Below are 72,089 nucleotides of genomic sequence, written 5' to 3' on the forward strand. Positions count from 1 at the left end.
TTGTTTTTTAAGGAGCTAAACTGGTCATACTATACCAGATGGCATAAAGGTTTAGCACCTTTCTCTGGGAGAGAGTATAAAACAATTCAAGTTATTGGCCTCACACAAAGCAAATCGTAAGTATTTGTGTATGTTCCATAATAATTGGATTTGGCTTTTTTATGATGGATTGTGCTTTTGTTTTGTAGGTTGGATTGTGCTTTTTTTATAATGCGCTATGCAGAGAGTTTGATGTTCCAGAGATCTACAGGCTTTGTACAAGATGATATGAGAGCTTATATATTTAGACTTGGACATAAAATCAATTTACAATTGTAGATACTGAACAATTGTAGATACTGAACAATTGTAATATATTACAATTGTAGATACTGAACAATTGTAATATATTATTCTTGTAATGATTTACTGTTTGTGTAAATTAAATTTATGGTGAATCAATTTATTTTATTTTAATTTCTTGTTTGATAAGGAGCATGGTAGCACATTTTGAGTTTATAGAAAGGGGGAGATAGTATCAATTTTTAAGAAAGGATACCATACCAGGCCCACATTGGGCCTGATATTCAATCATATCAGGCCCAACAGTGCCTAAATTTATTTTTTTCCCATCACTTGCCAGCACACCTATGGAGCTTTAAACCATGATTGGCTAGCACCGATGGATTCCCTCGAAATCCAGAATACCACTCGAACTGAAATGGGTCGAATCAGAGGTGTCTAGGTCCATCAGTGGGTTTTGACCAAAACCCACTGATGGCCCTCCCCTACTTGGATTTACCTGAAATCACGTTTCCTGTGAAGGTCTAACTGGGGAGAAGGTATATTTGGTGTCAAAACGTATTTATACCTCATTTCTAAGAAGGTATTGCTCCGTGCCAGTTGGCATGGAACAGTGCACAGCTTTTCTTTTCAACCCTATGGAAGGGGACTTTTAAAATTAATTTTATTTTATTTTTTTTATCAGGCCCCTGTTAAAATATTTGGAGTTTATATTAGGGAGAGATAGAAACAAGCTTTATGAAACGATATGATACTAGACCCACGTTGGGCCTGATATGCACTCATATCAGGCCCACGTTGGGCCTAATATTGAAGCATATCAGGCCCAACGGAGGCTGATTATATTTTATTTTTTCCCAGCACCTATAGAGCTTTAAATAAGGATTTACCAGAAGATTTGGAGTCCTTGCAACTCTAGATTACCACTCGAACTGAAATAGGTCCAATCAGAGGTGTCTAGGTCCATCAGTGGGTTTTGACCAAAACCCACTGATGGCCCTCCCCTACTTGGATTTACCTGAAATCACGTTCCCTGTGAAGTTCTGACTGGGGAGAAGGTATATCTGGTGTCAAAACGTATTTATACCCCATTTCTAAGAAGGTATTTCTCCGTGCCAGTTGGCACGGAACAGTGCATAGCTTTTCTTTTCAACCTTATGGAAGGGGACTTTTAAAATTGATCTTATTTATTTATTTTTTTATCAGGATACTGTTAGAATATTTGGAGTTTATATTAGGGGGAGATAGAATCAAACTTTATGAAACGATACGATACCAGGCCCACGTTGGGCCTGATATGCACTCATATCAGGCCCACGTTGGGCCTGATATTCAAGCGTATCAGGCCCAACGGAGGCTGATTATATTTTATTTTTTTCCCATCACCTATAGAGCTTTAAATAAGGATTTGCCAACAGATTTGGAGTCCTTGCAACTCTAGATTACCACTCGAATTGAAATGAGTCCAATTAGAGGTGTCTAGGTCCATCAGTGGGTTTTGACCAAAACCCACTGATGGCCCTCCCCTACTTGGATTTACCTGAAATAACGTTCCCTCTGAAGTTCTTACTAGGGAGATGGTATATATGGTGTCAAAACGTATTTATACCCCTGTCTATGAAGGTATAGCTCTGTGTCATTTGCCACAGAACAGTGCACCTTTTTTATTTTTCAATGACCGAGAACTACTGTCCTATCTTATTTTGCAAGGATTACTACAATCCCTTTGTGCGAGTTTTATCTCATTTATATTTCACCACATATTTACATGACTTTGAAATTATGAACCCATTCCTGTTGAATTGAAATGTATCGCATTTTTATTTTACACAATGGAGATATGGTGTCAAGTATTATTTCTGCCTTGCAGGTGATGGTTTACACTTCTCATACCTACAATAACACTGTAACACAAAATAAATACTCCATAAACCTATATAACAGAAACATCACTTTCCACAACTATTTTTCTTACAATCCTATATATGTACTTCATACAAAACATATGGCTCAACTCCTCCAATTTACAATTCAGTCAAGAACTAGGGGCTGGCGACATTCTACAGGTCCTCCGATTATGACCCAGTTGTTTACACCTGCTGCATTTGATTTTTACCTTCCCATTATGTTTCGACTCGATCATTGCTTTCTTTCGCCTACCAGGCTGCACAAGGCTACGGGGACATAGCACTATAATGTTGTTGACTCCCCTAGGCCAAAATTCCTTGCTTCGACAGGGGTAAATACGATCCATGTATGTTGTTTTCTAATTCTGTGAATGAAAATAATGCTCACAATATGGAAGTGTATCCATGTTCCGATGAATTATGACGACAATTGCATGTGAGCAAGGTAATCCTGAAATTTGAAACTCCCCACAGTTACAATATTTTCTCTCCAAATCAACAATGTATGAAGCACCCCATGTCTCTACTTCCATTTCGGATTGAGAGTAGGGGTGGACTTTATATCGTCTAGCTTTCTCCCTCCTTGATTTCATTTCTTTGGTAGCATGAGGTGTCAACGCAACATACCATTTCGACGCTTCCTCCTTACGGTTAAAGAACCATTGAGCTACCTTTTTTCTGGTATTATCAATTAACCTGTTTATCGGAAGTTCACGCGTCTCCTTGAACAAAGCATTTAAACTCTCTACACAATTGGTGGTTAGCATTGTGTACCTTCTGCCACTAAAGTGTGCATTAGCCCATCTTTTAGGGTCAATGTTCTGAAGCCACTTATGAGCATCTGAATGTTTTTCAAGCATGGACTGCATTATGAGATCATATTGTAGTGTTGTGTTTGCTCGAGTTGCTGCCCAAAACAACCCTAAACCTGACCTACTGCCAGTATTTATTACCATATTGCAAGACATATGGTGGCAACAAAAAGCATGATGGGCAGTAGGATAGACTATCCTAACTGCTGCTATAATGCCACGATGTCTATCTGATACTATACTCATTGACTCTGGATCAACATTAAAGAATCTCTTCGTATGATCCAGAAACCACTCCCATGCAGACCCACATTCAACTTCAGCGATTCCAAAGGCTACTGGGAGGACATTGTCATTAGCATCTATTGATGTAGCCATCAACAACACACCCGGATATTTGCCTCTTAGGTATCTGGCAGCAATTCCAATTAATTTACGAAGATAAGACTTGAATACTCTTCTACAAGCTCCAAAACCCCAAAAACAGCGTTGGAACTGATTAACCCTGATCCGGCAGTAAGGTCGGGGGACCCCCTCTGGAGGGAAGTCAACGCCACGTGGAGGTCAAAAGTTAAAAGGGTCAGCATGAGGTCCGACCGATCGGAAAAGGGGTGGGTCGATCGACCCGACGGGAAGTCGGGTTTCAGACGCTCATGGTGAACAGGGTCACCGAGCCGAGCGGGAAGCCCGCTCGGCCAAGGCGTAAAGCAGCAAGGATGTGAACGAACAGTCTTAGCTGAGCACGTGAAGGAGGTGAATCTTCCCGGTCAGACCGATGTCTGCCGAGCGGATGGACGACTGACGCATGGAGAGGAGATAAAAGGACAAGGGGACTTTGGGGAACATCTTCTGACAATAGGCATGTTCGACGACTAGGCCATACGCAGAATTCTACGACAGAAGGTTCTGCTGTCCCATCAGAGACGTGCGCGGACTGTAGTAGTATGGTGTCAGGCATGCTCCTCTGGTAAGCCCATACTAAGGTATGGTAAAGGACACGTGTACACCTCGGTAGGTGTGCATAATCCTCCCTATAGCTCTATATAAGAGCCCTCAGACTTCACCGGAGGTACGCAATCACACGATTTCTCATCTTTGGAGCCACTTCACCATTTTCCTTTTGCATGACTTGAGCGTCGGAGGGTCGTCGCCGGGAACCCCCTCCCGGACTGACTTCTTTGCAGGTTCGCTGGAGATCCATACGGCCGGTCAGAGATCCACGTCACCAGTTCAGAGAGCGCCACATGCCCAGCGTCCATCAATTGAGCGTTCGGACAGGATCAAATTGGCACCGTCTGTGGGAACACACCTGCATCCGAGCGGAAGAGATGGATGAGGCTGGACGACAGCACACCGTGATGCTCTCCCAGGAGGAGCTCGATGCTCTAATCGAGGCAAGAGCAGCTAAGCTAGTGGAGCAACAAAAACAGAAGACACAAGCCGAGCGGCTGGAGCAACAAGCGACGTCAGCGTCAGGAGGCCGAGCGGAAGCACCGCCTGCCACGGTTCCATTTCATCGGGCCCTATTCCGTACACCTCCTGAAGTCGCAACAGTTAACCGTGATCAAGGATCTTCATCCGACGAGGCGCCCAGGAGAGACAACAGAAAAGGCAAGGCCCCCCGAACGGACGCCTCCCCCGAGCGGATCAACCGGCAGTTTTCAAAGGCCATCCTGCGGGACCCTCTGCCAAAACATTATGTGCCCCCGGCGATCGGGGAATATAACGGAACCACCGACCCGGATGACCATCTAGGTAAGTTCGACAACATCGCTACACTACATCAATACACAGATGGAGTGAAATGTCGAGTGTTCCTTACCACCCTCTCGGGATCGGCACAACGATGGTTCCGGAGGCTGCCGGATGGATCCATCACCAGCTTTAAAGAGTTCCGCATTGCTTTTCTCCATCATTTTGCGAGCAGTCGGCGTTACCAAAAGACCAGTGTCAGTCTGTTCGCCATCAAGCAAGAGCCCAAGGAGTCGCTGCGAGCTTACATCCAACTATTCAACCGGGTAGCCATGGATATTCCAACGGCCACCTCAGAAACAATGATGAATGCGTTCACGCAAGGCCTCGTGGACGGTGACTTCTTCCGTTCACTTATTCGAAAGCCGCCGCGAGACTATGATCATATATTACACTGGGCCAATGAGTACATTAATGTGGAGGAAGCACAGGCGGCCCGAAGGAAAGAAGCTCCAACTGAGCGGCTAGCCCCTGCCAAGCGAAAGCCACTCACTAGCCACCAGCCGCCCAGAGGACCGCGAGCTAAAGCAGCCCGCCCTCATCAACATGCAAGGTCTCATGCCATCCAAGACGTATCCACCGAGCGGCCCAAACCAAAAAAGAAGGTATGGACCCCCATGTTTTTCTCGTTCCACCGAACCGACACGCATAACACACGAGATTGTCGAAGCCTTCCCCTGATCGCCCACCCCGTTCCCCGGAGTGGCCGTCGCCGATCGCCATCATCCGATAGGCGACAGGCGACAGCGACACCAAGAAGCCAATCGGCGGATATCCAGAAAGTCTCCTGAGCGGTATCATCCTCAGGGGCACGAGGATAATCCCCGGGTATCCAAGGAGCGGCCTAGGCCGTCCGCACGGGAGGAAGAAAATAGAAGCAACACGTCCCGAGGCGAAATCAATATCATCGCTGGCGGACCGACCGGAGGTGACTCCAACAGAGCAAGGAAGGCGAGTGTCAGGCAGCTCCAGATCCATGCGGTCAGCTGCAGTCAAGAACGGGCGAGCGGGCCCGAAATCAGTTTCGGGCCCAGGGACCTTGATGGAGTCGAAGTGCCACATGACGACGCCCTCCTCATCAAAGCGGTAATAGTTAACTATACTATTCACCGCATTTTCATCCATACAGGCAGCTCGGTCAACATCTTATTTAAAAAGGCTTTCGACCAACTGCAAATTGATCGAGCTGAGCTGCTACCCATGACAACCCCCCTTTACGGGTTTACGGGCAATGAAGTTCTGCCGGTCGGACAAGTCTGACTAGCTATTTCGCTGGGAGAAGAGCCGCTCAGTCGTAGTCGACTCTCGCTCAGCATACAATGTCATCCTGGGGCGACCAGCGCTCAGTGAGTTTCGAGCGGCCGTCTCCACCTTCTACCAAAAAATTAAGTTCCCGGTCGAAGATAAAGTTGGAGAAGTGCGAGGAGACCAGCTGGCGGCTCGGCAATGTTACGTCGAAATGGTCCGAGCCAAAGTTAATTCCGCGCGGAAGACGCCACGGATTGAGGTGAATGCCATAACCGAAAAACCACCCTCTTTGGTTTATGAAAAAAAGAGGAGGTGCAAATCCACCCGACCCGATCGGAAGCCACCACATTCATTGCGGCCGATCTGGAGGCAAGCCAGAAAAGGAGGTGATTAAATGTCTCCAGAGAAACTGCGACGTCTTCGTTTGGTCGACGCATGAGCTGCCAGGAATTTCGCCAAGTATAGCACAGCATGAGCTTCACATCCGACCGGACACTCGGCCGGTGAAGCAAAGGAAGAGGGACTTTAGCGCCGAACAAAACGCCATCATCCCAGCGGAGGTCGAGAAGCTCCTGGAGGCCGGCCACATACGCGAAGTGCAGTTTCCGAGCTGGCTGGCGAACGTGGTGCTAGTCTCCAAGCCGGGCAACAAGTGGAGGGTTTGCATCGATTTCCGGGATCTCAACAAAGCATGCCCAAAGGATTTCTACCCCCTGCCCCGGATTGATCAACTGGTGGACTCCACAGCCGGGTGCGAGCTGATATGCATGCTAGACGCCTATCAGGTCTACCATCAGGTGCCGCTCTCCCGAGAAGATCAAGAGAAGGTTAGCTTCGTCACAGCCGACGACACTTACTGTTATAATGTAATGTCGTTCGGACTGAAGAATGCGGGAGCAACCTACCAGCGCTTGATGAACAAGGTATTCAAGGAGAAGATCGGACGTAATTTAGAAGTGTACGTGGATGATATTCTCATCAAGTCTGTCCGAGCGGCTGATCTTTTTACGGACATGGAAGAGACCTTCCGAACGCTGAGAAAGTATGGAGTCAAGCTGAACCCTCAGAATGTTTGTTCGGAGCAAAAGGAGGGCGTTTCTTGGGCAATATAGTGACCAAGCGGGGCATAAAGGCAAACCCCAGCAAGGTAAAAGCGCTGCAAAATATGTCGCCCCCAAGAAATCTGAGGGAAGTACAACGCCTGACCGGTCGGATAACTGCATTGTCAAGATTCATCTCTAAGACTGCCGACCGGAGTCTCCCTTTTTTCAAGATCCTACGCAAAGCCACTAAGTTTCATTGGGACGAGGAATGCGATCGGGCGTTGGAGGAGCTGAAGGCGTACCTGAACTCCTTGCCAGTGTTAGCCAAGCCAGCTGTAGGTGAGCCGCTCTGTATTTATTTATCCTCAACCGAGCGGGTCGTAGGCTCGGCATTAATAAGGACGAGCGGTGAAGAACAACCCGTGTACTTCTTGAGCCATATTCTGAAAGATGCTGAATCTCGCTACACTGGGCTCGAGAAGCTGGCTTTTGCTTTGGTCCTCGCCGCTCGACGACTTCGTCCTTATTTCCTGGCACATACAATCGTCGTCCGGACAAATAGCCCATTGGGAAGAGTGCTGCTGAACCCAGAAGCGTCCGGGAGGCTCATCAAATGGACAACGGAGTTAAGTGAGTTTGACATTCAGTATCAAGCCCGCTCGGCGATAAAGGCGCAGTCCTTAGCAGATTTTGTTACCGAAGTGCAAAATCCCGAGCCCGAAGCTATGTGGAAAATATTTGTGGATGGATCGTCTACTCAGCTCGGGAGCGGGATTGGTGTGCTATTACTTTCTCCCTAAGAAGAACGGATGCACCTAGCCGTTCGGCTGGACTATAAAGCCACCAATAATGAAGCGAAGTATGAGGCCCTCATAGCCGGCTTGCAGGCAGCCCGGCATGTAGGAGTCGGTCGGGTAACAATCCATTCAGACTCTCAGCTGGCCGCCCAGCATCTCTCAGGCACTTTTGAGATTAACAACGCTCAACTCAAGCTCTACGCTAAGGCCTTCGAAAAGCTCAAGGCCCACTTCAGGGAAGTCATTATTCAGAAGATACCGCGAGCAGAGAACCAAGCGGCAGATGAGTTAGCCAAGCTCACAAGTTCAATATCACCGGTCATCATCCAACAGCCAATTGAGCAAGTATCCTTGGTGGCGCACATCGACCGGATGGAGGGCCTCGCATTCCCGAGCGATTGGAGGACAACCATCATAGAGTTTCTGTGCTCGGGTGCTACACCGTCCGATCGGGAGGAAGCCCAGCTATTGAGGAGGAGAGTCGGCCGGTTCACACTCGTTGGAGACCAACTCTACAAGAAGACTTTCTCCCGCCCACTTTTAAAATGTGTGAGCTCGGAGGACGCGGAGTACATCCTCCAGGAAGTGCACCAAGGATCGTGCGGAGGACATCCGGGCGGACGGTCGTTGGCTAGGAAGATCCTGCTGGCCGGATACTTCTGGCCAACCCTGCAAGCAGACGCCGCCCGGACCGTCGCGACGTGCCTCTCCTGCCAGAAGTACCACGTCTCCCACCGACCAGCGGAGGAGATGAAAGCATCTACAGTGTCCTGTCCGTTCGATCAGTGGGGAATGGATATCGTAGGTCCGTTCCCTTTGGCGACCGGTCAGCGGAAGTTTCTACTAGTGGGGGTCGACTATTTTTCCAAATGGGTGGAGGCCGAGCCACTGGCCAAGATCACCGAGCAGATGGTCAAAAGGTTTGTCTGGCAGCATATAATCTGTCGGTTCGGCATTCCTCGCCGTCTCATATATGATAACGGGCGACAGTTCGTGGGGAAGCAGCTCGAAGAATGGTGCAAAAGTTATGGCATCGAACAACACTTTACTTCCGTGGCGTATCCCCAGAGCAATGGTCAAGCCGAAGTAGCCAACCGGGAGATTCTTCGCATTCTTCGCGCTCGGCTTGACCATATGGGAGGAAGCTGGGTGAATGAGCTGTTGGGCGTCCTATGGGCTATCCGCACGACCCCAAAGGAAGGAACGGGCGTCACGCCATTCCATTTAGTGTATGGCGACGAAGCAGTTATCCCAGTTGAAGTCGGTGTAGAGTCCGCCCGGATCCAGAACTATGATGATGACAACACCGAGCGGAGGGAGATGGAGTTGGACTTGATCGACGAAGAGCGAGCCAAGGTGTCCGTCCGGTTGATGGCATACCGGCAGAGGATGAAGCAAAATTATAACCGGCGCGTGATCCCAAGAGCATTCCAGGTCGGCGACCTAGTGTGGAAGAAAGTAAAATCAGTCGGGGACGTTGACAAGCTGGAGGCTCCTTGGGCGGGCCCCTTTAAAGTCATCGAAAAGCTCTGCTCGGGTGCCTATTATTTGGAGGATGAAGACGAACGGCAGCTGGAGTGACCATGGAGCGCAAATCATCTCTAGCCATACAGGGCGGGGTGAAAGGTGCGCCAATGTAATATATGCTGTATAATTTCCGTTCGACTGTATACTTGAAATGCAGGAGTAAAAAATCAGAAAATTAGCGCAAGTATAGGGCATCATCAGCCGAATCGGAAGACCGTCGAGCTCCGACATTAAAAATCGAGAGTCGGACCGGCGACTATAAACCCTCCGGTCGGAAGACCGTCGAGCTCCACGGTCCGACTATAAACCCTCCGGTCGGAAGACTATCGAGCTCCGACGTTAAAAATTGAGAGTTGGACCGGCGACTATAAACCCTCCGGTCGGAAGACCGTCGAGCTCCGACGTTAAAAATTGAGAGTCGGGCCGGCGACTATAAACCCTCCGGTCGGAAGACCGTCGAGCCCCGACGTTAAAAATCGAGAGTCGAACCGGCGACTATAAACCCTCCGGTCGGAAGACCGTCGAGCTCCGACGTTAAAAATCCAGAGTCGGACCTGCGACTATAAACCCTCCGGTCGGAAGACCATCGAGCTCCGACGTTAAAAATCGAGAGTCGAACCGGCAACTATAAACCCTCCGGTCGGAAGACCGTCGAGCTCCGACGTTAAAAATTGAGAGTCGGACCGGCGACTATAAACCCTCCGGTCGGAAGACCGTCGAGCTCCGACGTTAAAAATCGAGAGTCGGACCGGCGACTATAAACCCTCCGGTCGGAAGACCGTCGAGCTCCGACGTTAAAAATCGAGAGTCTGACCGGTGACTATAAACCCCCCGGTCGGATGACCGTCGAGCGACGACGTTAAACGCTAGAGTCGAACCGGCGACTATAAACCCTCCGGCCGGACGAAGACAATAAAGAAGTCAGCTTGTGAGTCGTTTGGCCGATCGGCCAAGTAACCAAAGGTACTTCGTGAACATTTATCGGGAATCCCATTTAAAGAAGCGGGGGGCGTTCAGACGAGCGGCCCGGTTATGTAGAATACTTCGTGAAACGATTAACGAAGAAGAAAGAAGGGGGAGACGCGAACGACAGTATTTTTGCAAGCCGATCGGAAGACACAAGCATTGAATAAAAAAGAGAAGAAGAAAAAGATTAAGTTGCTAAAAATACGGCGTAGCTTCATTACAATTTAGGCCCTTATGGCCGATCGAAAGGGTTACAAGGGGCACTACTCGAGAAAATCATAAATGGTCTTCGGGATAGAGGAGAGAAGCGCCACATAGTCTTCGGCCGGGATAGTTGTGGAGTCGGGAAGTTGAGCCTTGGACTTCAGGTAGTCCGTTGTGGCGGTGATGGCAAGCTCAAAGGCATTATACATCCGCTCGCATACTTTTTCAGAAAATTCGGTCGAGCGGATGTGATTCAGCCTCAGGGTTGCGACTCGGCCAGGTTCCACCTCTTGATATTCCTTGAAGGTGACTTGGGAAGCTTCGAGAGATTCTTGCAACGTCTTCAGTTCATCTTTGTGCTTAGTTGCCTCGGCCGAGCGACTCACCTTCTCGCCGTCCAGTTGATCCATCAGCTCCTTAACCCGTTGCTCCAGGCCCCGCGCCTCGACGTTCTTCTTCTCCAAGTCGGAGATGGCCGTCTTCTTCCGCTCGGTTGCTAGACTTATCTTCCGATCGAGCGTCTTCACTTGTCTCTCAAGTTCTCCCAGAGTATAGGCCTGATCGGCCGTCTTCTTTTGCTCAGCCGCCAGCAGATTTTGGGTCTTCTTGAGCTCTTTCTGCAACTCGGCGTATGAAGGACCCTGGGAGGGCGCGCCGCCCGAACTCCTTAACCTCTTTAGTTCCTCGTCCACCATAGCCAGACGATTGGAGACCTCGATCTCCTCCACCCATCTCTGACATAAGCAAGATTGTTAGTAGCCGATCGGAAAGAATGCGTAAAGGACTTGAGAAAATATGCCTACCCCAGTAGCTTGCTGCATGTGGCTGTTGGCCAGATTGCTGAGTGGAATCATGGAGACGCGTGCCCGAGCGTCGGCCCACATTTCTGCGAGAGGCCCCTTCATTGTGATCATGTGCTCGAGCGCGGTTGGCCGATCGGCCTCGGGCATCAACTCCTCGGTGGGGAGATGTAGTGAGACCCTGATGGTACGGTGCCGATCGGGAGTCGTCTGAGCAGAAGCCGGAGAAGGATCGAAGGCCGGTGCAGAAAACTAGGACAAAATGGCCGAACGTTCGACTCGGCGGGGAGCCGGCGGAAGGGCGTTGATCGGAATGGCCTCGAGGGGGTCCGCGGACGCATCCAGCTGGGATGGGGTCCGATCGGACGAGATCGCCTCCACCACTGGGGCTTTGCCGCGAGAATCGACGGTGGTCCGCTCGGGCGGATGGACCGCGGAAGTAGCCGAGCGAAGTGGTGTCTCCGTGCGGCGCCTCTTTTGTCGGAGAGGGCGCTCTTCCTCCTGAGCGGAGCGTTCTTCCCGGACGGAAGGCCCTCGGCCAGAAGTTGCGTCACTCGCTGGCTCCGGGAGAGAAGCCTGAGCGGTTGACTCCCCCACATTCGTCCCTCTCTCCCCTTCGTGTGAGCCGACCGGCTCAATGCCAAGCGCCTCCATCTCCTTGGCAGCTGCGGCCTCGAGCGCCGCCGCTTTGCTCTTCAAAATGCCGGCCATCACGGACTCCATGACAATGTTCGCTGCAAAGGAAAAAGAAGAAAATCAGTTAGCAATCAAGGCGAATGTACAAGTAAAATTCTTACCGAAGCCGGTCGGAAGGGGAGTCCGGATCGGACTCAGGCCGAATATGTACATCACCCCTTCAGGTAAGAATTTGTTGATTTCGAACTTCAGACCGGCTAGCATGTTGGCAGCTTGAAGATAGTCCGGTCGGGTCTTGAACCTCTTTAGCTCAGGGGAGGTTGGCGGTCTGATCTGCCACTGGGTTCGGAAGGAGGCCCGCTCGGGGAGACGAAGATAGAAGTAGTACTCTTTCCAATGTTTATTGGAAGAGGACAGTTTATTAAAGAAGACTAAACCGGCCTGAGCCTGGAACATGTAAGTACCCAGCTCGGACTATTTAGGATAATAAAAATAATAGAAGACCTCCGGTCGGAGGGGAATGTTGTGGATTTTGAACAAGACGACGACGTCGCATAGAAGGCGGAAAGTGTTAGGGGCTAAGCTTCCGAGCGTAATGCCGAAAAAATTACAAACTTCTACGATGAAGGGATGGATGGGAAAGCGCGGACCGGCTATAAACTGGTTGCGGAAAACACAGAAAGCTCCGCGCGGCGGTTTGTGAGGCCGAGCGGAGGGTGAGGGTAATATGATTTCAAAGCCAGATGGGATGTCAAAATTGTCCATCATAACATCGGCGTCGCGCCGATCGAAGCGCGACTCCATGGTGGTATACCACGAGCCGAGGGCTGGATCTTGAAGTTGAGAAGAATCGGCCATTGTCCGAACGGACGAAACCACAAAAGGCGAAGAAAGGCGGATGATAGAAAGAAGAGGATGACAAACGAAACAGTGCCTAGAGGATCAAAACTCGGGAAAGAAACGCAAAGAAAACACAGGAACCAAAGATAGAAAAGAAGAAGAACCTTACAGAGAAGAATGGAGATCGACGAGGAACACGGAATCGCCGGAAAGAGAAGAAGCAGCAACGAGATCACCGGATCAGGAACGGCAAGGAAAGCTTCTGGGCACGCAAAAGCACAAATGCGGCAAGGAGGGGGAGAAGGCGAAGGCTTTATAGGGTTGAGCCCGAGCGGCCTCCACCGTCGGATGCAGGTCACGGGAACCGGAGCACGCATCGGGCCGTCCATTTCAAACCGCCTCGGTCTCGTCACCCGCGGCGCCGCCGCCGTACGATGATGGCAGCAACGCCACGTGGCATCCGGTCACTGGAATGCATTTAATGAACGCATGTCCGGCCTTAATGTCGAAGATTGGTGCAGATTTCAAAGAGATCCGAGGAATGTTGGCGTTGACTGACGTTATAGCTACCCCCGTGGGGGCCGAGCGGAGGATAGTTGTATAGAGACGCCGCTCGGCGTGACTGGCGGTCCAGTCAGTCGGACTAATCGCCTCCTTCGACTAGACTTGAAGGGGAGGCAAGTGATCCGGTAGCAAGGTCGGGGGACCCCCTCTGGAGGGAAGTCAACGTCACGTGGAGGTCAAAAGTTAAAAGGGTCAGCATGAGGTCCGGCCGATCGGAGAAGGGGTGGGTCGATTGGCCCGACGGGAAGTCGGGTTTCCGACGCTCATGGTGAACAGGGTCGCCGAGCCGAGCGGGAAGCCCGCTCGGCCAAGGCGTAAAGCAGAAGGATGTGAACGAACAGTCTCAGCCGAGCATGTGAAGGAGGTGAATCTTCCCGGTCAGACCGATGCCTGCCGAGCGGATGGACGACCGGCGCATGGAGAGGAGACAAAAGGACAAGGGGACTTTGGGGAACATCTTCTGACAATAGGCATGTTCGACGACTAGGTCAGAAGACGTGCGCGGACTGTAGCAGTATGGTGTCAGGCATGCTCCTCTGGTAAGCTCATACTAAGGTATGGTAAAGGATACGTGTACACCTCGGTAGGTATGCATAAGCCTCCCTATAGCTCTATATAAGAGCCCTCAGACTTCACCGGAGGTACGCAATCACGCGATTTCTCATCTTTTGAGCCACTTCACCATTTTCCTTTTGCCTGACTTGAGCATCGGAGGGTCGTCGCCGGGAACCCCCTCCCGGCCCGACTTCTTTGTAGGTTCACCGGAGATCCATACGACCGGTCAGAGATCCACATCACCAGTTCGGAGAGCGCCACGTGCCCAGCGTCCATCGACTCAACGTTCGGACAGGATCAAACCCCATTCCTGTGTAGTGCCACATAGGTTTTAGGATCCCTGACTCTTAACTTACGCAGATATAGTGGAAGATCTATATATGCTTGGCCATAATCTCCAACAACTTTCTTCATCGCTTTCTCTCAAGCTATGTATGCTTTCTGTAGGATATGATTACTCCGAACCTGGCTTTTATATCTGCTATAATCATACTTGGCTTGTATTGTTTATTAGCAAGAAATTGCTCTTCAACAAAAGAAGCTACAAAGGATGAAGAGCATGCTTGATGATCAGCACTTTCCCTAATGGTGCCACATTGGTGTTCCTTTATATATTTCGTAACAATGAACTCTACATCCCCCTGGGCAACTACTCTCTACTTACACAGTTGATTGAAGTAGACAACTTTTACTTTATTTTTCTGAGTGTCAACTGGGTTATATCTCATATGTTTAACCATGGCATGCTTCACAAGTTCATTCTTGAACTCTTGTCGAGACGGAAATATCTGGCCTACAAAAAATTCATGTTGATCTGTTTCCTCTTCAATTGGCCTTTGGAGCAATCGAGAATTTAAAATATATGGATCATCGGCTATTGGGAACTCCTTCTCTAAGTCACTGTACTGCTCTTGAGATATTTCATATTGTTCAATCTGCATATCATCAGTAAAGAATTTTTGTACATCTGTATTGCATTGCATTTCCTCTCCATTTCGGTTATAATACCCTTCCTCCTCACTCCAAGTAGGCTCATAGTAATCAACAAGTGTTGCATACGGGTTCAGAACCTCATCTTCTTGAATACTAGCTTCTTCATTTAGATCAAATGTGAAATTACTGCTTGTATTTCTATTTGTGTTAGGCATACAACTATACTGCGAAAATGATGGAATATTTGTTCTGGATACTTCTCTTACATTAGCTGCATGTCCAATGCTAGAATTTGCATCAAGAGTATTCCATATTTCAGAGAGAATTTCTTCAATTATATGATCATCCCTGATAAATAAATTACAAACTATTTTAGTAAATTTGCAACTACATAATCTATTGTTGTAGTTAAATTGTAATTTTGCTCAAACTAGGAAGAGTCTGATGTAAAAGTAAAGTTTTAACCACATAACACGTTATCGATATCAGGCTCCTTTTGAAACAGATACTTCTTGTAAACTAGGACCACCACTGACTAAACTCTAAACCAAAAATAAATAATTCTTAGCCATACTTAACTATCAACGTCAGAAACTAACATGACTTAAATCGATTAAGTCTTCTATTACATCATAATTCAGGTGTTGTTGAATATTATTCCCCACACAACCAAAATAAACCATAACAACACTTTTTGCCGCCACCCTTCCCACCAATACTGTCATTTTTATTTACCATCAATATCCTAATTTACAGTAAAAAAATCAATACATACATGTCTAAATCTTTAAATGTGTGCTTCTACTAATTTCCCTCTTGCAAGAAGTTTGTCCTTCTCGGTTGACGTTCTTAACTTAATTTGTCCTTGGTCTCCTCTTGCAACTCTTACGCCATTATGTCATAAACCTAACTGGTCTATTGCAATCCCGCCAACCAGCACGAGCAGTAATGGCAAGCGCAGGGTTCATATTTCTTTCAAGTTTATAACACCACCCAGAGGGATGGAGGGAGAGAGACGGTGAGAAGACGTGCATCCGAACCACAAATTATTTTTCAATTCTAATTTCAGCTTGGATGCTTAGAAAAATGTGTTTGAAAAAGGCGGTTGTCAGGTTAGCCAGAGGGGTAATCTGGGAATTGATTTTGGTAAACTGCGCTTTTTGATAAATATAAAATCGTGGTGTACATTTTGATAAATACATTAAATCTAGTACGTCTTTTGGTAAATTACCGTTGAAAATAAGAACATTCTTCCAAAAAGCCAAACGACTTTTTGATTTTTTTTTTTTAAATGCCCTTTAATGATTTAATTAATTTGAGACGTCCATTTCATTTTTACCCAATAAAATTTATAATTTTTTAAGTATGCTTTGAAATATATTATAAATACAAAAAGTAATGAATAATTTTATTATGAATTATTAGCAATTAGCTTTTAAAAATTAAAATCTTAAACCACATTGAAGTATTAATATTAGTAAATTGCTGAACCCGTAATTTAAGTTTTATATTATCTAAATGGCATAGATAGATTTAAAAATATCCACATTATGTAACAAACATTGAAGTATTCATTTTACCCCTCCCTTAGTTCATTTTGCTGCCGAGTTGGATTATTAAATCAATAGATTTGATATGTTTTTATGAAAAAAAATTAATCCATGGACTAAAAACCTTTTAAAATATTTTATGATAAAAAAATTCATCACTCTCAATATGATATGATGTATATTCAGAAAAATTAAACAAACAATCTTATTCCATATCATTTTAAATTCTCTAAATTCATAAATCGATTTTAACCAAATCCGACTAATGAATTAAAAAACTCAAAATGATATGAAATAAGATCCTATATATATTTATCTAAGTTTTTCTGATTATATACCTGCACGTAAATTCAATACACCATATTCAAAGTAATAAATTTTAGATCATAGAACATTTTAAAATCATTTTTAAAGATATTTTAATCATTTAATAATAATAATAATTATTATTATTATTATTATTATTATTATTATTATTAATTACTAGTATAACAATCGATTGGCGAGCGAAACAAATGAGCGGCGAGGAAAAATGAATATAGGTACACAATTTGGGTATTTTCAAAGTATGTTTTAATCTTTAATACTATAATCTGGCAAAGCTTAGGACGAGAATCAACAAGTCAGTAGTACACCAGAAGAATCATATACTAAGCTTAGGATGGAATTCAGGAGTTGTGAATTGCTTAGTGAAGTTATCGATGCAAGCCATTCTGATCCTCTCTGGAGTTGCTGGATTATCGAGTGGAAACCAGTCGTGATAGCCTTCTTCAGCTCGGGCAGCGATGATCGCATCTTTGATAGCAAACAGCACTGCAGAGGCAAGGAAAAATGGTGGCTCCCCAACAGCCTTTGAAGAGTGAATTGCTTTGGTATTCTGAACGCCCTGCAAACAGTACGCACAAAAATGAATCACAGAAAGCCTACATGTGCATACAAGTCTAGATCCATACGGTAATAACAAGCGAAACCATTTTGAAAAGAAATATCGGCACGGCCTTCACAATCGGTTCCCCTTTTGTGTTTCCTGTCGGTACTATGTCATGCTCTTATTCCATTGGTATCCTTCCTTGCACAATGGATGCTTCAACAAAAATGAAAGATAGACAAGGCTCATGATTTCGAGATAACATATATAGGACTCTAAACAGCATCTAAAATCTCAGTTCCGGTGCCATCTTGGCACATTAGAAGATCAGCACAGCATACCCTACGGTAACAGCACAAGATTTAGTCCAGTACGCAAATTGTGCCAACAAATATTTGTTAGTATTTTTTGTTTACTTGCAAATATTGCTTTTGACCATTTCAGTGTTAGGAAGCAATGTTATGATGCTTAAAATCATTTATTTTTCACGTCTTACATAATTGATAATCTGTCGATCATTCAGGGCTTAGATCATTATTAATCTTCAGATTGTCTAGCATCTGGAAATAATCCCAATTCAGGCGAATTTTAAATGATCTACATCTCATAATTATTCAAACATCTTTGATTGCTTCTGCACTAGATGTAATGCCCGATCTACAAAATCTTTAGTCTCTGCCTTATCAATCAACATGCCAATGTGTCTTCCAATCATTATCAGTTCTTATGTTGTATGTGTTAAATTTGAAGAAAGTAAATGTTATATTGCATTCACTATAATGCCTATTCATGAGTATATATACATATATATATATATATATATATATATATATATATATATATATATATATATAGGACATGATGAAATTCTAGAAAAGTACCAATGTAGGATATATGCCTATTTATGTATGTTGGTGATGAATATATAGCGGTTGATTATCACGGGTCTCCCCTCTCTGCAATTCTGTCATTTGTCTTTTCGTATGAGGTATCTACTTTGATTTGGGATGACAATGATGAGGGTATCATGGTGCTCAGGCCTTGTACCATCAAACAATCAAAGGGGAAATGATTAGGGATTACACTACAGTTTTCCTGACAAAGGCAAAGCTCTAAATCCAACAGGGTAACTAAAGCCAAGTAATAGAATCAGATAAAATACAAGTAGAAACTCATTTTAGGTGTTGCTGATTCATGTATTAAAAATGATCTACATTCATCATCATGATGTCAAAATCTAAGACCAGCTGGAAACAACATAGCCAATTCTTCAACCCAACTTAACATGACTCGAATCCAAGTGATGCATTTGGGAATTCGAACTGAGTTCACATAAGAATCTAAATAAGTAAATGCACTTAAATATATTATAAAATAAAGTCAGACATACATAGAATACCAAATTTCTTGTCCTAACTATAGGAACCTGACTGTTCATATGCTTCTGTTCTCCACTCATTTCTGACATGAATAAGTTTTTGTTGTTATCTATAATAATACCATCTAATTGTTTTAGTGTAAGGCACCTGAATAATGAGAAGACCATCTTCACAGGTCAACCCAAATGGTGCACGACAATGCATTCAAAGTACAAACAGCTAAGTGTGTAATACATTAAGGAGCACTGAATTTCAATAAATAATATGATGATAAAACATATAATACTTTTGGGTACCTTCAAAAGTGAAACCTTCAGTTTTAGAGGAATATCATTTGCAGTAGGAATTTTATAAGTTCCAGGCCCAGAAGTGTACAAGTGGCCTGGCCTAATCCACTTGTGATCTGAATCTCCCCATTTTAACTCCTCAAGTGCTATCCAACCCAAACCTTGAACGAAAGCACCCTCAATCTGTACGCCATTGAAGTGGAAGCAAAGAGTTAATATGGTAGAGTAACACTAAAAGTTTGAAGTAAAGAAAACCTGAATTTTATTTAGAAAATCTCTAAAGGTAATATAGAATGTAATCTAGTATAGCAATGCTGTGTTTACAAAGTGGCCTAAAACAGTGAGAAAATAGTTTGTGAAAATTTAAAATTTGGTGAAAAATATCATAACCATATCTACAAGCAAATATCTAAAAAAAAAAAAAAGGACAGCCCGGTGCACAAAGCTCCCGCCATGCGGGGTCCCGGAGAAGGATCCATTGCACGCAGTCTTATCCTACTTTTTACAAGAGACTGTTTCCAGGATTCGAACCCGTGACCTTTTGGTCACATGGCACCAACTTTACCTTGCGCCAAGGCTCCCCTTCATCTACAAGCAAATATCTAAAGAAGAATATTATATTCTAGAGACATTGAAATCAGATAAAAGCAAATTATGTACTACAGAAATGTTTGAGAATATTCGCAAAGTTGGGTTTACAAAATTGCCTAAAACAGTAAGAAAAATTAGTTTGTGAAAATTAAAAATTTGGTGAAAAAATATCATAATCATATTGACAAGCAAATATCTAAAGAAAAATATTATATTCTAGAAACATGGATATCAGATAAAAGCATATTATGTACTACAAAAATGATTGAGATTATTAGTAAATCGATTCGCAATGTAAACAAGACTCCTTAGCATTGTCAATCAAGAAAAATACCCTTTTCATAGATGGGAGAAATTATGGGAGTGGAGTAGCCCAAACCTCCACCAATGAATACCTATTATGGGAGGGTGTTATAATCTAATTATTTCAGTTTTAATTTAGGGCACAATTATATATTTTTTGTCTGAAATTGGTATTTTCAGGTTAAAGCTAAGATCGGGCCATTACTAGGGCCTGAGGTTTTGTTGTTGGCTCAGTTCTACAAACCGGTGAGTTTGAACCAGTTCAGGGAAGGATTGGTTCAGGAGTCAAGTTACAAGAATGAGTAGAATTTCAAGTTGTCACAACTAGTTCTTCTGTCTGTTCAATCACAGACGCTTCCTGTGTTCTTTCCTACTGAGTGATTCAGCATTTTTCCTTTTTCTCTTATTACAATATGTAGGGACCGGACCACCTCTAGTACACGCCATCTATTGTGGGCATTATATAGTACTTAGTGGGATCACTTGGACATTTCTCATTCATCCAAATGTGAATTTTTCTATTAGCTTAAATAGTTCTATCACAACCTTCATTGCACTCTCTATGTCCGCCATCCGTCTCTCTCCAAAGTATTCTTCTCCCCCTCAGTCTTTTATCTCTCCCTCTCATTCCCTCTCTCTTTGCGCTGCATATTGTTGCTCCAATGCCAATATCGTAGACATTGGTCAGCGAATAAAATAACAAATTCTGACAGTGCCAAACAGAATTGGCTTGGTTCCTCAACTCTTGGTCCAAGCAAAAATTCAGCTAGCAGATTACCCACAAAGGTCTATAGATTAAAAATTTTCATGACAGTGTAAACAAGATGGACAGAGAGTTGGTTTACTGAGGAAGGTTTTTGTTATCAGCACCATTTTGGGATATGATTAGGGAGAAACCTAATCATCATATCCTAAATCTTTCCTGACCAATCAACTTCACTGCATTAGATCCAGAAAACATCAAAGTTGTGTACTAATGGTGTAAGCATAAAATCTTCTTATAATTACCTTAAACATGCATAATACTACTGAAGAGACTTAAAATCCATTCAACTTAATAAATATGAAATTGATGGCAATTTGCAGTGAGTATTAAGGATGAATATGAATTTCATTCAAGGGAAATGACGAATTTGATAATAACTACAAAAAAATAATATTTTTAGATGAGAAGAAAAAAACAATTAAAATTGGTTATGATGAGCACCTGTCCAACATCAATTGCTGGATTAAGGGAATGACCAAGGTCCATGATAATGTCAGCTTCCCTTGTGTAAAAATCTCCAGTGAGAGTGTCTATCTCAACTTCTGCAAATGCAGCTCCAAAGGTGAAATAACTGAATGGTGAACCCTTTCCATCTTTCCAGTCAAAACCAATGTCAGGTGTAATGTAAAAGCCATGAGCAGAGAGGTCTATCCTTTCCAAATAGCATGCTTTTGCTAACTGGTAGAAGTCACATAAAAGTTTTCCAAGAATTAACAAGAGAAATAGGGTATTTACTAAAATAGGATACTTCTCAATAATATTGAACTACTACAGTTATGAATGAATGCTCATCAAAATGTCACATTAATATTGATTATCATTTTTATTGCATATACATTTACATGCCTCAGGTTATATATTTCAATAGAGCCCAATTTGGTCCTCAGTAGTAGTATTTCAGAGCGTACTGGAGGGATAAGATCCAACTTTACATTAAATATTGAAATTGATTGATGGAATCAGTTTCTATCTTATGTCATCAAGAATACACTTGTTAATGCTCATGCACATTCATAGTACCATCCTAAAATATCTGTATATTGGCCATACTACAAGGGTCAGAATTGGCATTTAGGATAACTACAACTAACAGGAGATTATTACTTTGGTGGCATATTATGCCCAAGTTAAATCTCGCCTCAAGTGTAAACAAAGTTTGCAGTATACTACACTTATATTCAAGTGACAGAACCACTCTTTATTACCCTCGAGGGCAAAATGGCATTTCAAAGAAAGAAAACCTCCCAAGAGGATTATGTTAAAAAAGGATGCATTTGGGTAAATTTTTAAAAAGTTAGGATTCTCAAGGCTAATTGCCCAAAAGAAGCTTAAGTTATACATTCCAGTCCCTAGCCACCATAAATTAAAGGATATCCATCAAATGTTACTAAGGAAATGAATATATACTTAATTGAAGCAAGAAAAATTAGAATAATGCAAATTACTGCATGAAGTAGAAGTTCCCATTTTATTGGTTTAATTAAGTTTAATATATATAAGCAGGATATTACAAACTAATTTCAAAGACGTTTCGAAAATCTAGCATAAAGGACACTATATAAAGATAAAATAAATTAAAACAACAACGAATCAAATCTCAAAAGAATTTCATAATAAAATATATCCATAAAAACATATTAAGAAACAAACTTACGAGAACATAAAATTTAATTGTACGGCAATAACTTATTAGTTAATAGTTTAAGAAGTTGTAGAGTGAGAATTTTGTCCATCAAATTCAAACTAAATTGCAATTGTTACTCCTCAAAGTATCACCTCAGCAAAAGAAGAATGTGGATTCCTAGCAGCAATATGTTGCATTCGTGACTTTATTTGATCACAAGCGTCAAAAACAGCAGCACCGTACATGTCTGAGCTGGCAGAAGCTGCTGTTGGTGATGCATTAGGAACCTACAAAACTTTCTTTGAGCTAATGAACAGACAAATTAAGATATCTAATATCCAAAGGATGCATGTTTATTGTCACCTTCTAATATCCCATGACAAACTTAAGAAAAATATACCTTATCAGTACTTGTTTCCGATATAAAAACAGAACTAAGAGGAATATTGAAGGATGATGCAGCTATCTGTGCAACTTTTGTATGTAGGCCCTGTCCCATCTCAACACCTCCATGTGTCACAAGAACTGTCCCATCAGTATAGACTTGGACTAGTGCACCAGCCTGTAAAATAAAAGCAAGGATAATGATGTCAGTTATTAGGGTATTTAGGCCTTGTTTGGTTTTACATTTTCACCCAATTTCAACTTTTCATTTTCATAAGAACTGAAATAAATTAAAAAAGTGTTTGGGAAGTTGATTTCTTTGGATGAGATCTTAAAATATATATAAAAAGAAATTGAAATATGGAAAGAAAAAAAATTGCATAGAAGTAGTTTTCTAAAAAAAAACTAATTAAAGAAAAATACAAAAAGTGTGGAAAAATTAAATATACATCCAACGATAAAATAATTCAATAATAACTGACTTAATATTATTTTATCAAAAAAATATTCAAATATATAACATAATGTAATAAAATAATACTTTTAGCAATATGCAGTAGTTAAACTTCATGATTGTGTCAAGGAAGCTCGCAGCATCATTAAGCACTCATTTCATATATTAGGAATTAGCTAGCGAGCTCCATATTAGTGATATGCATGATTCCTTTGTACTCTCTAGTTTGATCATGGAAATCACCAAAATTAAATTTGCTAATGAAGGCTACAGATTTGGTTAAGAGGAAGACACTTATAACTTCATAGCTACTCATGGTTCTTTTAGGTTATTGATCTTCCAATATGCTAATGTAACAACTCTCGTTATTTACATTCCTTCATGGTTAATTGACTTATAATCATGGTTTAAAGTGTTGTGCCGAGATGGTCGAAACGGGCAAAACATCTCGTTCCGCCCTACGACCGGCACCGGCACTGGCACGACCCCGGGACCAGCACGACCCCAGCATCAGACCCACGACAGCTACGACGTGTTGCGTGAAGTCGTGGTGGCAGCGGAGGGGTCGCTCAACCCCACAACATCAACGGAGGGGTCGCATAACCCTTCCGCTCCCGCCACGAAGACGTCACGTGGCTTTGCGGCCGCTGCAAAGGGGTCACATGACCACCGTGGTCATACCGGAGGAGTCACGCAATCCCTGCGGCCATGGCTGAGGGATCACGCAACCCCGCGGCAGCGCAAAAGTTGCGTGATCTTGCGAATGGTGTCAAATTTTGGATTTTTTTTTAATTAAACTTAGGTTAATTATTTTAATCAACTCCTAGCTATGATGGAGATAATCTAAAGAGATTTTATTAAACCCTAATAAAATTATCTAATTAATTTTATATTTTATTTATTTAATTTAAAAATTATAATAAAATTTTTATTTATTTATTTATCTATTTTCATACCCTTTCCCTTTTTTTAAAGATTATTTGTTATATTGTTTATTTTGTTTATTTTTAAAATATTTATGTTAAATATTTTATTTTTTAATTAATATATTTTATATTTAAAAAATACTAAAACTATATCGGCACGGCACGATACGGTACCGAAACCGTATCGTTCCAGTCCAAGACCGAAACCTTGCCCTCGGCATGGATTGAAATTTTAAACCTTGCTTATAATTGGTATTTGGTTCATTGTTTTAGGTATTAGCACTATCACTCTCAATCTAAATGCTTTCAAGTGCATCCAACTTTGTTGTGATAGTCAAAGGTGATGTTTTTTTTCCCTCCTAGCAGTCTGATATGGGTATTGTTAGATCATTGTGGTACAACTAAAAGGGGTGACTAGAAAACGTGCCAATTTCTTTCAATTTCAGATAAATATGAAATAATCGCAACATTAACAACGTCAAATAGTGTGGTTCAAAAAGACTACTCTTACATCCACAGTCTACAATATTAGAGTGTCTCACCTGCACATCTACTAAGTCTCTCCTTTAAATAAGGCAATGGAGTAAACATCTAGAATAAGCATAATATAGCACTAGACTGCTTCACAATGAGAAGCTAAAGAGCAGTTGCACTTGATATAGAGCCTGTCCTATTCAAGCAAATTCTTGGGCTAGATAATCTCCACCCGAGCAAACCACCGAAATCTTAAACAATTATTTTAAGATCGCCAGTAAATTTGGTAATTATAATAAATTGAAAAAAAAATCATTAAGTATTAATTGATATTGAGTATTAACTGAACATATATCACTAAATTTTGAAAAATCCAATTTTCTTTCATGTGGTATTATACACTATGTTCACTATCATATTATTACTTATTACAATCATATACTATTAGATATTAATATTAAGTTAGTAATAATGATTTTAAATAGTCAACGAATATTAAATGAACAATATCATATACTACAACTAAAAATGGTATTGTTTTGGAACAAATGTATATATATATTTTTATTGCATTTATATATTTATAGTTTTATTGCAATATAGAGTAAGACTACATACAATAGACTCTCCCCGGAACTCTGTATTGGCATAAGCTTTGTGCAATGTGCTGCCATTTTTTATATATTAGATACTTTAACAATTTATACTTGTTAGATACTTCACAAACTCATTGGGGCTACGTGCATGCATATAAGTTCTTTATAGTATTATGATATATCTTGCATGTACATTGACATTAATTTGTAAATAATATTAAGAATAAGGGAAAGGAATATTTTCATTTGCCCCCTCCCCCAAAGTTTACTCCTTAGCCCTTTCTCAAAATAACCCTCCAAAATTTTCAAATTCTAGTCATTTCAACCCCTTAATTAATTAACATAATAACCATGTGATGAGTATGTCATATGTGCCACATTACTTTTTTGTAAAGTGAAGGTGACAATGTTTAGAGGTTAAAATGATAAAATTTCAAAACTACATTGTTTTGATGATTTTGAACCTCTAGAGTTATTTTGAAAAGGAGTAAACTCTAAGAGGTGAAATAAAAAAATTTCCACAAATTAAGGTTAAATGAGAGCTACTTGTTTCCCATCAAATTCAAATTCTCTTATCTCTAACTTGTCACACTTCTCTCATTCTCTATGTATACTAAAGCCAATTTACCGTGTGTTGCCATGGTGCTTCTTGGTAGAGAGGTGGCAAATGCTGACAAACTAGATTCTTCCTAAAGCAAGCTTGAGTTTGTTCAACATCTTAGCATGATCAATTTTGACTAAATTTGGTGGATTTTGTGCCAATCAAAGTTGCATCTGATTTCTCATACAAAATCATGTCGCCCTAGGCCAATCAAAACCGATTGATCCAAATTAGACTTAATTAGTTTTGAAATCTAAGCATGCATGAGTAGGCATGCACAAATTATTCTTGGCAATGCACTAAACTTGGTGCACTCTCTTCCATGCATTCTCCCTGCTTGGATTTAGATGAAACAGTTAGTTGAACCTATTGGTCGTCTTTGGTAAGTGTTATTAAAATTCTAATCCGCATAATTTATTTTATCAGAATATAATATTCAATATATAATATGTTAAAAATTTGTGCCGAGCGGCATGTGTAAAATACCGAAAATAGGCGAATATTAATAAGGGAATTTCCCGGAATTTTTGAAAAAATTTCGGAAATTTTTTTGGAGCTCGTATGGACGAGTTAACAGAACAAGAACGGGGGCCGGAAAAGCCTGTTTAGGCTACCCGATTTAAGCGAGGAAAAGATTATATTTATATATATCCTTTTCCTTTTTATTTTTTTATTTCTTTTCCTCTGCTTTTGTCGCCGAACCCGAGCCGTCCCGCACCCCTTTCCTTCTTCTCCCCGACACCGCCGTGCGCCTTCTCCTTCGGTGCCCTAACCGCCGGCCACGGCGGTTCCTCCCTTTATCTTCTCCTATTCTCGGTGAAGCCGAGCTATTCTCCTCGGTCCTAGTTCTCCGACCGATTTCTCCTCTCGGGCTTGCGACCCCCTCGTTTCTCTCCTTCCCGGTGCACAACTTCAACCAAGGACAGAGCCGAGCCCTAGTTCCCCGATCGCCAGCCACTCTCCTCGGCCGATCCTCTGTGCCGGCAACCGAGCCTTAGCGCCGACTTCTTCCCGACGCCTTCTCTGCCCGAAGCCGATCACCTTTTCCTCGCTTGCCCTAGCGAGCCCTCCTCCGCCGACTTCTTCCACTGTGCCGAGCCCTAGCATTGGCCTCCTCCACTGAGCCATGCCCTAGATTCACCGTCGACACGTGGATTGGCCGGATGTTACCGACGTTTTGTCGAGGGTTTCTCGCGTATTGCTATGCCACTGACACGTCTTACCCGGAAAGGCGTGAAGTTCATATGAACAGAGGATTGCGAGACCAGCTTTCAGGAGCTGAAGCGGAGATTAGTGTCGGCTCCAGTTTTGGTTTTACCTTCTGGAGAGGATGGATTTGTACTTTACACCGACGCATCTCTTCAGGGTTTGGGCTGCAGCACGGCGGAGTAGTCTCTTATGCTTCTCGTCGGCTAAAGGAGCGTGAGAAGAACTACCCATTGACATCTGGAGTTAGCCGCCATCATCTTTGCTCAAGCTATGGCGACATCATTTATATGGTATCACATTTGAGATTCTCGATCATAAGAGTCTCAAATATATTTTCACTCGAAAGGAGCTTAATCTTGACGGAGGAGATGGATGGAGTTCTGAAGGACTATGATTGTACCATTAGCTACCACGGAAAGCTAATGTGGTTGCGAATACTCTCGAAGTCCAGAGGGACTTTGGGACTTGATCACGGACTTGATTCGAGTTTCTGAGTTAGATCTTGAGGAGCAGGGGACAGAGGAGGGTATTCTTGTTACCATGGTTGCTCGATCGTCGATCGGACGAGGATCCAGAGGCACGAGCCGATGATCGGCATTTGCGGTTTATTAGCGATCGAGATAGCTTCCAGGCGTGACCAGTTTACGAGACGAGGAGGGTATCGTATACTTCCGAGGCGGATTATGTACCTCGGTCTCATCCGGTCTTACAGAGCTACTTGAGGCACACATTCTCGATTCGATCCATCGGGGGACCCGTATGTATCGAGACTTGAGGCGTTCCTATTGGTGGAGCAGCATGAAGAAAGACATCGCGGATTTCGTAGCTAGGTGTCTTGTTTGTTAGCGGTGAATGAGCACCAGAGACCTACAGGGTTACTTCATGGATTCCTATTCACGAGTGGAAGTGGGATCACATTACCATGGACTTTGTGGTAGGGTTGCCGAGGACACGACGAGGTCATGATGCGATTTGGGTAATCGTTGATCGATTAACCAAATCCGCGCACTTTTTAGCGATTCGGAGGACTGATCCCCTGGATCGATTGCCAGATATGTATTGTCGGAACATCATCAGATTACATGGTGTTCCGTTGAGTATCATCTCGGATAGAGATCCACGGTTCACGTCTCGTTTCTGGCAGAGTCTGCAGCAGGCCTTGGGCACACAGCTTCGTTTCAGTACATCTTTCCATCCACAGACAGATGGACAGTCAGAACGGACCATTCAGATTTTAGAGGACCTGCTGAGGTCATGTGTTATGGATTTCGGAGGCAGTTGAGAGGACCATCTGCCGTTAGTAGAGTTTGCCTACAACAACAGCTTCCATTCGGCTATCCAGATGGCACCGTTTGAGGCGTTGTATGGTAGACCTTGTCGGACACCCGTCCTTTGGGATGAGGTTGGAGAGGCCCAGTTGTTGGGACCTCATAGAGTTCAGCAGGATGCAGAGTTGGTCCGTACTATCAGACGGAGGATGTCAGAGGCGCAGGATCATCAGAAGAGTTATGCTGATCGGAGACGCAGACCACTAGAATTCTCTGTTGGTGACAGTATTTCTGCGAGTTTCACCCACGAAAGGGTGAAGAGGTTTAGCCTTCGGGGTAAGCTAGCTCCATGGTATATTGGTCCTTTCGAGATATTTGAGAGGATCGGAGCAGTAGCTTCTGGCACTACCACCGTCCCCGTGCACGATGTATTTCATGTATCCATGCTGAGGAGATATGTACCTGATCCGACACATGTGCTGACAGATATTCCAATTCCTGTCCAGCCTGACATTACATATGAGGAGGTTCCGGTACGGATTCTCGACCGGGAAGAGCGTCAGTTGCGGAACAAGACTATCCGGCTGATTAAAGTCGGATGGCAGCATCACTCGGACGAGGAGGCTACTTGGGAGCTCGAGGACACTATCCGAGCTCGATATCCCCATCTTTTTACTTGAGGTATGTGATTTATTTACCGTTCAGCATTTATACTCTATATCTGTTGTTAGTAATTGCTGATGGTAGATAACGAAATTTGGGGACCAAATTTTTATAAGTGGGGGAGAATGTAAAATACCGAAAATAGGCGAATATTAATAAGGGAATTTTCCGGAATTTTTGGAAATTTTTCGGGAATTTTTTTGGAGCTCGTATGGACGAGTTAACGGGAACAAGAACGGGGTCCGGAAAAGCCTGTTTAGGCTACCCGATTTAAGCGAGGAAAAGATTATATTTATATATATCCTTTTCCTTTTTATTTTTTTATTTCTTTTCCTCTGCTTTTGTCGCCGAACCCGAGCCGCCGCCGCGCGCCTTCTCCTTCGGTGCCCTAACCGCCGGCCACGGCGGTTCCTCCCTTTATCTTCTCCTATTCTCGGTGAAGCCGAGCTATTCTCCTCGGTCCTAGTTCTCCGACAGATTTCTCCTCTCGGGCTTGTGACCCCCTCGTTTCTCTCCTTCCCGGTGCACAACTTCAACCAAGGGCAGAGCCGAGCCCTAGTTCCCCGATCACCAGCCACTCTCCTCGGCCGATCCTCTGTGCCGAAGCCGATCACCTTTTCCTCGCTTGCCCTAGCGAGCCCTCCTCCGCCGACTTCTTCCACTGTGCCGAGCCCTAGCATTGGCCTCCTCCACTGAGCCATGCCCTAGATTCACCGCCGCCCACCTCTGCCCTAGCCTCTTCACCGCTGCACACTGCCGCCCCAGTTGCTGATGCCCTCACTGATCTCTCTGTCAGTTTGATCGAGCCGACACCGTGGTTCCATTTTTCTGTGTCGTGTCTTAGCAGTGATTGAAGGTGAGGGTTTAGAGTTGGTTTTTCCTTTTTGTGCTTTGTTTTGTGTTTTACCGTGAGCAGTACTATGTTGGGTGGTCTCTGATTGTAGGGTCCTGGTCTCCAACAGCGGCTACTCCTTTTTGGCGGCACTATCCCTAATTGTGGATTAATAACAGTGGCTGTGAGAGTAGGTAAGGTTTATTGGGTATCTGGATTAAGCATTTGCTTAGTTGTAGATCGTAGTGTACTTGATTTTTGTTAGATGATTATTCATGTGTCGGTTGATTAGGTTTATGTGTTTTTGGAATTAGGGTTTTTGCCCTAATTTAGGGTTAAAGAATTTATTTAGCTATTTATAGGAATTTAGCTAAATAATCGTATATGTTTGGTATTACAGGACTTTGACGCGAGACGAGTATCTCGGAGTCAGATTTGGACCATTTTATCGGAGGCGGGTACTTTTGAGTTTTTGTCTTTGATATGCTTAGTAATGGAATTAACATGTTGCATTAATTGTGTTTCTTATCTGTTTCGGTTAATCACTACCCAAATCTTAGTACGTGCTTGATTGATTGATTGATTTGCATCTCATGTATATTTTACCTGTTTATACATGCTTATAGGGGGTAGTGATATATCATGCTTCACCATGTTCAGGACCTAGGTTTTTATACCTTCTGTGTACCTTTGATTCGATATGATTCGTTGACCTAGGGTGCACTTTTCTATATATATGGATTAGGTCAGGATGTTTATATGGTTATTGCCATGCATCATTTGCATGATTGCATGCTGTGCGATAGTCTGCTCCATTATTGTTGAGCACATCGCCAGTTACATGGATCTGCACACACCACCACTCATGGGTTAGTGGTCGATTCAGGCAGAGTGTGTTGCAGCAGGGACTCTGTTAGGCACCGTTGGTCCGCTCATGGGTAGTGTGACACAACGTGTTATCCGGCAGGAATTCCTCGTGTACCGGGAGTTGAGGCATTGCGCTCTCCATCTATGATTTAGGGTAGGAGGATAGGTGTACTCGGACGTCCGTCCACTCGGTCACTCATCGGGAGTAGTGACGACAGAGTGCATTGTCAGCCCTACCCACTCGGCCTCACTTTTGTATGAGATGATCGTGGCGTCGGGGTGACCAGGGGCCGTCATCGTTGGCATCATACGTGATCGTTTATTGCTTGTTTGTGCTTCTGCGTTTATATCTGCGTATTGTTTGATACCTATGTTTGGCATGCACACAGGATTCCTATACCACTCGGATTGTTTGTCCTTATACTCGAGTCTGGTTAGTCAGTTTCTCTCTGTTTACTTGGATCATATTTTATCTTTCTTTTATCGAGATCTGCGTGATTAGTCTTAGGTGTTATTTCTTTACTTTGCATATCAATTGTACCTGCTGAGTGTTGGACTCACCCCGTCTCCATTGTTGATATTTTCAGGTTGATGCTGTCAGGAGAGAGTTCCCGTTGCTGGTCCCTGCAGACCTCGAGGATGTGATTGGTTTTTCGTTTGGTTCCTTTTTTTTTGTTCTAGACTGTTTGAACTTGTTATGTTCTGGATTTATTTACTTATGGACATGGTATAGATTTTATTATATCGATGGATTTGGATTTGGTTTTTATTCTACTACATGCCTGCCTGGTTGGCGGTTTGAGCTTTACGAGTGTAGTTCAGTAGGGTGGTTTTTGAGTCAGAGTATTACTACTTTGTTTGATTATATATAACTGCGTGATGATGTTTTATTTTGTTGTTATTATTCCAGCCGCCTGTGGCTGAGGTATTTGTGAGATGTAGAAAAGTTTCAGATTGTCCACCGTACAGGGGAGATGCTGCCGAAATTTTCTCGGACAAGGACTCCTCTGGGGCGTGACAGCATGAATGGTTTTCACGATTCTGAGGAGCAAAACCAGCCCAGTAGGTGTGACAATTTCACATGCGTCATCACGTGCGTCACGCGACAGAAGGTGGATCGGAGGCGTCTCGGAGGACACCGCACCACCGGAAGCGTCTCGCGACGCGCGCAATGCTCCTGTTTCAAGAAAATTAAAACCGCGATTTAATTAATTCAAACAATTTCCAACTTAAATGTGATATTTCGAAAAGGCTTCATAAACTCTAATTAAATCATCCCAATAAAATATATAAAAAAATATATTTAAAACTTTAAAAAATAATAATAAATTTTATTAATTGATATTCCAAAATATTTTTTATAGTTTTAAATTTTATTTAAAAATTCTAAAATAAATCTAATAAATCATATTTATATTTTGATAATTTTTTTATTATTTTGTATTTTTTTTTACCATTTTAATGTTTAATTGATATTATGATAATTGTTTTACTAATTTAAATATATATTATTTAAATTAATAATTAATTAAATGAATAAATGGTTAATTATATATAAAATAGCATCTTTGTATTAATTTATATAGTTATGTTTATTTAATCTGAGCATTGAAAACTATAGAGTTAACGGTAGCAGAATGTTACAAGAATATTCATCTAATTTACGTCACTCCTTTGGTATTAGTAAGGTAACATATTATGATGTATCAATTTTAATTTGAATTATTGATAGATCAATTTTCTTTAAAGAAAACTATATTTAATTATTTTTTCTAACAATATTAAGTTGTTCAATAATGGATAACTTATATAAAATCAATTTACAACTTATTTTTTAATTATACACCATCAACATATTTATTTAATAATTACTATATATAAATAATAGTATATATAAATAAAAAAAATACCAAAACTGTACTAGTTTGAGATTGAAACCTCGGCACAAGTCGAGATTCTAAATCTTGAATATAATATCATTATCTTATAATATCATAACATTCTTATTATTTTTTAAAGATCATATTCTATTAAGAGAATTTGAAGGGGAGCCTTGGAGCAATGGTAAAGTTGTTGCTTTGTGACCAAAAGATCACGAGTTCGAATCCTAAAGACAGCCTCTTGCAAAAAGCAGGGTAAGGCTGCGTACAATGGATCTTTCCCCGGGACCCCGCATAGCGGGAGCTTTGTGCACCGGGTTGCCTTTTTTTATATTCTATTAAGAGAATATTAAATAATATACTAGAATTTTTGTATAATAAATAGAAAAAAACCATTATGACTTAACATTTATTAATCTACTTGAATATATTTATTAATCTACTATTTAAATGCTAATTGGCTATCATAATTAGTCATATTTCTATCAACCAAAATGTTTCCACAGTTATATCTCCATGAACACTAGTTTTATTTTTGTATACCAAACCAATTTTTGAATGTTACAAGTTTTCAAAGGAGAATTATATTTATTTTTCATTCTCCATTTCGCAGAAAGGGAAATTGAAAAAATATATATCGTGAATGAAACATAAATTTAGTATCCTCCTACTGTGCAACATCAATGTTTCTATAAGTTGAGCTATAGTCTATAGAGTCATAGAGAAGTCATGACTCACCCTAGTTCAAGTACGAAAAAAATAAAAATAAAGTACATTTATTTTATGCATAGATTAGATTCACATGGAAAGGAGCAAATGATAATTTGGAAACTAAACAAGAAATCCATTACCTGGTTCATGAATTTGGTAGTGAATGATATACCAAACTTCGTAGGAACCATCGCAACTCCACGCTTACGCCACCGGTTGTGGAGATTAAACATATTGACATTTTCCCGAGTCCTTACAAAAGAGCATGATTGCTTTAATTGATCCCACAGCTGGCTCACAGTAGATGATTGAAGAACTTGACCATAATGCAGCATACAGCCATCATTTTGAAAATTAAGCTCCTGATGCAACACCAATGAATTTTTGAGAGATAATGAAAAATCACCATGAGATAGAACTATTTCAAGAGATAATCATGTTAACCAAAAAAACCCTACCCTTATCTCTTCAGGACTTTTTTGAAGCTCCATAGCAATCCGTTGAATCCAGTTTTCTGCAATAAGCATTCCCTGAGGACCTCCAAATCCCCTGAAGGCTGTATTACTTGGAAAATTGGTATAACAAACATCCCCTGTAATTCTCATATTTGGAATATTGTAAACATTGTCAGAATGAAACATAGCACGCTCAAGGACTGCAGCAGACAAGTCTAATGAGTTCCCAGCATTGTTGTAAAGTTGGAGATCTATTGCCAAAACCTCCCCAGCATTTGTAAACCCAACCTAGGATTGTCATAGTTAACATCTTATTATAGCACTGAGTAGAAGATAATAATTTAGCGACAAAGTTTTAACCATAAAGTTGGTCCATCAATTTTTAAAATTTTTGCACCAATCTGAGGAAATAATACAATTCATTAACTCTGATGCACGAAGTTGCAAAATAAAAGAAACTATACAAAGAAAATGGAGATGTAGAGGCAAAGGAAAGAATTTGCATCTCCACTTTTGAAATCCAAACAAATTTGACAATGCTCATTGTATAAGTAGTGTTAAAGGACTTCTTATTCTATTTAACAAAGAAATTACATGTTACAAGATTTAAAATTATCTAGAATGTCTCGAGCACATAGAATTGACAATTGAAATTTCATGCTGCAACCAAAAGATGATACACTTACCAAACTGGGCATCATAGTCACAGTTAAATGAAAAAGGCAAAGACAAAGCTACCAAAATAAATTTGATCTGCTGGAGTTCAAATTTGATAACAAAGTGTGAACAAAACACGGTTGATTACTTATCCCCTAAATGCAACCAATGAGGAAATAGCAGAAGGCTGGTCAGCGCTAGCTCAGCATTATTAGGATAAACAGAAAGTGATGGAATTGGACTCCCAACCCTTGGTAAACAAAAATCTAATCTATTGGTTAGCTCATAGTCTCTTCCTCTATAATATTGAAGAGTTAACCATAATCTCTTAACTGGGCCATCATATAAGTAGAAGATTCATTAAATTTTTGCTGATGTGGAGGTATGTGAACTCAGATTTTGGTTAGCCACATCAGCAAAGAGAAAAGAATTTGGATCATACTACCCCGTTGGGTAGAAGTTTACCAGTCCAAGCATGGACCAATAGAAAGACTACCAAATTTCTGGCAGTCCATAGACAGACTGCCACATTTCTGGCAGTCCATAGTTTACAGCAGAAGAATCGTATCTAAAACTGGTTGTTCATTCATTTTAACCCTTTATGTCAAGTATATGTAACTAATATGGGAAGTATGGTATGGAAGTGGCATCATGCTAGTCTGATGGATTCCTGATGTCAGAATTGGACAGAAATTTTAAATGTTAATCTAAAGTGATAACTTGAAAAGGACCGAATCTTGAGATGGCCTGACATGGTTTGACTCAAAATGACTTTACTCGTATTAATATTTGATACCAGCATAAGCACAACAATAAGGATGGTGGTGCAGATGCACTGGGTATAAATCAAAGTATGTTTCTACAACCCTAGCATACTGTAGGCAGCCATAAAGAAAGAACAACAATTCAGCCATGCCACTCAGAACTTAGATTGTCACTCTAGACCTATTTGAAGTTCGTACATTGGCAAATTGAATTTAGCTCATGAATCATGATATGTGAGATTAATCTAGATCGAGTCAATAGAAGCTTGGTCCATTCGCAGCTTGAACATAACTAGGCCTCTAAAGAATCATCAGGTGATCACTCAAAAGAGCTCCAGTTCCTTTGAATTCCATATCTAGTGTCCATGGCGTTGATAATTGTCATGCAGATACCAATTTCCATGGTGCTAGTGTAAATTGTATGGGTCAATTGTGATTCATTGTTGCACATGCACCACACAACTAACCAAAAATAGTCTTGGGAGCATTTTGAGATGAGTACCAAAAGTTTGGGATCAATCTTTAGCCGTTTATAATGAGAAAATTCAGTTCACAACCATAACCATCACTTGGATATTAGTCCAGAGTTCAAACTAGGATTATAGTCATGTTTCAGGACAGGAATCCAAATGTTTAACATTTAAAGCAAGGTCACTCAGTGGATTAGATTTTCTAGTCCATCCTTATCTATGATACATAGCATTGATGGGACTGAAACAACTAAAAGTAAAAGTATAACTCAGAGAAAAGGGAATGATGTGAAGAATCAGAGAGCCTGCAGCTTTTGCAGTTGTCATATACGTGTTGCATTTGTCTTACATGAGTTGGCTGGACTCAATTTAGCAGCAATAAGATTTTCACTTGGTTTCTTCTCCAAGAAGGTTATCAAGAAAGACATATCAACATACTATTGGCATTTTTCTAGAATTAGTTTATTAACTTACATATAAATCTACAGAATCTGGGTAAAAGAGTACCATTCCATTCATATTTTATACCTTGTATTTTCCAAGGAAACTATGGCGCTGTCCAGTTATCATCATGTCCACATCCCTGTCTAATGTAATTTTTATAGGTCTCCTCAAGACATAAGATGGCACAGAAGCTGCAGCTGTAATGAAAGCAGATCTTGTTTCTTTTCCTCCAAAGCCACCACCAATGCGCTTTGTCTTGCAAACTACTTTTGCAAGTGGAAGACCAAGTACACGAGCAACATAGTCTTGGGTCTTTTGAGGGGCCTACAAAATCATGAACTATTATAGATGCGTCATAACAAATTAAAACTTGAAAATGTGCAAAGATCAAAATGTCCATATAGAATAATCACATTAACCCGAAAGGGATGCATGCATCTCGATAGCACCAACAAAGATCATGACAAAACTGAGATCTATAAATGGCATACCAACAAGGAACCATAAATCACTCATCCATCAGTAAACTTTTCCATGCCATTGATTTTCTTGCCATGAGTTTGTATATTTGTGCCTTTCCATGAATTACTAGAATATAAAACACTGTCAATCACTAAGTTTACTGTGTTAGTTCGAGTATTGTATGATTTGTTTCATTTTAACATCAAATTACTATTTTCTTAAGATTTGTTTATTTATTTATTTTTTTAGAGGCTTTAAGTCTCACAATACATTTTATGAGAGCTTCAGCATCCAATTGCCAGCTATCATGTCAGCCCAAAAAATGCATAATTAAGTTAGAGGTGACTCCTCAACTAACAATCAACATCTTGATGCATGTTATTGAATATACCTGAACATAAAAAAAATGACGTTGATAAAGCAAGCATTAGCAATGGTTCATAAGGATTAAGCCCTTCATTTTTTATTAATTTGATTGTTTGTCAGGCTACTTTCACTTACTATCATAGCTACACAAGTTGAGAATGTATCATATAACCGACTATAAAATATAGTAACTTGCAATGGCCACTTTTTCTCAACAGCTGCTACCAATTTAAAAAAGAAATAGAAGTGTAGTATGAGCACAAAAGTCTCAAAAGTCCAAAGGACATCAACTTACTTGTGTAGAGGAAACCATATGTATTTCATTTCCACCATCAACTGTCCAAACCAAACTGCTATTTGGTTCCAAGTAAAAGTGTTCTTGGCCTCCAACCTGAACCTCCCCATCTATGACTTTGTCACATGCACCTGATTTGAAACACAATTCTACATCCCCTTTTGTCAGACATCTTCCAGTATTTGGAAAGAAATTGCAAGATTTCACAGCTTCTCTTATGGATAAGATTGCAGGCAACTCTTCATATTCAACAACAATTTTGTTTGATGCAATCTTTGCATTATCATGTGTATCAGCCACAACAATACCAATAACCTACACAAAATATGTGGACATAATTTCAAATTGAAAATGTTCTCTACTCATCAAAAAAAAAAAAAAATAGCAGCCCGGTGCACGAAGCTCCTGTCATGCAGGTCCAGGGAAGGATCCATTGTATGTAGCCTTACCCTATTTTTTGCAAGAGACTATTTTTAGGATTCGAACCCATGACCTTTAGGTCACAAAGCAACAACTTTACCGTTACGCCAAGGCTCCCTTCGTATTCTCTACTTACCATAAAGTAGTAATTCAATAGTTAAAAATATGTTTGATCTTTGCCTTTCTAGGAAGATTTTAACCTGCCCAACACAAGTAACAATTTCTGATGCGAAAAGTTCCTCATCATGAATAATAGGGCCAATTTTATTGCTCCCAGGGACATCTCTATGCCCAAAAAGACCAATAAATCCAGGTGAAGACTTGGCTAAAGAATCATCAATAGATAATATCCGTGCATGAGGCTTTCTACTCAAAATTAAAGCTGCATGCAAAGTATTTGGAGGAGTTGGCACGTCATCAGCATATTCTGCCTCGCCCGTTACCTGGGTAAAGTTTGTAATTAGAAAACAAATAGAAAATATAGAATATGGTATAACTTATATTAGCTGGGTGGACACATCATCAATATATTCTGCCTCGCCTATCACATGGGAGAACTTTGTAACTAGAAAAACAATATTAGCTGTTCACTCTTAATCAAAGAGTCCAAACTCATGCTAGATTGGTATATAGAAAGCCCACAAAAAGGAGTACATCATTTGTCAAATTTTATTAAGGGAAATTTGCTGCTCATTAGTATTGATAGAATTGCAGCAGTGATCTTAATTTTTTTGCTTATATATATCTCTTAATTGCAGCTGTATGGTATTGTGTATTAGTGTGACTGTTCTAATATTCTAAATATCAAATCTTATCTATAAGTAGTGAGGTTGACAATTTCCTTAGAAAACTAGTTAGTTGCCCATCAAACTTGAATCAGTCATACAGCTTAGTACTGGCCTAATAATTTAGCAGACACTCACACTGATAACAACAGGAAAAAAAAACGTTCCTAGTTGCTATTTGCTCATGTTATTTGTGTTACAATGTAGAATTTAATTGAGATTTAAATGAGTTGGAGTTAAACAGAGCCTGAAATTTCATTTAGGATTTAATTGAGTTTCCTTTGACTCAGCCTGGGGTTTTGGATGCAAAGAAACGAGGCAACGATGTTGTGATTGAAGATGTTTATTTGGGGTCAGATCTGTTTACTTTCCATGTGTTTAATTAGGATTTGATTTTATTATTGATTGGTTTGTTGTCATATTGGACTCTCTTGAGGTGTGAATCTGGGGGGTTGCAATTGTTAGCAGATTTGTTTAGGTCAACAATGATTGATGTGTGATATATTCCCATTCTGGAGTTGAATTCCTTGAAACAAAAGGATCTATTAACCTTAATTTTGATCTCAAAGTTTTGAAGTTTCCAAAACCTGATTTTGAACTATGAACAATGTATTTTATTTGGATTTTTTAGTTCTTCTCATTCACCTCATTGTTGTTGCCTTGTGATCATTGTTATAGAAGACCCATATGGTAATGGTTGTTTCATGCTCATTTTTGAAGACAATCAAGTGGTCTAATTGTTGTCGTGTAATAAGTGGTTATATTGTCTTTGCTTGAGGTTGCACCAGTTGTGATAGTCAATGGCGGTGGTTGAGGTTAGATGTCTTATTTCTTAATCTTCAAATACAATTGTCCAAATCGATGAAAGGTGACTGAACATAGAATTGTTGATGGAGTGGTATGTGAATCTTGGTTGGACATTATGTTGGTGTGTTGATTATGAAATGTGTCTATGATATATGTCATATTAAAGGAAATTAAGTAGTGTTTGTAAGCAATATAGAGAAAGGGAAGTGGCCATATTGATTATTCTACTTGGCTAGTTCTATTATGATTGTTTTCTGCCATACCCCACTCAAGTCGATCACCAAACAATAAATCTGGCTTGTTGCACATGACCTTTACATAAACACTGATGCCACAGCAAAACATAACATTTCTAACATACAATCCCAGTAAGCTCCAACAATTAATACTGAATAAAAGCAAACAGTAAGACAACAATAAGGGAATATCAACAATGCTAGTTTCATTATGAACAAGAAAACAACAACTAAAACTTTGAAGTAAACAACAAACACAAAAATGGAACTGCTAATTTTTTAGATGAAACTTATCAAATGAATTTGGTTTTTTATCTAGAAGACTAACTATAGATTATTTTGACAACTAAATATAAAATATAGAGAACATTAGAAGTGGCATATGATTTTAATTGACTTAGAAAAATTTTATTACTATGATGAGTTTTAAAGCTATAAAATGTGGTATTGAAACAAAGTTTGCGTCCCATCCAAAATGAGCAAGGATTTTGCTACTAAGGTGCCAAGGTGGTGACAATACCTAGCTAATATCAATGGCCAGGGAAGTGAGTTTGGGCACAGGGTGACAGGTTTTTTGCTTTCCTACATGAGCAAGGATTTAAAATTGAATTAAACCATGAGATAAGGTTCAATCTCGTAGGAGGAGGAGGAGGAGGAAGAAGAAGAAGAAGAGGGAGGACAAGAGCTGTCATGGCTGAAAGTGTCATTTGTATTGCTTCCAAAAGCATCCATTGAAGGTTCACCTGATGTCATCATCACGACTTGTATATGGAGCAGGATGTCTAGCTTGTGTCAAGTGAGATGATACAAGATTTTAATCTATGAAATGACCAATTAAAATTGTAGAAATGGGCAATGGTATCGAGATCATTTGGTCAAAGAAAGATTATTAGGAGCAAATGTATTATTATTATTAAATAAAACATTTTATTGGAATTAATTGGGTACCTAGGTACATTTAAATTGAGTGTTAGTAAAAGGCAGGAGAATTTAGGAATTTTTATTGATCGAAAAATGTTATTCTATTCTCTCTCGATTCACAATAAACTTTCCCAATCGACAATGAGAGATAGAGAGAATTAGTAGAGGTGTTCAGTTTAATGAGACATGACAAGATTGAACAAATGATCCTTAAGCTTGTGGTAAATCTTAAGTTGTGGCAAAACCAAGCAATTCGAGCACATCAAAAAAAAATCTCACCCTTTCTTAAATAGCATTGATGAATAAAATCTTCATGTAAAACTTGCACAATTATACTGGTAATATCAAACTAACGTTATGAAATTCAATTGATTTCATCAATATTCAATTGAATTGTAAGAAATTTGACAACTATGTGACCGGATCATAGTGTTGGGCAAATCATAATTATCATGCAAATGTGTAGTAGGAAACTAGAAAAAAATGTAATAAAAAATATTGCTATTCAAAAGTTTTCAAAAGTAGCTCCAACACCAATTTTAAATAAGAGAAACTAGCTTGCGAACTAACACGCTCAAAGACGACCAATGAATTTTATAGTTAGATGAGTTGAATCTTAAAAAAAATTAAAGGTGTGAAAGGTAGATATAGCCAAAGCGAAACTCCAATTAACATAGTAAAAATTATTTGGAATTACTAATAATAAATACTTTTATAGAACTAAATGGAGATATAAGATCAAGTACTAGACCCTATATAGTAGAACTTACACAATTGGATGATTATGATAATCATACATGAAAAAAAGACAATTTCACAATAAAGTTCTATAAAGAAGCATAGAGTAAGCATCCAAAACCAAAAAAACATTAATGTGATAAATATTTATAAAAACTTCATTGTGTACCTGTAGCTTTGACGATAGATGCATAGCAGGGAGTCCTACAGATGTCCCATGTCTGGTCAGTTCATAACACTGAATTCCTCTAGTTAGTGGCCTATAATTTGGTTGTATGGCTGACAGACCAGTTGCATTCAAGCCTTCAATTAAAAATCCTTTATGATTCAATTCATTTGTAACAAATGAAAAAAACTTAAAGAAAAAACTTGAACTTAGGGATTTGCGGAATTCCACCATTCCTCCTGGTGCATTTTCTGTAAGAACAATGTCCTCTTGCAATATCTTTAGAGCACCCTGCAATAAAATATCATCCCATTTCTTTCCAATAAGATAGTTCTCAGTCATAGTTGCAGTCAAGGAAACAGGAGCTATGCCTCCATAAACAATAGAGGCATCAAGAACTTCTAATGTTCCATGGTCATGTTTAAGAAAAACACGCATTCCAGCATTAACAAGTGCAATGTCATCTTCTCTCCGATGTGCTTGCTTAAATTCCTTAACAAATTCGAAATGTCTAGTCCAGGGTAGGAAGATGGAGAGTAGTATTTCATCATATGTAAGATTAACTTTTCGATAAGAAAGAAAAAAATCTTTGGCAGGAATTGTTCTAACATTTCCTTTACAGCTTATAACTTGGAAAATTGCTCCTGCAGCCATCCAAAGTGGATTCAAGTCTGAGATTGGGCTAGCAGTACAAATATTTCCACCTACAGAAGCAACATTTTTTATCTGATTTCCAGCAAACCATTTCAGCTGCTCCAGGATTGCTTTGCATGAAGAAGTTTTATCATCAGGATAATCTGTTATTACCTTCCTAAGAAATTTCTGAAGTTCAATGAGTCGTACAGAGGCACCAATTTCAAGTCCTTTCTCATTCAAGCTTAATATATTAAGCTCTGGCACATGTGTGACAGAGATCAAAACTTTGTATTGAAGATTCTTAAACTTTGTTTCAATTCCTACTTCAGTATTACCAATCACAAGCTTGGCATCTCGATACAAAGATTTCAAGTCTAATACTTGCTGGAGTCTAAGAGGTCTGTACCACTTAATTCCTTCAAATCCATGTAAACTAAGTGACATAACTTTCTTTAAGAGAAGTTCTGGCGGGAAAATGAGTTCCCTTTCACTGTACAAACTTCCATCAATTTTGTTGTATAAAAAGGGGTTGTACTGCTTGCCACGCGTTGAGGTTTCAGTACTATTAGTTGTTCCTTTTCCACAGTCGCATGGTTTTCCAGTTGAAGGGCAAATAAAATCACCAGACAAGTTATTTTCTGACATTGTCTTGGTATATATTAGATCATCAGTTTTTGCAAAGACACGAAAAGCATCAAGAATTGGCCTATAACCTGTGCAGCGACATAAATTTCCTGCCAGACATTCTTCAATTTTCTCTTCAGAAGGTGGCTCATTACAAGATCTTAGTAGTGCATACATAGACATGACAAATCCAGGAGTGCAAAATCCACACTGTGAACCATGCGCTTGGGATAATGATTCCTGGAGTTATATCAAACACACAAGAAATCATATAATCAGAGCAATTAGTTGAGACAAAAATGACAAAGGCAATAAGAAACTAGCAAACTGAAACAAGTATGGAAAATACATCACATTAAACAAAAGAAACATGGGTACTATGTGGGAGTAAGAGTGGCTATTCTTGTAGAAAAATCAATCCATATCTATAAAATGTAGTCATTTCCTTTGTCAGTAATTACACTATTGTCGACACACTATCATTATTCCAAACTTCTCCTCAGATTAATGGTTTAAAAACTTAAGAGGGAAAAGAATTAATGGTTTAAAAAAATATAACAAAGAAATTAATAGTTAAATAAAATAAAGAAAAAAAATGAGGAGAAACAAAGACTTTCATATAAAACAGAATAAATAATTCATAAGAAAAAATTACACAATCCTCTAATTGATCTTATTTTCATACTATAAATTAAGCATTGAAGCGAACAATTGTACCTGAATGGGGTGCAAGCTTCGTCCACTATCTCCAATTCCTTCAACTGTTATTACATGCATACCTTCAACAGAATATAACGGAGCCAAGCATGCATTTATAGCATAGTGCCTATACAGGTCATAATATGAGAAAATTAACTTACAATCTAACAAATGGAAATTTCTGTGTTTCATGACATTGAACAGAACTGGATTTTTAAGAAAACACACTATACAACTAATGCGGTGATGATGAGGGACCCCACCCCGCATAAGATAGCTGCCACGATAGAGGTCAAAATCAAGGCGATCAACGCTCAGATATCATTGGTCGGGGGCGACCATGCCCCGATCGAGGGGAGAAGGTTCCGGTCCAATCCCGCGTTCGACACGGGGAGGTGTCAAATGACCGACGCTCAATGAATTATTGGACGCCGAATGGAAGAGAAGACGAGATGTAGAAGCCGGGCCGAGCGGCTACCCCGCTCGGCCAGACAGTAGAGCTTGATATAGACAGAGTTCAACTTCGGCCGAGCGGCTACCTCGCTCGGCCTGGCAACAAGTCTCAGCGGTGGCAAAGTGGAACTTCAGTCGAGCGGACACACGCACGGGAGTAGCGAGGTTCTGGACGACCGGACGGGACACCAGAGCAACGAAATTCCGGCTGAGCAGCCAACCCGCTCGGCCTAGCAGTACACTCCCTCTGATATCCATCAACATCCTTTTGGGAGTTGGTGCCGCGGACACCGAGCATGGACAGCCAGAAGATCATACAGCGGAAGCTTCCACAAAGATATGCTCGACCCATTAAGGTATTGTGTCAGGGGCACTTTATTGACAAGTTTTTTCTGGAAAAGTTTTGAGAAGCGTGCTCGCCTTGGGAAGCATGCACGCACGCTACAGGAACTCTATATAAAGGGGGGTCCAAGCATCGACGGAGGTACGCAATACGCGAGACACTGTGCTCTCTACTGTTCATTTTTGCTCCGCCTTCTGCTTCATCGTCGGTAATTGACTTGAGCGTCGGAAGGCCAACGTCGAGGACCCCTTCCCTGGTTCGGCACTGACGTAATCTGTGTTGCAAGTTTGAGTGGAGTCTACAGGCGGTCAGCGGGAGCGCCACATCCCCAGCTTTCCATCTCATCAACTTTTGGACAGGATCATATTTGGCGCCGTCCGTGGAAACTTAACCTGCATCCGAGCAGAGAAGATGGAGGTCGCTGGACGACTCACCACCGTGACACTCACAAGGAAGAGCTCGACATGCTCGTTCAAGCTAAAGCGGCAAAGATGATCGAGCAGCAGCAGCAACAAGCGTTAGTCGATCGACAAGCGTCGCAGCCTGCAACATCGATGGCCAGGAGACAAGCGGGACAGGAAGACCGAGCGGAGCAAGTCTCCGTATAAGGGCAGAATAGAAGGCCGACAGGAAGCGCCGCCCGCGCCAATCCCCTTTCATCGCGCCTTGTTCCAAACCCCCTCAGAAATAGCCCAGCCAAATCAAGAACGAGGATCGTCTTCAGATGATGCTCCCGTTCGAGATGCACGAAAAGGCAAGGCGCCCCGAAGCAACGCGTCGTCCGAACGAATCAATCGGCAGTTCTCCGAGGAGATCTTACAAGGCCCTCTGCCCAGACACTATACCCCGCTAGCGATCGGGACATACAACGGATCAACCGATCCAGATAATCATCTGGATAGGTTCGATAATGAAGTCACGCTGCACCAGTATACAGATGGGGTAAAGTGCCGAGTCTTTCTTACTACCCTCTCCAGATCGGCGCAGCGTTTGTTCAGAAGATTACCGGATGGATCCATATGCAGCTTCAAGGACTTCTGAGCTGCATTCTTACATCATTTCGCCAACAGTCGACGCTATCAAAAGACGAGCGTCAGCCTCTTCTCCCTGAAGCAAGGATCAAAAGAAATGCTCCGGGCCTACATACAGCATTTCAATCAAGTAGCCATGGACATCCCCTCGTTCTCATCCGAGACAATGATGAACGTCTTCACTCAAGGGCTCGTCGAGGGAGATTTCTTCCAATCGCTCATCAGAAAGCCGCCCAGGGACTTCGACCAAATGCTCAAGAAGGCCAACGAATATATAAATGTGGAAGAAGCCCAAGCAGACAGAAGAAAAGAGGCGCCGACCATCAAGCAGCCATCAGCCGCCCAAAGGGCCAAGGGTCGAAGGAGCATGGCCACACCAGGAGACCAGGACACATGCCGTGCAGCATATGGCTTCCGGTCGGCTGAAGGCGGCAAAAGGCAAGATGTGAACGCCGATGTTCCACAACATGCGTCATTGTCGCGGTTTAACACCAATCGTCAGCCAACCGGCTCCGAAAGGATACCGCCGCCGATCTCCTTCTCCCGATTAGCGACAAAGATATCGATCTACTAGGCGACGAGAGGACGAAAGAAAGGCGCCCGAGCGGCACCATCAACATCGGCGGAGGGAAGAGATTGATCCCTCTCGAGTCCCGACCGAGCGAAATAGACTCACCGCTCGAGAAGAAGAAAACAGAAGCGACGCATCCCGAGGAGAAATAGGCATAATCGCCGGAGGGCCGACTGGCAGTGACTCCAACAGAGCCAGGAAGTCGTACACTCAGCGGCTGGAGATCCACGCGGTGGGATGCAGCAGAGAGAAGGTCGAAGGGCCTGAGATCAACTTCAGCCCCAGCGACTCGGAGGGAGTGGAGATCCCTCACGTCGACGCGCTGATCATCCGGGCGGTAATCGCTAATTATACTATTCACCGAACCTTTGTTGATACAGGGAATTCAGTGAACATCATCTTTAAGAAGGTATTCGATCAATTACAAATTGATCAGAATGAGTTGCTGCCCATAACGACCCCTCTTTACGGTTTCACGGGCAACGAAATACTACCGCTCGGACAGGCCCGACTAGCCATCTCGCTCAGGGAAAACCAGTGACGAGAACCAGAACCACGAACTTCATCGTGATGGACGCACCGTCGGCCTACAACGTCATCCTGAGCCGATCGGCCCTCAACGAGTTCTGAGCAGTGGTGTCTACTTACTGTCAAAAAATCAAGTTCCCGGTGGACGACCGAGTGGGCGAAGTCAAAGGCGATCAGTTGGTCGCTCGGTGATGCTACGTCGAGATGGTTAAGACCGAAGCGAAAGCGCTCGGAAGAATCCGCGCTTGGAGGTAAACGCAATCACTGAAAAGCCTCCCACATTGGTGTACGAAGAAAAGGAGGAGGTTCAAATCCACCCCAGCCGATCGGAAGCAACCACTTTTATCGCCGCCGACTTGGAGGTGGAGAGAAGGCAGAGTTGATCTCCTGCCTTAGACAAAATTATGATGTGTTCGTCTAGTCGACACACGAGCTTCCCGATATCTCCCCGAGCGTGGCTCAGTATGAGCTTCACGTCCGACCGGACGCTCGGCCAGTGAAGCAAAGAAGAGGGACTTCAGCGTGGAGCAAAATTTGATCATCCGGACGAAGATAGAGAAGTTGTTGGAGGCCAGCCATATTAGGGAAGTTCAATTCCCGAGTTGGCTAGTCAATGTCGTATTAGTCTCCAAGCCGGGCAATAAATGGCGGATCTACATCGACTTCCGTGATTTAAACAAGGCATGCCCAAAAGACTTCTATCTGTTACCTAGGATAGACCAGATGGTGGACTCAACGACGTGTTGCGAGCTGATCTGCATGCTCGACACATACCAAGGGTATCACCAAGTGTCGCTCACCCGAGAAGACCAGGAGAAGGTCAACTTCATTACGACCGACGGAACGTACTGCTATAACGTCATATCGTTCGAACTCAAGAATGTCGGAGTCATTTACCAGAGGCTGATGAACAAGGTGTTCTGATGGCAGATCGATTGTAATATGGAGGTATACGTCGACGACATATTAATAAAATTCCTCCGAGCTGCTGACCTGTGCGCATATATCGAGGAGACCTGTCGAACGCTGAGAGCTTATGAGATAAAGTTAAACCCTGGCAAGTGTCTGTTCGGCGCGAAGAGTGGTCACTTCGTGGGTTATATCGTCACCGAGAGAGGCATCGAAGTCAATCCAAGCAAAGTCAATGCGTTGCAAGACATGCCGTCGCTTCGGAACATGAAGGAAGCTCAATGGCTAACCGGTCGGATCACGGTGCTGTCCAGATTCATATCCAAGTCATCTGACCAAAGTCTACCATTCTTCAAAGTGCTTCGCCGAGCTACCAAATTCCAATGGGACGCCGAGTGTGATCGGGCATTGGAAGAGCTCAAGGAATATCTAAACTTCTTCCCTATACTGGCCAAGCCGGTTGTTGGTGAGCCACTTTAGATTTATCTATCATCCAACAAACATGTCGTTGGATCGGCTCTAGTTAGGCAGAACGGCCAAAAGCAGCAACCTGTATACTTTTTGAGCCATATATTGAAGGATGTAGAATCTCGCTACACCGGTCTTGAAAAATTAACTTATGCTTTGATTCTCGCCGCTCGGAGGCTTCATCCATACTTCCTAGTACACACAATCATCGTGCTAACTAACAGTGCCTTGGGACGAGTCCTTCTCAACCCCGAGGCATCAAGAAGGCTAATCAAATGGACGACCGAACTAAGCGAATTCGACATACAATATCAACACCGAGCGGGAATCAAGGCTCGGGCCTTGGTGGATTTCGTCATAGAGGTCCAGAATGTCGAACCGGAGGCAACATGGAAGATATATGTGAACGGCACGTCCACCCGGCAAGGTAGCGGAATCGGCATATTGCTCATCTCACCACGAGAAGACTGGATGCAGGTTTCCATTCGGCTTGACTACCGCGCCACCAATAATGAAGCTGAGTATGAAGCATTAATAGTCGGCTTATAGGCAGCCCGGCATGTGGGAGCCGTTAAAATCCTCATCTGTTCGGATTCTCAGTTGGCTGCTCAGCAGCTATCTGGGACGTTCGAGATAAGCAATGTCCGACTCAAGCTTTATGCGGAAGCCTTTGAGAAGCTGAAGGCCAACTTTCAGGAGGTCGTTATACAAAAAATCCCTCGATTGGAGAATTAGACGGCAAATGAGTTAGTAAAATTGGCTAGCTCGTTGACGCCGATCGTCATAGGGCAGCCGATTGAACAGGTCTCGCTCGTGGCACATATCGACTGAATGGAAGGAATAACCTTCCCCAACGACTAGAGAACGGCCCTGTTAGAGTTCTTGCGGTCGAGAGCCACACCTGCCGATCCGGAAGAAGCTCGCTTGCTGAAGAAGAGGGTCGGACAATTCACCTTGATTGGGGACAAGCTCTATAAGAGAGTCTTCTCCAAGCCCTACTCAAGTGCGTCGGATCGGAAGATGCTGAATACATTCTACGGGAGGTGCACCAAGGTTCCTACGGAGATCACCCGAGCAGCCGTGCGTTAGCTCGAAAGATACTCCTGACCGGATATTTTTGACTGACCCTCTAAGAATATACTGCTCGGACGGTGGCCACCTGCTTGTCTTGCCAGAAGTATCACAACCTTCTGCACCGACCGAGCGAGGAAATGAAAGCGTCCACAGTATCTTGCCCGTTCGACCAATGGGACATGGATATCGTTAGGCCATTCCCCATGGCAACCAATCAATGAAAATTTTTGCTCGTCGTGGTGGACTACTTCTCGAAGTAGGTGGAAGCCGAGCTGCTTGCAAGAATAACCGAGCAGATGGTCATTAAGTTTGTTTGGCAGAGCATCATATGTCGGTTCGGCATCCCACGCCGACTCGTATCAGACAATGGGAGGCAATTTGCCGGTCAGGGACTCAAAGAGTAGTGCGAGGACTATGACATCCAACATACCTTCACCTCTGTGGCCTATCCCCAAGGCAACGGACAAGCCGAAGTCGCCAATCGAGAGATCCTCAAAGTTCTACGCGCTCAACTCGACCACGTCGGAGGCAGCTGGGTCGACGAGTTCTCCAATGTATTGTGGGCCCTTCGTACGACCCCGAAGGAGGCGACCGGCGTAACCCCCTTTCACTTGGTATATGGCGGCGAAGCAGTCGTCCCCATGGAGATCGAAGTAGAATCCGATCGAGTGCAGTACTACGATGAAGGAAACGTCGAACGGAGGCTCATGGAGCTCAACTTGGTGGACGAAACGCGGGCGAAAGCAGCTATTCGGCTCACAGCGTATCGACAACGAATGAAACAGAACTACAACCGGAGGGTGATCCCGAGGTCCTTCCAGGTCGGCGATCTCGTCTGGAAGAAAGTGAAGTTGGTCGGTGACGTCACCAAGCTCGAAGCCCCATGGGCGGGACCTTTCAAGATCGTGCAGAAGCTCCGTTCGGGCGCCTACTACATGGAGGATGAAGAAGGAAGGCAGCTCGAGAGGCCATGGAGCGCAAATCATCTCCAACCCTAAGGGTCGAATAAGAGGTGCGCGAGTGAATACATGTATTTTTGTATGTTTCCCGAACACGGGGTAAAATATGAATAAAAAGCGAAGGCCTCTTGAGATGTGTCTCCCTCAACAGTCGAGCAGCGACCTTAAACCCTGGTCTACGTCAATGGTCGAGCGATGACCTTAAACCCTGGTCTACGTCAATGATCGAGCGATGACCTTAAACCCTCGTCTTCCCTAACGGTCGAGCGGCGACCTTAAACCCGGGTCTACATCAACAGTCGAGCAGCGACCTTAAACCTGGGATCATATCAACGGTCGAACGGTGATCTTAAACCCCAGTGTTCGCCTAATCTTCCTCAACAATTGAGCGACGACCTTAAACCCTTGGCTCAGTGAGCGGGCATGCATCGATGAATAGCCGACCGTGAACTCGGGCTACTCAAAAGATCGAAGTCTTCAAAATAGACCGCTCGGGACTATTCTTCAAAATAACCAATCGGAAGGTCACAAAATCATAATGGAACTCTGAAGACAAAAAGGATCGATCAGTTGGATAGACTAATCGTGGACGATCGGAGGAGTCACGAGGCCACGAGTTCTTGCAATGCTCAAAAAATGAGTTGAAAAGACAAATACAAGGAGATAAAACTTGGCCGGACAGATAATCATTCATTAAAACTTCAAAAATTTTACAGGAGCTCGCGACCTCGCTCAAGGTAATCCAGGGTGTCATCAGGTAGCGACGCGGTAAGCTTGTCTGGCTAATGATGTTACTGGTCAGAGCTGCCGACAGGTAGCCTCCCTCTCTGAGCTGGTCGATCGTCGAACCGGCCAGCCTCGGCATCTTGGTAAGTCTTCAAAGTCGTTCGGGAGGCCTCCAACTTCTCCTTCGCGATGGCCAGTGCATTATCTTTGGTAGAGAGTTGGCCGCAAAGGGCAGCTTCTTCGGCCGACCGATTGTTTCGCTTGGTGACCAGAAAATCCTCAGCTTCCTTGAGTTTCTTGGCGAAAGCCCAGGCCTCCTTATTCTTCAGTTCGAGGTATTCGATGGCCCAAAGCTTCCTCGCATTGGCCGACTCGATCTTGTTGTCAAAGGTGTTACCTGCTTGTTAAACTAAGCCAGTAGAGTGGTCTGCTCTGCGCTTTTTCCCTGCTCGGCTTGTAGCAGCTGGTTGCTCTTCTCCAGGTCAGCCCTCAGCTTAGCCACTGCAGCATTCGTCTACTGCTAAGAGGAGGATAACTGGCCGCTCGACGCTTTCAGTTTCTTCACTTCCTCCTCCAAAAATGCGAGCCTTTGGCACATGGTTAGGTCTCCACCCAATACTGCAAGCAAGAGAACATAAGCACCGGTCGAAAATAAACTGTGAAAATGCAACACTTACCCCAGTAGACATCTGGGTGTGGTTGTCCGCGAGCGCTCCCGGAGGCATCATCGCTGCGCGGGCTCGGGCATCCGCCCATATTTGGGCGAGCGACCCTTGGATGATTATTTGGTGCTCGGGAGCTCAGGATTCAGCACTAGATTCACGTCACTCCTCGGTCGGAAGATGCAATACCGCCGTTATATGGCGCTAGCCGCTCGGGGCTGACTGTGCAGAGGTTGCTTGCTCGGAGGGTCGTGACGAAGACCCCGAACGGATGTCAGACTTCTTGACCTTCGATTTTGGTGGCATGAAGGCCACTGGCGGCGCGTAGACGGCTCCTTGTGGCAGACCGGACAAGGAGGGAGTCCGGTCAAACGACGTATTAGCCACCGTCTCTTGGACTGGAGTGGGGGTCGACATTTCAACTTGTTCGGCAAACCGCACCACCGAAGATGCGGAGCGTGATGAAGGCTCCGTTCGGCGCCTCTTACGTCTGATCAATGGCTCGCCTAAGGCGGCTGAGCCCGAAGCCTCCTCAACTTGAACGACCGGAAGCCGTTCCGAAGGAGGTTGTGAGCCACTAATCACTCCACCACTTATCAAGACGGGAGCTGCTTCGCTCTCATCTTGCGGCTCTTCTTGTGAGCTGACCGGCAACAGGCCGCAGCTCTCCAATTCTTCCACAGCAGCTGCATTGATCATGACATCCGCAAGCTTCGCCTTATCGGCCAAACGTGCACATAGTATGACTTCGGCTGCAAAAGAGGAAGAAAAATCAGTTAGAATCAAAGGAATAAGTGAAGAAATATCATACCTAGGCTGGACAGAAGCCGGGTGCGGATCGGACTCAGACCGAAGATGTAGAGGACACCCTCCAACAGCAATTTATGGATGTCATACTTTTGACCGGCCAGCATGGAAGCGGCGTTGAGATACTCCGATCGGCTTTTATACTGTTTCAAGGGAGGTTGGGCCGCCACATCGAGCTGCCAGTGGGTCGAGAAGTCCGGCCGCTCGGGAAGGCGTACAAAAAAGAAATATTCCCTCCAATACTTGTTGGAGGTCGACATTTTGGCGAAGAAAACTAAGCTCACTCGGGCTTGGAAAAGAAAAGTCCCCATCTCGGACAATTTTAGATAATAAAAAATAGTGGAAGATCCAGGGTGAGAGGAATGTCGTGCAGGCGGAACAAGATCACTACCTCGTACAGCAGCCGGAAGAAGTTCAGCACTAGTTGATGAAGATACGGAAGTACTTACATATGGCGGGAAGAAGGGGTGAATAGGAAACCGCAGACTGACAGTAAACTGATCCCTAAAGAAACAAATGCAACCAGACGGTGGAGAATTTGGCTGATCGGAAGGAGAGAGAAGAAAGACTTGATAATCAGCAGGAAATTCATAGGCGGCAGTCAAACTCTCAGCATCGCCGATGTCAAACCGGAACTCAGTAGAGGTGTACCAGAGCCTAGGGATGCCAGCGGGAGACTGTGAGGAACTCACCATCACAAAAACAAGGGACGGTGAAGAGATGCGAAGGGAAGAAAGCCTATGTTGAACCCCATGGTAGTTTTGATGTGATCAACCAAGTTAGTTAGGTCCTGCGTTGCATTTGATCCCTGTGTCTGAGTGAGCAGGAGCTTAGGAGCACAGGAAGTCGAGCGGAAGACGCAGCTAGCGAGAAGGACGGCACGGGAAGGGAGCCGACGGGCTCGGTGCGTCCGAAGGACGAGAGAGCTGCGGAAGAGTACTCCGGTGGGCGTGAAGAGCATGCGCGGCGTTCGAGGGACGTTAAGCCGGGACGGAAGGCTGCTCGAGGAGAAGGCCGGAAATTGGGTTCGGGTGAGCCCTATTCCGGTTGGCCGCAATCACCCAAAAGATCAGAGCGTCGGAAGTCAAAGTGGAGCAAAGACACAAGCTGGAATGTTGAGCTGGGCGCCCATCGCTGGAGGCGCCCACTGAGGCGCTCAGTTGAGGCGCCCGCCTTTGGCGCCTCGGGCTTGATGAAGGCGCCAACGGGTCCGACGGATCAGTGCGCGGATAAAGTTTTATCCACGATCGAGCCGGAGGCGCCAACCTTGTTGAGGCGCCTGACCTCGATAGACTTTCCAGAGCTATAAAGCCCCCGAGCTAGGAATGAGAGAACAACTCAAGCAATCAATCTGTAGTGTTTCCTAGCAATAGTTCCGAGCTTTAAAGGCTTCTCCGCCTTCAAGAAAGGAGAGTTTCTTTTAGTACGCTTCTACCTTGGATTAACAACCTCCTTGGTCATAACCAAGTTAATTCTTTCTTTCTTCGTTTTATTATTTTATTAACTATTGCACTAACTAGTGAAAGTACGAGGAGGGTATTTTCGTTTTTGTTTTCAGACCCCCCTCTTGCCGGTCTCCGCCGCACCAACAAGTGGTATCAAAGCCCGATCGCCTCGGAAGGACTAACCGCCAATCAAGCACTACGATCAAGACGATGGCCGAAGCAAACATCCATCCCAGTTCGACGGAGATTTCGCTACATGGAAGCGAAAAATGGAGGTATTTTTAAACCGATTTTGATATTCTTATTACAATGAAATATGGTTTTGCAAAAAGACAAAGAAGAAAACACATGGAGCAAGAAGGAAGCCGATTTCGTCGCCAACTAAAAAGCTGAGTTTGCTGCCGCCGCAAGAAGTAAATCGGATCGAAGCTACGACTCAGGTCTGGGAAAATTCTGGAGCTACACGAAGGTACTTCCAAGCGAAGCGAAGCGCGACATCCTCCTGAACCAGTTAACGAACCTCCGGATGAACCAAGGCGAGAAGGTAGCGACTCCAAGCGAGAATCAAGGAGCTAATAACGCAACTAACGAACCTGGAGAAGAGGTAACCAACCGGGACTCTATCCCAGACGCCAACGCCTTCCCTAACTCCAGTGGGCTTCCTTAGTAGACGCGACACATCTCTAAGGACCTCGAGGTAAGTACTTTAGAACAATTATTTTCCACTTTTGAACTTCACGAATCTCGAGTTTGAGAACCCATCGGAGCAGAGAAGACAAGTCGAACATTGCCTTAAAGGCAAAGATGAATAGCTCGGTCGACGAATCCGAAGCGGCACTACTGGTAAGACGCTTCAATAAGTTTTTAGTACTAATAAATTTAAATCGCAGAGGCATCATCGAAAGAAGAGGACGGTTCAACTGCAACGAAGAGGGACACATCAAAGATGATTGCCCAAAACTAAAGAGAAAGGAGAAAGAAAGGGCAAAGCAAAAAAAGAAACCAGAAACCTCCAAGCACAAGAATCGAAGGCTACTTGGTCGGATTCGTCATTCTCCGAATCGAAGTCGAAGAATTGGACTAGCGATGGCCAACCATCAAGAAGAAGAAACGTCCACCGGTGACGAAGCATCGGCGAAGGGGACGCCGGAAGAAAAGGGGAGCGCCACCGGACTGTAAGTAAGGTACGCAATCTAACCCCAACTCAATCTTTCAAATTTATCAAGTCTCTTTCTAAAGAGTTAGATCAATTAGAAAAAGAGAATGCTGAACTAAAGTTGAACTTAGCAAGAGCATGCCCGTTAGAAATATATGATCATCTAAAATCAGAAAATGAAAATTTAAAATTAGAAATTGAAAAATGATGCATGCTTAAAGAAATTTCCAAAGTCAAAAATTAGAACTTATGGTAAATTAAATTGGTATATAAGGAAGCATCAAGGTCAACTTAGAAAAATACCAAGAAACTATGTACCCCCTAGATTTTTTAATAATCCTGTAGGAAGAAACCTCTATTGGGTTCCAAAATCTGTACTTAATTAATTTTTCAAAAATTAAAAGCTTAAAGTGAGAGAATTAAACATTGAAATTCTTTATGGAAGCTTTGTCTAAGGAAGTGGCCTAGTGCCTCGCCACGACCTGGAAGCTAAAATATTGGAAGAAAATGTTTAATTAACTTTTTTTTGAAAAAGCATTAAACTAGAATCAAATAATGATTAAAAGTTTTTAAATCTTTTTAAATTCTAAAAAGTCAGATTGTGAAAATAAATAAAAAAAATAAAAAAAAAATATTGACTTAGAAATTTTTTTAGAAAAATTTATTTTTCCTTAGAATTTTTTTTTCATATTGACTTAGAAATTTTTTATGGAAAAATTCGTTTTGACTTAATTTTGACTTAGAAGATTATTTTTTTTGAATAACTTAGAAATTTTTTTTAAAATTCATTTTTAACTTAGAATTTTTTTTAATTCTATACATTTCACTTAACTTAAGTTATTTGTTTCAGATTTTCTTAACCCCATTTTTGCTGTGATCAAAGGGGGAGAGAAAAGTACAAGTTTAGGGGGAGTTAGAAAAAATTTAAAATTTCTGTTATTATTTTTATAAAAAGTGTTGCAATTTTACTAATTGCAAAAATTATGTTTAACTTATTAGTTTAGTAATTTTTCTTTAAAATTACTTTTTATGTCTATTTTAACCCTAACTTGAACTTGGGTTGATACACATCAAAAAGGGAGATTGTAACCCATGGTAGTTTTGATGATCAACCAAGTTGTTAGTCTGCGTTATTTGATCCCCGTGTCTCGAGTGAGTAGAGCTAGAGCACAGTCGAGCGAAATGCGAGAAGGATCAGACGGAAGGAGCCGACGGGGCGTCCAAGGACGAGAGTCGCTAAGAGTACTCGGCGTGAAGAGCATGCTCGAGGGACGTTAAGCCGGACGGAAGGTCGCCGAGGAGAAGGCCGGAAATGGGTTCGGGTGAGCCTTGGTCGGCCGCAATCACCCAAAAGATCGGAGCGTCGGAAGTCAAAGTGGAGCAAAGACACTGGAATGTTGAGTCACTGAGGCGCCTGTTGAGGCGCCCACCTGGCGCCTCAAGGGCGCCTTCACGATGGCGCCTCAACAGTCGATTGATCACAGGCGTGGATAAAGTTTTATCCGCTGACCGAGCTGGAGGCGCCTTGAACCTTGTTGGAGGCGCCTTGGACCCTCGGGATAGACTTTCCAGGAGCTATATAAAGCCCCCTGGAGCTAGGAATGAGAGAACAACTCAAGCAATCAATCTGTAGTGTTTCCTAGCAATAGTTCTGAGCTTTTGAAAGTGTAAAAGGCTTCTCCGCCTTCAGCAAAGGAGAGTTTCTTTTAGTACGCTTCTATTGCCCTGGATTAACAACCTCCTTGGTTGTAACCAGGTTAATTCTTCTGTGTCTTTCTTTTACTGTTTTATTATTTTGTTAACTATTGCAATAACTGAGTTGAAAGTACGAGGAGGGTATTTTCGTTTTTGTTTTCAGCAATTCACCCCCCTCTTGCCGGTCTCCGCTGCACCAACAGCCTATTGGCAGAATTATCGCCGGAACACTAAGAGACGCTGAAAAACTCGAAGACGGGGAAGTATAGAGGAAGAAAGCAAGGTGCGATTGGAAGGAAGCTTACTAGAGATCGCAGAAGGTTGTCGGAGAAAGGGGGTGATGGAGTAGATCGCGGTGCCACCGAGAAGCTTGTAAACGAAGATGACGCAGGGTAACGAAGATGAAGCGGGCGATGTTTATAAACTCTGGGGTCGACCGACTGGAGCCGTCCGATCTAGGTCTCGAAAACCCAGGTAAAGATCGGGCCGTTGAATTTGAACCGTCAAACATCACATCGCCAGCGGATATCCGCCTGTCACGTCAGGCGTACGACGGCAACGGGCGTGACACGTGGCGCATCGCCACGGGCCGACATTTAATGAGGGCAATTAAAAGGCATGGGGGCGCACTCAGCCTTAATGCGTGGAGATTTGCACGATTTCCTAGAAATCAGGGTGACGTAAGCTCGGATATCCAAAGAAGCCCCAGAAGAGATTGCCAAGTATGAATGCTCGTTGTTCCGATCGGCTTAAGGGAGCATACCTACGGCCGAACGACAAGCTTCAACAAGCCACCGACAGAGAGCGGTCACACAGCCGACCGTTGTATCGCGTTAGCCCGATCAGAAATCAAGTAGTGACGAAGTCGATCGGATGGCACGCTTCACAAACAATTATCCAGTCAGTCGGACTTGCAGCCTTCTTTGACTAAACTTGAGAGGGAGACATGTGATACGGTGATGATGAGGGGCCCCACCCCGCGAAAGATAGCTGCCACGGTGGAGGTCAAAGTCAAGGCGATCAACGCTCAGATATCATCGGTCGGGAGGCGACCATGCCCCGCCTCAGGGGAGAAGGTTCCGGTCCGATCCCGCGTTCGACACGGGGAGGTGTCAAATGACCGATGCTTAATGAATTATTGGACGCCGAACGGAGGAGACGGCGAGGTGTAGAAGCCAGGACGAGCGGTTACCCCGCTCGACTAGGCAGCAGAGCTTGATATGGGCAAAGTTCAACTTCGACCGAGCAGCTACCCCGCTCGGCCTAGCAGTAGGTCTCAGAAGTGGCAAAGTGGAACCTCAGTCGAGCGGACACACGTACAGGAGTAGCGAGGTTCTAAACGACCGAACAGGACACCAGATCAACGAAATTCCGACCGAGTGGCCAACCCGCTTGGCCTAGCAGTACACTCCCTCTGATATTCATCGACATCCTTTTGGGAGTTGATGCAGCCGACACCGGGCATGGACAGCCAGAAGATCTTACGACGGAAGCTTCCACTCTCACTTCAGAGATATGTTCGGTCCGTTAAGATACTATGTAGGGACACTCTACTACAAGTCTTTTCAAGGAAAACTTTGAGAAGCGTGCTCGTCTTGGGAAGTGTGCACGCATGCTACATGAATATAAAAGGAGGTCCAAGCATCGGCGGAGGTACGCAAAACGCGAGACACTGTGCTCTCTACTGTTCATTTTTGCTCCGCTTTCTGCTTCATCGTCGGTGACTGACTTGAGTGTCAGAGGGTCAACGCCAGGAACTCCTTCCCTGGCTCAGCACTGATAGGTTTGAGCGGAGTCTACAAGCGGTCAGCAGGCGTGCCACATCCCCAGCTTTCCAGCTCATCGACTTTCGGACAGGATCAACAACAAAGTATACCAAACCCCTTCATAAATCGATTCATAATGTAGCCAACAATAAAAGCAATCAATCTCACGCCACATAAGCATTTTGCACCATGAGTTTAGTGAAATTCAAGATTCCATATCGAACAAAAAATTTATCAATAAAAGTAATTATGCTAATCAGAAAATTTACTCACTGTGATTTCCTTGACCGTTCATCAAAACAGGAAATCATTACTGTGCAAGCTCCACAGCCACCTTCACCACAGCCGAGTTTCGTTCCTGTTAGACCAATATCTACATCCAGGAAAAAAAATGGAGTTATCATGTTGTTTACAGTCATAAAGATCTATTGAAGAACAACCAAACAACATCAAACTCTCAGCAAGAGAAACAGACAGATTCAAAAAGATGGTGGTTGAAACATAGAAATTATATCACAAAGATAACTCCATGAACATGATTTAGTTAGAAAATAGTTTGGAAGCCAATCACAGGCTATGCTGCCTGTACCTGTACCATACAGCCTGTATTGAACTGTATTTTGTGTAACAGTTTCCTTGCCTTATATTCTAGAATAGTCTATCTATAGTAATATAAAAATACTTTAGAAATACAACAAAGTATAGAGATTTCTTCCTCCGTTTTTTGTCATGTTGCAAATGAATTTTAGTTGATTCCATAAAGATCTCATATTTGCTAAACTTTTAAGGCTGCTTAAATTGATTATAAATTTTTATTTGTTTGTTTCCATGTTACTCTTTATTTCTGTTTGAGTAGGTATTGGTTATTTATTCCCAAGAAAAAGACTTAAGTGTCCCTGCTCATTGCAACAATGAATCGAGCAGATACAATTATATTCAGTCACCAAATACAAGTGAACATTATGTCTTCAACTGCAGTGATATGGCTGGAGATGCAGAGGGCTTGGCTTTTTTCTGTGTCATTGTAAGTTTTTATTTGTCATGCTTTGGTTGGGAAATGCTTCTCAGCCTAGAAACTCGTCATTCCCTCACAAGAGAAGAAACAAAAGAAGACGACATAATATGTTGAAACCTGAAATTAGCACTATCAAGTAGGACCAAAGGGCATTGATCAAAAGGGTTCAAGAGAAACAACAACAACAACAAATAATATGGATATTCTTAGGTAGACTCCAGTCACGTGTCATTCTTGCAAGGTGCAGACTTCTAACCTCTCTTTGATTTCATTGTGTTTACATTTGGTTAGCTGAATTTTCTCAAAAACCTCATTTGGTTCAGAGCCTTCCTATCGTTCAAGTTTATACATAACTTTGCCTCATTTGGTTCAAAGCCTTATTCTATTTACTCAAAACTTTAGAATTATAGGGCCTTGCCCATTAAATACGCATCTTTCCATCTTCCCTTATAGTTAATCCCTTCTTCGTAGATCATTTCTAAGCCTAACTTCTTCCCCTATTTTTGGTCTTCTATTTCCCTTTTACGTAGAAAAAAAAAATCCAGTAGGGGCTTGCGATGTCAAAGTGTCTATACCACAAAAAAAACCATTATAAGAGACGACGAAGAATAAAGCTATACTGCAGAAATCAATATGGCGAGTCCCCAAAAGAGCAAACTTTACATTAATTTTCCATAAGATAACGTTGCGCAAATAAACGAGGGAAATTGCAGACCTCTTAGGTACTGAAGAAGGGTGAGGTGCGCTAACCCATCGGGCAACACCCTGCGGACACCGTTGACGTAGACGATAGCCTCCGTTGACCATTCTCCCTCAGCGATCACCTCCTCTGCCTTGATTAGGGAGCCCATCTTTCGACTCTCGATCCAACCTTCGCGTACTAAAACTATTTCAAGATCCGAGGAAACCCCAAGCGAGAGCGAACCGCCTCAGCCCAGCGTTCCACCGCCCTTCTGGGAGCAGAATCGAGCGGATCTCAGACGAGGAGGCGCGGACAAAATTGCGACGCCTGTCAATGGGACGAATCCGTTAAATAGAGCACATTATGTTTTTCAAATCTAATATGCCATTTTTTTTTTTTTAGCCCAGTTTAGGCACCAAGGATCGGCAGATTAGCATATAGTTATATTAAATTCATGTATTTAATCCTAATAATTCAATTATTATATACCCATATCCTCACACCTTATAATTATTATTAGTGTGCCATTGATTAATTCCATTTTACTCTTACACTTTAAGGAGTCTTATAAATTCTTCCCTAACTTTAGAACATCCATATCAATCTCACTATCTAAAATACATAATTTAAAATAAAAAAAAGTTATTTAATTAAATTTAAATATTCATTTTTTTAATAGACCATATATCTATTCTCTAAATTTAGAAAAATATTATTCATAATATATAATTTAAAGAATGGAATAAAATTTACTGTAAAATTTTTGAATAAGAAATTCTTATGTCTTAACAATGGCTTTACATTTTAACGTGCCCTAGTTTTATTTTTGGATGCTGAATCAGTGTGGCAACTGGAAAGGGCTGCATGAGATAGCATAAACTGTTATTTTGGGAATCTTCTACAAGATTCCATCAGGTTACGACGATAGGTTTGTGGGCCAGCCTGACCCAAGGTAATATGCTGTGCTGGCCCCAAGATCACTAAATCTGTTTTTTTTTTCCAGATTTAGTTTGACTCAGCTTGTCAAAAGATCTTTTGCCTTGGCAATTTTTTCGAATCAGCCATTCATATTGGGATATATACAAACCGAGCCCTTGTTATCGCCGGCACGGAAAATAAACGTACACTAGATTAAACTTTTGCCTATTAAATTAAATGGCTATTTATTTTTAATTAAATTGTTCTTGCAGGAATGATGTTTTATTTAGAAAAAAAATAAGGACAGCTTTAGATACTACGGAACAGAAGGAGAAAATCTTTTTCTTAATGCGAACATGACGCGGCATTAAATGCATGGCGACATCACAGAATGGAATTATGGAAGAGAAGTTTGAAATCGGACGCGTGGATAGAAAAAGGGTTTTGTTGTTGACCACTTCCTACTTCTACCAATAATTCCTACGCAATGTGATCAATTATCTATCTTATAATAAATAAATGAAGGAGGTTCGTCACAAATGTATGTAGAGATTAGGTTTGATATTTTTAATTTAAAAATAATAGAGAAATTTTAAATCTATTTATTTATCAAAATTAGTAATGTAAGTAAGATCATTTTAACTAAAGATTTATGATTTGATAATATAAAATCCAAAAAAAATTATAGAGAGATTTTATTATAGTGGAGAAAGTAATAATTTTTTTATATTTTTGACATTAGAATGTGTGGCATATTGGAATCGTGAAATAAATTCATTTAAAATTTTGACCGTAAGAATGTTTAATGTAACAGTAAAAGGTCTCATGTACTCAAACTACTAGGATAGTTAATACAAGAATGTTTATAATTTTAATACAAGACGATTTATGTTCGTACTGCTCAAACTACTAGGATAGTTAAGCTGCTTGTTAGGAGTTGATTGTGCTTTCGAATTTATTCCATGAGTGAACCACGAGGAAAGTACCTCCCGGATTAATCAAACCAAAAGTCTAAGTATTTTATTGAAATCGTAAAAAAAAAATATTATTAATAAATAGCATTCATACTCTATCTATATGCTAAAAGTTGATAACGCTCACCTAATATCTGTCACACTGTCCTCATATTGTGATAGGATGATAAATCTAGTATCGGATAGCCACATGATAGAGATGGCACTTCACCTTAGGAGCATGTGCTCATCGGGATTTAACCCTAAGTTTAATATGATAATGTCGGGATTTAACCCTAAGTTTTATATGATAATATTTTTATCAAGTACTAACACGAATAACCTCTAAGGGCACATTCCTACTCTATCTAACTCTATTTGATTTAATTTTAAAATTCTTAAATTTAAGGTGAATACGTCCCAAATATAATAATAGTTATAATAATTCCTATTTGTAATAATATATTATTAACTAATATTGATTTAAATTGAATATATATATATATATATATATATATATATATATATATATATATATATATATATATATATATATAGCAATCATAAATCACACTTTATAATTTAATTTATATATATGTAAATTGGAAGGATAAAGAGAAATAATTAAGATGTAAAAAATTGAGACGCGTGGTAGTATTTTGGTAATTAATAAAAAAATCACATTTGAGTATTCCAATAAAAAGGCACAGGTGGTTGCGTTTACATAAAAGAATGATCACTTCCTAGTACTCTCAGGTCCCACCACTAGGGGAGCCTGATTGTTCACTGCCGTGGAGTTCGAGAATTCTTGTCAATGGTACTTTTTTGACGTTGAATGTGCGGTTTTTTAACCGTAAATGGTCCTAAAATATCTAATACTAAATTTAATTTATTTCTCGATTCACTAAGACATGGAGGAGATTATACTCAGTCACATCGTTTGACCCCAAGACCTCATATGATAATATCTCATATCTTAATCATCGTACCACCCCGAGGAGACAAATTTAATTTCTCGACAATTTACCAAAGGGCGCATTTGAAAATCTGAATTTACCAAAAGGCGTACACTACTTTGGTATTTACCAAAGAGCGCACTTTTTTAAAAGCATTTCCTATTTTACCCTCATGATAATTTGACTTTTTCTATTGTTTTTCTTTTCTTCATTATATTTCTCTCACTTCTCTCTCCTCTGTCGGCAAAATATAGGAATAACATTAGTCAATCTTTAATCACATTTTAATACATTTGAAGAAGCCAAAATAAATAATGGACACCATATTTGGACTCCTTGCAATTTTAGAAATCCACAGGAACTGAAATGGTTGCAATCAGAGCTTTCTAGGTCGATCAGTGGATTTCAGTCAAAACTCACTGATTGACCTAGATAGCTCCGATTGCACTCATTTCAATTTCTATGGATTTCTAAAATTACAAGAAGTTCAAATATGGTGTACATTATTTATTTTGGCTTTTTATAGATGTTAACAAGCAAAATCAAATAATCGGCATAAAAGCTCACGTTGGGCCTAATTTGAGTCTATATCAGGCCCAATGTGGGTTTTTTTTGCCGATTCTTTGATTTTTGCTTGTTAATATCTATAAAAAGTTAAAATAAATAATGGACATCATATTTGAACTCCTTGTAATTTTCGGAGCTCTCTAGGTCCATCAGTGGGTTTTGACCGAAACCCACTGATCGATCTAGAAAGCTCTGAGTGCCCCCATTTCAGTTTCTAAGAATTTCTAAAATTACAAGGAGTGAAAATATGGTGTCCATTATTATTTTTGGCACTCCTAGTGGTGGACCAGAGGTTTTGAAAAACCCTAAATCTCTCTTTATTTCTTTTTATTTTTTTATTTTTTTATTTTTTGTTGTTACTAGACTTGATATCTCTCATATCAGGCCCACATTGGGCTTGATATGGGGAGATATCAGGCCCAACGTGGGCATGATATCTCTTCATATCAAGCCTAAACAAAAAAAAAAAGGAAAAAAAGAAAGAAAGAGAGATTTAGGGTTTTTCAAAACCTCTGGTCTACCACTAGGAGTGCCAAAAATAATAATGGACACCATATTTTCACTCCTTGTAATTTTAGAAATTCATAGAAACTGAAATGGGTGCAATCGGAGCTTTCTAGATCGATCAGTGGGTTTCGGTCAAAACCCACTGATGGACCTAGAGAGCTCCGATTGCACCCATTTCAGTTTCTATGGATTTCTAAAATTGCAAGGAGTTCAAATATGGTGTCCATTATTTATTTTGGCTTTTAATATATGTTAAAAAGTAAAAATCAAAGAATCAGCAAAAAAACCCACATTGGGCCTGATATAGACTCAAATCAGGCCCAACGTGGGCCTGATATGGAATGATATCAGGCCCACGTTGGGTCTGATATGGAATGATATCAAGCCCACGTTGGGCCTGATATGATTCCATATAAGGCCCAACGTGGGCTTTTATGTCGATTCTTTGATTTTACTTGTTAACATCTATAAAAAGCCAAAATAAATAATGGACATCATATTTGAACTCCTTGCAATTTTAGAAATCCATAGAAACTGAAATGAGTTAGGTCCATCAGTGGGTTTGACCGAAACCCACTATCGACCTAAACGATTGCATCCATTTCAATTTCTATGAATTTCTAAAATTACAAGGAGTGAATTATTTTTGGCATTCCTAGTGATGGATCAGAGGTTTTGAAAACCCTAAATCTCTTTATTTTTTTATTTTTTATTTTTGTTATTACTAGGCATATCCCATATCAAGCCCACATTGGGCCTGATATGGGGAGATATCAGGCCAAACGTGGGCATGATATCTCGAGGCCAAGTGGCATGATATCTCTTCATATCAGGCCTAAACAAAAAAAAGGAAAAAAAGGAGAGATTTAGGGTTTTTCAAAACCTCTGGTCCACCACTAGGAGTGCCAAAAATAATAATAGACATCATATATTCACTCCTTGTAATTTTAGAAATTCATAGAAACTGAAATGGGTGCAATCGGAGCTTTCTAGATCGATTAGTGGGTTTCAGTCAAAACTCACTGATGGACCTAGAGAGCTCCGATTGCACCCATTTCAGTTTCTATGGATTTCTAAAATTGCAAGGAGTTCAAATATGGTATCCATTATTTATTTTGGCTTTTTATATATGTTAAAAAGCAAAAATCAAAGAATCGGTAAAAAAGCCCACATTGGACCTGATATAGACTCAAATCAGGCCCAACGTGGGCCTGATATGATTCCATATCAGGCCCAATGTGGACTTTTATGTCGATTCTTTGATTTTGCTTGTTAACATATATAAAAATCCAAAATAAATAATGGACACCATATTTGAACTCCTTGCAATTTTAGAAATCCATAAAAACTGAAATGAGTGCAATCGGAGCTCTCTAGGTCCATCAGTGGGTTTTGACCGAAACCCACTGATCGACCTAGAAAGCTCCGATTGTACCCATTTCAATTTCTATGAATTTCTAAAATTACAAGGAGTGAAAATATGGTGTCCATTATTATTTTTGGCACTCTAGTGGTGGACCAGAGGTTTTGAAAATCCTAAATCTCTCTTTATTTTTTTTATTTTTTCTATTTTTTGTTGTTGTTACTAGGCCTGATATCTCCCATATCAGGCCCACATTGGGCCTGATATGGGGAGATATCAGGCCCACATTGGGCCTGATATGAAGAGATATCAGGCCCAACGTGGGCATGATATCTCTTCATATCAGGCCTAACCAAAAAAAAAGAAAGAGAGATTTAGGGTTTTTCAAAACCTCTGGTCCACCACTAGGAGTGCCAAAAATAATAATGGACACTATATTTTCACTCCTTGTAATTTTAGAAATTCATAGAAACTGAAATGGGGACAATCAGAGCTTTCTAAATCGATTAGTGGGTTTCGGTCAAAACCCACTGATGGACCTAGAGAGCTCCGATTGCACCCATTTCAGTTTCTATGGATTTCTAAAATTGCAAGAAGTTCAAATATGATATCCATTATTTATTTTGACTTTTTATAGATGTTAACAAGCAAAAGCAAAGAATCGGCAAAAAAGCCCACATTGGGCCTGATATGGACTCAAATCAGGCCCAACGTGGGCTTTTATGCCGATTCTTTGATTTTGCTTGTTAACATCTATAAAAAGCCAAAATAAATAATGTACACCATATTTGAACTCCTTGTAATTTTAGAAATCTATAGAAACTGAAATGAGTGCAATCGGAGCTCTCTAGGTCCATCAGTGAGTTTTGACCGAAACCCACTGATCGACCTAGAAAGCTCCGATTGCAACCATTTCAGTTCCTGTGGATTTCTAAAATTGTAAGGAGTCCAAATATGGTGTCCATTATTTATTTTGGCTTCTTCAAATGTATTAAAATGTGATTAAAGATTGACTAATGTTATTCCTATATTCTGCCGACAGAGGAGAGAGAGAAGTGAGAGAAATATAATGAAGAAAAGAAAAACAATAGAAAAAGTCAAATTATCAGGAGGGTAAAATAGGAAATGCTTTTAAAAAAGTGCGCTATTTGGTAAATATCAAAGTAGTGTACGCCTTTTGGTAAATTCAGATTTTCAAGTGCGTCTTTTGGTAAATTGCCGTTAATTTCTTCCTCGGACCTTATAGCAGTTGTATATTAGAAAAAACTTATTTTTACCCTGTATATAAACTTTTTTTTATTTAACTCTCTTTTAGAGTATTCACATCAATTTTTCTATTCAAAATACTTAATTTAGAAAAAAAAAATTATTTTATTAAATTTAGATAATCATTTTTAACTACACCATATATTAAATTTCTTATTTATTCTCTCTCCTCTATAATTATAGGAATGAAATCTATTTCTTAAATTTAGAGAAGTATTATTCATAAATGCAAAATTTAAAGAATTGATAGGATAACTGATATAAAATTTTTTTAGTTACCATATCTAAAATTTAATATAAAATTTTTATAGAGGATAACTAATATGAATGCTCTTAACTCTTTACTGTATATAGATTTACCTAATTATTTTTATTTTTTTAGATACAAAAGTTTAAAATAAAGTATAATTCTTCCTAAATGTAACACATTTAAATTATAATTTAATATATATTTTCTTAAATTGAAAATGACTCTTTTTTCACTTAATCAATCGGATTTTAGTAAAACTATATTGAATTCAGGAGTAATTATATTTCATTTTGGACTTTTTTACCTATAAAAAATAATAAAAGATTTTGTTTATAAAAATAATAGTATAATACCTCATAAATTTAACACGATTTAACTAGAATCTAGTATATCAACTGATTGATTATACTGAAAAATAGTTGTGCTTAATTTGATAGAAAATATATTAAATTCTAGTTTACATGTGCTAAATTTAGGAGGAATTATATTTTATTTTAAATTTTTTATATTTAAAAAAAATAAGGATAATTAGGTAAGTAGGCGTGCATTAGGAAGTTAAAACAAAAGAAAGTTTGTATGTAAAGAATGAAAATAAATTTTTTTATGATGCAGAGATTGATGAGGAAATTGAATTATGCAGAAAGTTTAGGACAATAAACACGCTTTTAAGTCTTGAAATTCTTGAACTTTCATAGGACATATTTAATTCTACAAATATTTTTCCCATCTTTCAATCCTAAATTTAAGTAAAAAATTAAAATTTTATTTTAAACATAACTAATCTGAACCAAACTAAATTAAAAAATTTCATACAAGTCATCCTAAAAAGAGATCAGATCCTCTTGTCCAAAAAATTTTAGACCAGAAGAGGTCATGTTCATTCATTAGTTGGATGAACTGGACCTCACCTATTAAACAGGTGGGATCTAGTTCATCCAACCAATGAATGAACAGGGGACCAAGGGTGGTCCAGTGATCCTAGACCAGAGGATTCCTACCCCTAAAAAACTCAATTTTTTTTTAAAAAAAACATTATTAAACTCATAATGATATTCTAAATTTATTCTTATTTTTTTAAAAAATAGATTTTAATAAAAAAAAATTAAAATATAAAAGGAGATTAATAAAATAAAATAAAAATAAAAGATTTTTTTATCTTTTAGATAGCTAATTAGAAGTGAAAAAATAAATTAATTAAAATAAAATAATAAAAAATAAAAATTTCTTTAATGCTGTTTTGGTTAAAGCATCATCTCTTTAGTGTTGTTTTTATTAAAACATCACTGTATTGGTGTTAATTTCATCACAACATCATCACTTTGGTACTATTGATTTCTTAAAAGTATCACCATATTTGTATTGATTTCTTAAAATATCACCATCTACGTAAATCTTTAAAAACAGACTATGCACTACTAGGAAGTTCTTGAATTTGAGACTTTATGGCACGATGAGACTGATGAGCTCTGGAGAATCTTACGAATTTGAATTTGGTTCCATCAAAACTATCTAAGGCCATTAATGAAGGCTACCCAAAATTTATTGATGGACCTAGAGAATTTAAAATTCTGAAATTTGGACATGGAGTAGAAGAGGAGAATATAAATAAAGTATATGTGGTGTGCAACCCTAATTCTAAGACTCCTATATGATGTTACGGGTCTATGTCAATTAACACGTCGTTTGAAATTTTTTTAAAGCACGGCTAAGAAGACCTTGAATATGAGAGTTTAAAGCACAGTGAGACCAAGGGGTACTGTAGAAGCTTATAGGACTTGGATTTGGTCTCATCAGAGCTGTCTAAGGTCATTAATGGATTTTGTCCGAAACTCATTAATGTACCTAAAGGATTTGAAATTTTAAAACTTGGACATGGAGTGAAAAGGAGATAGACATGGTATATAACCCTAGTTTTGAGCCTCTTACATGAAGTTATAGATCGTGACAATTGACATGTTAGTTGAATTTTTAAAAATAGATTGTGAACGACTAAGAAGACCTTAAATTTGAGACTTTAAAGCACGGTGAGACTAAGGAGCACGGTAGAAACTACATGACTTGGATTGGAGCCCATTATAGTTGGTTAAGGCCATCAATGTATTTTATTTGAAACTCATTGATGAACCTAAAAGATTTAAAATTATAAAAACTAGACATAGAGTGAAAGAGAAAAGTGTAGAGAAGGTCGATATGATATACAATCCTAATTTTGAGCCTCTACAAGAAGTTATGAGTGTTGATTTCGAAAGATAAAGACTATAGTGATGTGTTTTATAAAGATCAACACTATTGTATTAGATAAATCACAACACAATTGTGTTGATTTCGAAGGATCAAGACCATTATGGTGGTGTTTTATAGAGATCGTAACCAATATGTTGGAAACATCACAACATAGTAGTACTAATTTTGAAGGATCAACATCAATGTGGTATTATTTTATAAAGATCAACACCACTATATTAGAGAAATCACAACACAATGATGTTGATTTTGAAATATCAAAACCTATGTGATGTTGTTATTTAAATATCATAACCAATATGTTGGAAAAATTGTTAGGACCCTTGGCAGCTGGCTAGAGGGGGGTGAATAGCCCCTACACAAAAATAAAAAAAAATATCTTCCTCGAACTTATAACTTAATATAACACTTGCATAAAAGAATAATAAAGAAATTAAAAAGAAAGAGGCACCAAGAAGTTACTTGGTTACAACCGGAGTGGTTGTTAATCCAAGAAAGTTAAAATGCACTAAAAAAATCTCTTTCAAGCAGAGAAGCCTCTTTGCAACAATGAACATGTTGGTTGCTACTCGGAATACCGTCCTAGTTCTCCTATACAAAAATTTGTACAAGCATAGAACTATCATAACTACTCATGTGTTCTACTAAAGTTAAATTTGGATTGCAAACGATGCTTAACATTATTAATTCAAATTTTCCCTTTAGAAGTTAAACTTGAATTGGAAACGAAACTTAACATTCTTACTTCAAGTTCAACCGATGTGATCTTCCTAAGTTAAACCATATTACAGAAGTTGATCAAATATCTATTTCAAAGATCGGCTTTCAGGTCAAACGTGGCAAGGTACTAGGCCTTCTTGGGTATGAGATCATCCACCACTGCCTAGACAAAGCCTTTCAAAGAAATCAGATATTTAAACTTCTCACAGTAAACAAGGTTTAACAATAGAGACCTCAATAGAAACACATTATCGAAACATGAAATCGAAACGAAAATCGATAACAAAAATGATAATTAAAATCGATAACCTCTTGTGTTTGGTTTTTCAAGATCTATACAAAAGATGAACTAGTTATGATGCGAAAACTAATAACTAGTTATACCTCTTGTAACTTATAGACCTCTTGATCTTCTATTGTATTCCTCTTCTAATCTCGAATGTCGTGTGAGCGGCGATCTACCAAGACGAGAATCCATCCAAGCCTTCTTCTTCCTTTCAAGTTTCGGCCACCAACTTTCTCCAAGAGATGTTGAAGTTCGGCCACCAACTTTCCTCCAAGGGATGCTAGACAAGAGAACCTCCTTCTCTTCTTCTTCTCCTTCAAGCAACCGACCATCAATGGATCTCCACACCAATATGCCGCCGGCCACCAAGAGGGAAAACAAAGGAGAAGAGAGAAAGAGTAAGGGCCGACCACCACCAAGGAAGAGAGGAGAGGATTAAAAGATGTATTGTTGTGAGGTGAGACACCTCTACCCTCTCTTTTATATTTCTTGGTATTGCAAATAAGGAAAGTTTTAAACATAATTAAAACTTCCTTATATTCATTGCCAATGACTAAAAAGGAAAGTTTTAAAACAAAAAATTAAAACTTCTTTTTCTTCTTGTCATGGCCGGCCACATGCTTGTTCTCCAAGCAAGGAAATATTTTAAACAAAAATTAAAATCTCTCTTTTAAAAATCCCTTTTGTGGATAGTTCTAAAATGAATATTTTATAAATTAAAATCTCTCTCTTTTAAATCCTTTTATGGATATCTATAAAAGATAAGATTTAAAATAAAACATGGTTTCAAGAAAGGAAAGTTTTATCATAAAAATTAAAATCTTTCTTTCACATTATAGATAACTACAAATAAGGAAAGATTTCAAATCTCTCTTTTATTCTTTTGTAGAAAGCTATAAAAGGAAAGATTTTAAAATTTAAAACTCTCTTTTAAAACCAACATAAAAGGAAAGTTTTCAATAAAATAAAAACTTCCTTTTATTTCCTTTTATGACCGATCTAAAAAGGGAAAGTTTTATATTAAAATCATCATTTTAATGGATCTCTATAAAAGGAAAGATTTTACAAAATAAAACTTCCTTTTGAATTCAACGTGGTCGGCCACCCTTGCTTAGGCTCCAAGCTAGGGTCAGACACAACTTGAACCCATCTAACCTTGGTTTGGTCGGCCACCTTAAGGTGGGTAAGAAGTTGAGTTTGGGTGGATATAATACTTTATAAATAAGAGGCTACAATAGAGACCGAGAGGAGGAATTGGTTTTGGTTTCCCAATGAGCTTGAGCTTCTCATGTTCGCCCCGAACACCCACCTCAAGTTCATCAATAATATCTCATTCCACTAAAGAGTTATTATTGCACTACCGCACCAATCTCATATTACTATATGGGCTCCTTCTTATCATGAGTGTGTTAGTCTCCATGTGTTTAAGATATTAAATGTCTACTAATTAAATGAGTTACTGACAACTCACTTAATTAATATCTAGCTCCAAGAGTAGTACCACTCAACCTTATCGTCATGTCGGACTAAGTCCACCTATATGGTTTACATGACAATCCTTATGAGCAACTCAAGGGGACATCATCAACCTAGATTACTAGGACACAGTTTTATTCTATTATCAACAACACACCATATAAATAATATCATTTCCCAACTTATCGGGCCTATTGATTTAACGAGCTAAATCACACCCTTTGATAAATCAAAGAAATAAATACTAAGTATATGTGCTTGTTATTATATCATGATTAAGAGTATACACTTCCATAATAACAGAGATATTGTTCTTTTATATAGTCAGTATAAAAAGATACTACCTCAATTGGTCCTGCTCAATACACTCATAGTGTACTAGTATATTTTATTAGTCAAGATAAACTAATACCTAATTACACTACAACCACTCCAATGGTTTGTCTTATTCCATCTTGGTTGTGAGCAACTGTTTATAATTTATAAGGATCTGATAACATGATCTTCTGTGTGTCTCCTCACACCATGTTATCTACAATATAAATTAAATGGACAACTACACTTAGCATAAATGTAGGTATTTGACCAATGTGATTCTTATATGTTTATACAAAAAGCTAGACTTTTAGTATACACTCTAACAGAACACACAACAAGATGAAGCTAAAATAGAAAAGGAAAAGCACACAAGTGTTGTTTGGATATTTCTGGTTGTTCTTAGCTTCTGGGAGCAGGACTGCTTATATAGCCTTACTTGTGGTGCCTGGAAGGGTTCCAGGCACCTGGAGGGGGATAAAATCTTATCCCCGACGTGCTAGTCAAAGGCTGCATCGATCTTGATAAAGCCTACGTTCCGGGCGCCCGGAGTACGGGCGCCCCGGACTGGTCCGGGCACCTCGACAAGGTCCGGGTGCCTCGGACTGGTACAGGCATCCCAAAGGTGAAAGTCAATATTTTGTTGGCTTTCACTCCGGGTCTCCAGCTTAGGCTTCATTTGCTTCGGTCCGAGTCTTCCGCTCCGACTCCTCTCGCTTGGGCGATTTCAGCCATCCGGAATAGGGCTCACCCGAACCCAACTTCCGGCCTTCTCGAGCAAGCTTCCGCTCCGGCTTCTCATCCCTCGGAAATATTGCACGCCTCCTTCTCATCCGCCCGCGTACTCTTCCGTAGCACCTCGTCCCTTAGACGCACCAATCCTGTCGGCTCTCTTCTGTGTCGTCCTTCTCGCTAGCTGCGTCTTTTGCTCGAC

At 41.1% G+C, this 72,089-nt stretch overlaps 1 protein-coding gene across 2 annotated transcripts; it reads right to left on the reverse strand.

Annotated features, from left to right (window-relative positions):
* Window positions 1-16,945: 16,945 nt before the first annotated feature.
* LOC121985145 (xanthine dehydrogenase-like) lies at window positions 16,946-59,675 on the reverse strand. Of its 2 annotated transcripts, XR_006113071.1 has the most exons (15): window positions 59,368-59,675; window positions 57,911-58,010; window positions 43,063-43,171; window positions 41,089-42,585; window positions 37,633-37,875; window positions 37,013-37,327; window positions 35,974-36,213; window positions 33,558-33,842; window positions 33,240-33,461; window positions 22,635-22,796; window positions 22,387-22,521; window positions 21,052-21,288; window positions 18,960-19,133; window positions 17,388-17,626; window positions 17,161-17,302 (listed from the first exon to the last, which is right to left on the reverse strand). XR_006113071.1 is itself a non-coding variant. In XM_042538435.1 (14 exons), the coding sequence occupies exons 1-14, from the start codon at window positions 59,501-59,503 to the stop codon at window positions 17,060-17,062; spliced, it is 4,098 nt and encodes a 1,365-aa protein (XP_042394369.1). In that variant the 5' UTR covers window positions 59,504-59,674; the 3' UTR covers window positions 16,946-17,059. The 2 variants fall into 2 exon arrangements, 1 of the variants encoding a protein (XP_042394369.1); XM_042538435.1 differs by lacking the exon at window positions 17,388-17,626 and having other exon boundaries at window positions 16,946-17,302; window positions 59,368-59,674.
* Window positions 59,676-72,089: the final 12,414 nt, after the last annotated feature.

This window comes from Zingiber officinale, chromosome 5B, assembly GCF_018446385.1.
Source record: "Zingiber officinale cultivar Zhangliang chromosome 5B, Zo_v1.1, whole genome shotgun sequence".
NCBI classification, from domain to species: domain Eukaryota; kingdom Viridiplantae; phylum Streptophyta; class Magnoliopsida; order Zingiberales; family Zingiberaceae; genus Zingiber; species Zingiber officinale.

What these genes read in the sequence shown, in the direction of transcription:
- LOC121985145 (XM_042538435.1), bottom strand. Translation starts at nt 59,503, where the DNA reads ATGGGCTCCCTAATCAAGGCAGAGGAGGTGATCGCTGAGGGAGAATGG. An exon ending in GAAGCTTGCACCCCATTCAG is followed by an intron (nt 42,586 to 43,062) that starts GTACAATTGTTC and finishes ATATAACTCCAG; the next exon opens with GAATCATTATCCCAAGCGCA. An exon ending in TTGTTACTTGTGTTGGGCAG is followed by an intron (nt 37,328 to 37,632) that starts GTTAAAATCTTC and finishes TATTTTGTGTAG; the next exon opens with GTTATTGGTATTGTTGTGGC.